This window comes from Artemia franciscana, chromosome 4, assembly GCF_032884065.1.
Source record: "Artemia franciscana chromosome 4, ASM3288406v1, whole genome shotgun sequence".
NCBI lineage: Eukaryota > Metazoa > Arthropoda > Branchiopoda > Anostraca > Artemiidae > Artemia > Artemia franciscana.
The window spans coordinates 8,932,024-9,004,112 of record NC_088866.1 but is presented as its reverse complement, the minus strand read 5'-3'; the positions used below and the strand labels follow the sequence as shown (position 1 = coordinate 9,004,112).

The following is a 72,089-nucleotide window of genomic DNA, read 5'->3' as shown; positions in this document are numbered from 1 at the left end:
AAGGGTTTTTTGTAACATCACATTATCGAGTCTAACCTTGTTCTAATTGAAATAAGGGTGTGTTCTTACTAATCCAGTACCAATGATTTGAATATTAGCAAAGTTCTCAATATACTTGGCCCAGTTGGTCGCGTAAACGTTAATTATGCCATAAAAAGAATGAAAACCAGACTGTTTATACTCATCGTAAATACTATTTGTAAAAGCGAAACGACTTGCACTAATGCAAGTCGAAACTGATAAGCGAACTCTTTTAAAAATCTTTGGTTAATTTTAATAAAGAAAAATATTTCTTTTGTAATTTTGATGCTCGAATAAATTTTAAGCCAGGTATAGACATATAGACATATTTATTGACACACTCGACATACACACTAAGAAGTAAGTTTAAGATTAATGTATAATATTAATAATCTTTTATCTTATTAAATCAGTAAGTTTGAGATCAATGTATAATATAACCTAGCTTACCTCTTCCCAGTTTGGAAGAAAAAAAAGATGAAGTATCTGATTTTCTCGACAAAGAAAACGGAATTTCTGCTTGATAAATAACTTGGGGTGATCGCTTAAATTAGTTTAAAGATGTATTGTAATAGAGGATATGTAAAATTGTAAAATATCCCAATATGTTATTCAATATAAAAATATACTACTGAAGTTATACAATATATATATATGGAAACTATAAATACTGTCACTGATGATATACCCGTGTTGCATAGTTCAGTGATAATTTTGGTTGATCGCTTGAATTAGCTTAAAAATGTATTGTATAAGAGGATATGTAAAATTATAAAATATCTTAATATATTATTACATATAAAAAATGCTAAGCAAGCTATTATAATATATAAAAACTAAAAAGACAACTTGTAGTACTATCAACATTCTATGATAATGCTCAGACAATATATGCATCTTGTATATTTTAGTGGTAATATTGAAATGTTAGACTCGAGTGATTAGGAAAAACCTATGTGTTAGTAAACCATTTATCACCCGGTATGTTAGAAGGATAATCAGAAGAAAGAATCATTGCAAATCTGCTGGTCATGCCTCTTATAGCAACTCGCACAAATCTCAAAAGTCATGTTTACGAATACTAATGGAATGTAGTTTGGTTTACCTCTAGAGGGCTAGGAATTCTGGCCTGTTTAGCAAACATTTTTAAACGGGCTGATTTTACCAGTCTCAAAAATTTGGATCAAAACTAAACAATTCTTATGGACATAAGTTGGTCTGTGTCGCAAAAAGTGCTTTAAAATAATTTGCTTCCTTTTTGTTTGTTTTTGGTATTCATTAAAGTGCTGAAGTAAAAATAGTAAAAGACTAAAATATTACAAATGCTGCCCCCACTTATCTGGATTCTTTAACTCGCCATTGAGTCGCCATCTGAGTTGTATAAATTGTGAATATGGCGCTGCTTTTTGTGCTATTCGAAATCATGTCATAAGAATACCACTTTATTGAATATTTATCAGTCTGAGTGGAAGTTTGCTTGAACTTAGGCCTTTTCTGTAAGGTTTAAGAAGGTATTTAGCAAAGAGTAGGGACATTTTATAAGGGTGGTAACTGGCGCTAGTGTTGCCAAGAAAAAAATCAACGGCATCTAGTATTTGGTGACACTTATACTTTTTTAAAGCTGTGTAATCATTTTTTTTTTGTCAGGAACTAAGATAAGACACTTATTACTATCATTACAGTGCACAAAACAAAGCTGAGTGTCTGACAAACTCTAGATGGCATTGATAGTTTATGTTTATTGATACAAGCATCAGTGTCCACTCTTATAATTTAGCCATACTCTTTGGTATTTAAGTTGAACTTTGCTAGATTGTGAAGTAAACCTAGCAAACATTAATCTCTCTTTATAATTTTATACTTTGTAAAAGGTAGCACCATTTTACTGAAAACTTGTACACATACTTAAAACCTGAATTGTTAACTGCGATATTTTAATCACGAATTTCACTTTTCGTAATCTTATCTTATTTTTTTTCCAGACTAGAATGAACTTCTTTCTTTATATATATTACGGAAATGTCACTATTATGTCCGTTAAAATTTAAGAATTGCAAGAAAAACATAAATTAACTTGGAAGTAGCTAGAAAGATCTGTAAATATTCATGCTAGCGATGCTATTGCAATTTAACGTGGAACTTCTTTTAAGATCTTCACATGTATTTTTTTTTTTTCATTTCATATTACTGCTTGAAACTTTTAGTTGTGTTAAGCTGCTTGAGGTAGAGACTTACTGCACACTCCTGCTCCATCCTACCCTGTAAATTGTTTTGGTTGGCTCCTCCCAAAAGATATGATGAATTTGATAGCCTCATTTTGAACGAGTTTGTTATCATGTTTTTATTGTTTTGTTTTCTAAATGTAGCATTTTGAAAGATTTCTCGGTATTAATCAGAAAGTCAATTAATAGTTTGCGGGAATCGCAATTTAAAGTTCACCTAGCGGAGTTTTCACAAAATCAAATCGGAATTATTTTCGTTAATATTTCCAATCCAATTGACCATTCCAATTTTCCCTCAGAACGGTTGGTAATTGGAAGAATCACCTAATTGGCTAATTCTCCTCGAAGTTGATTTGCTTTAAGGAATTCATAAACCACCATCCAAAAAAGTAAGTTTCCGAAGTCGGCCGGACACATGATCGACAAAATAGTTCAGTAATAATTAAATATTCCTGTATGCGTCAATAAAAATTCCTGGAGTTTTCGGCGCCCGGGTACAATGTTGGTTTATTGTGCCCTGGGACAGCCCTTTCCCTTTGCCCCCTAGCTACACAACTGGTCCCTTGAATATTGACTAAATGATATCTCACACATAAAAAAAGACTTGTGTTTTTTCGTCTGCACCTCGCTTTTTTTTTCTTCTTTTTTTATTATCAGGGTTGCTTGTGTATGGTCAAATCAAACTTTTAAGTAACTTAGCGAAAGTATTTGGCGAATTTTAATCTGGTTAACTCAGTTTTCAGTTATTTAAGCACAAATAGTTTCAGTGTTTTGTTGTTGTTTTTTTTTGGGGGGGGGGTTCGTTTATTTAGATTCTGGCTCTAATACTGTCAATTTGTATATGATTTATTTTCCTACAAGAAAATAAGATTGTAGCAAAGATTTTATTGAAGTTTTGTTTATTATCTTATTGTTTATACATTCGTTATTAAGAACGCATAGATGGTAAGGGACAATGCACACAAATTGAAATTCAAATACAAAGAATTTGATTGCTGATAATCAATAATGTTTCTGGAAAATATTCTAATTTTATCTATTTTTATTGTATCATTTTATTTTGCAATTATTGTTTTATTATTATTACAGCTTATTTTATTTAATTTTTTTTTACTTTTGCTCAATTAATCTTTCCCAGAATTTCATTTCTGATACTAAGAAAAGCTATCATAGAAATTAAGCTAGATTTCAATTGGGAAAACGTAAACAATACTTTTTTAATATCAGTTAGGTTCATTTGGGGAGGGGGAATGATTTAGACCGTGCCTACACTATGGGTATGTCTCCGGAGCTCCCAGCCAATCATTAATATTCAGTTTTGAAAATATTCGTTCCGCTATAAAAAGGGTACCTGAAACAATTATTTGTCATCACACAGATGCAGTGAGTTGGCTTCCGAGTCTCATAAGCCAATAACGGTTGTGCTATATATTTTTCTTTTACTTGCCTGTCGTTGTCCGACACGCTCTGCTGCTAATAAACTAAATAAGAGCTCAATCTTTTTGCAAAACTTTTTTTTTAAGTAGGAAGTTTTAAAGCATTATAAATTGCCTATTAGTTATGCGAGTTCCTATACTCCACTGTTGATTCGTTTCCTTAGTTTTGAAATAGTACCTTGAAATAACTGTCCTTATCAGCAGTTTCATTTCTTGCTTGTTTCATCTACTCGGTAGGCACGCCGTCGGTAGGCTCAGGACTATATTCTTGACTTTTAGGATCTTATTCATTATTCTCGAGAATGGAATCTTGAATATTCTAGCACGACAAACTGCTTAGAAGAATTCTGCGTTATTATATACTGATCAAAATTTTTATTTTTTCAGATCCTAACCTGAATAACAAGTTATTAATCATTTTGATGCATTAAAATAATAATGAGAAATAGGAGGAACGTTTTTTTTTTTAAGAAATCAAAAAATTCTTAAGCAATTTGTTCCAAGTACTTTATTCCAAGCACAACCTGAGAACAAACCCAAAGTAAAAGAAACGCCTATAAAAAGGGGTAGTTGTTTGATCAAATGTTATTCCAAATTCTAAAATCTCAATTTTTTTTAGTATTATAGCTTGGTTTCTCATTTAATTTAAACACATAAGTCTCCTATGTTCAGTCACTGTATTTATATATATATATATATATATATATATATATATATATATATATATATATATATATATATATATATATAGGACTATGATTATTACTCCACTAAAAATTTAATGTTGTGTTCTTTTCTAATCTAAAATAACTTGCGTCAGGATGTATTTAGAAATCAAATCGGATGCGCTTCCAAAATAACTTAGCAAGAAGGTAAAGCGTTGGTATAATGGCACAGCATTTGCAAATACTTTTCAAAACAAGCTATCTCTTTTTTTAATAACAGTTTCTGAATAAGAAGAGATTGGTATAAAACATTTGCTTTTAGTAGTCAATGTAAGACTGAGTTGCATTTCAGATTTATATGTCTTTATTTTGCCTTGCACTCTTTGGAAAGCCATGGTGAACAAATTCCATGAGAAATTCATTTGTTTGTGTTCCATTACTATGTTGACCAAACAAGAATTGATCAATTAGTAACAATAGGCCACTAGTAACTTAGTAACAATAGGCCACTGGCATCCAGCAATGTTTTCTGAAGAATAACTAGTCTTTACTGCGTGAATTTAAACAAGCTCACAAAACTCTTTAATGAGAATATAGAGGTGTGTTTTGGGCTTTTCTTACCCCTACGTACCTGATTTTTTCTCTTATTATTATTCAATTGTGCCTATATGAATAAAAAGTTAAATCTTTCATTTCAAGGACCATATTTGAGACCCCCCCCCCCCCTAATATGCCTTTAAATGTAATAAACGCTTTTCAATTCTTTTTTATAGTGTTTGTGGATAGATTTCTTGTCTTCCAAAATTGAATATTTTGAAAAACAAAAAGAAATATAAATTGCTTTTCTAATATACATTATAATGGCTACTACTTTCGGTAGCATCTTCCAAAAACTTCTTTTTTCTTATGGACAACAGCTATGTTTAAATCATTTATTTTTTCTAATGAAATTCGCTGATTGATTTAGTTAATAATAGTTGATGTATCTAGCAATATAACTATTTCTAACTTAGCTCTAATTAGCACTAATAAAAAAATATAAGATTCACAAAATACTATTTTCTAGGTAATTTGGTTTGAAGTCATTATGATTTAGACCTTTCTTGAACTTGCTGCTACACCTTCTCTAAAATTATGGACTATTAAATGATTTTAAAGCAGTTCAAAAATGGATCAACATACAAAGAAGATAATTCTGGTCAAAAATTTACAAATACTGTTGTCGATTGCTTATTTCTCCGTGTTTACACGTTTACATAAGGGGGGAGAGTATGTCCTGCTTTTTTCAAGTGTACACAGGGGGTTTTGTCCCGCTTAGTAAAGTTAGCAAGGAGGCCCGTGTCCTGTTGTTTGGGGCAAATCACCTTCAGCCTCTATGTTTAAATACCAGAAAACGGTCATTGATGACGCTTGAGTCTAATTCGTCCGTTTATCTTTGTATCTAATTTTATTTCTCATAATCTCTTTTTGGATTGTTTTGCTTTTTATTTTTTTTTTGTGAGATTCGCTGTGCCAGAAATAATGGTGATACGTCACAGGGCTTGGTATTTTCTCTTTTTTGTATGAAAAGATTAAAAATTATTTCAAACAAAAAATATTCAAGAGAAAACAGGAATTTTATTCCATTGTTCATGTCTGCCAAGCCTATGATTTGATAATCGGCCTTCATAATTAAAAGCTTAAAATCTATACCATAATATATATATATATATATATATATATATATATATATATATATATATATATATATATATATATATATAGCTTCTTTTTTTTGCATTCCAGATTTTGGTTTTGACCAATCACTAGTCATCTTTAGCAGCTTCTTTTTCTTAAAAAAAAAGAAAGACTATATGACTTGTTTTCCTTCATTTCAATGCATTGTGTATAATTCTGCCGTTTTTGTCAGATGTGATACTCAAATACGTTCCCACACTCTTAACCTTTGGAGAAAAGTGATTCATCTATGTGCCATTTTCAAATTCTATGAGTCATGTTTCCGTGCAATTACTTGTCTTGGTTGTAGGATTGTTGATATGTATTCACATATCTTGAAAAGTTGCGTACCAAAGTTGTCAATGAGTCTTCCTTAAATGAGATTTGTGCGAGTTGGCAACACCGTCAAAATGAGCTCTCGTTCCGTTTTCTCTCTCGCGAGCCGTTTGATAAAAATTTATCAGTTTTGGTATAGTTGTATTTTATTATTGTTGTATGTAATTTTAGTGATTTCGGTGTTGGGGCTATTCTTTTTTTTTCAACACTGGTTTTTAACTTGTTTAGTGCACAGTTATTTTTCGGTCCTATTTAAATAGTAATATCCTCACCTGATCTAACCAAATATGACCCCGTAACCTTAAGGAGGTGTCTTGGAAGTATTGATATGACTATTATCAAACTAGTGATATATCATTGTTATAGTCAGTAACTAGCTTATGTCGTAAGCTATTTTTGCATCATAAACATCCCAAAGAACTACGGTTAAGGTAGAAGCTCAGTCACCTGACTTTATACTTACTTTTTGAATGTCTCAAAAATTGAAAATGTGTAAAGACAATTAGTCTGGATAATTTCGACTAAAACTAAAATATCACTATTTCAGCCATAGTAGCATAGTTCTACATACTTTGGGAAAATGTCCCTGAGATAGTGGCAATGCCGACACTTGTGCATGATATTGACATGTAACCCAAAAAAGTTGTTTGAAAGTTAAGCAACTAAGCTTTTACCCCGGTTCTGTTGATACTATTTAATTTTGCATTAGAGGCGCTATGACCCATCGGTGCTTCAATTTCTGGCCTTCTGGCCTTCTGTACTCTTGAAGTTTGTGGGAATGAAAATGTCCTAGTGATCTGATGAAACCACAAAAATCAATTTTTGGTATTCCAATTTTGAATAAGTTCTACTTCAACAGATTTTATTTTGATTCTATGGCCCCTCTCTTGTATTAAATGCTCTTTTTTCTTTTGTTTCTTTTTTTCTTTTATCTCTGCTTGTTTTGTGTAAGTGATACGACCAGTATGCAATATATTAGCTTGAAAAATACTTCTTCTTAATTTAGAACTTGTATGTGGAGTAGTCAAGCTCACTCGACAACTTTGAAATTTTTGAAAGTTATCAATATAGAACAATTATATAATACTTGCTTGAAAGAAAAGATGGTTGAATATTAAAGGACTCCTCTTTGACTTATTCCTTGTTTTGTTTGGCTAACGAAGCTTAGTTTTGAGTCTTAGGGTTTTCATCAGTCAATTATTAGTCCATGCTTTGATAACTTTCAATTTGGTCAATTTGTCGCATCGGCTGCCCACTAGGGTGTATTTGGTATTTTTGTATTATTATTATTATTATTTCACAGTGTAGGCACCTACGCACTGATGGAGGTGTTTTCCCCAGTCTTCGTAGCAGCGCTGGATGTCTCCAACCGTTATGGTCTTCAGTATGTCTGTTACAGCCTTTTGAATGGTTTCTAAAGTTCCAAAATGAAAGCTAATCATTTTGGTCACTTAAGAGGAATCTCTCAACTTTTCCCGCGCAGATTCTAAATGTCATCTGAAAAATCGTTTTGACAAGAGGAGGTCAGGGGTAAAAAATAATGTATAATTCCCAGGGCCACAAATAGGACTTCTATTTTAGGGGGAGGATAAAAAAAGAGACTTGAAAACACGCATCAAAACTTTAAATTGATCTTTTAATTTTTTTTTTTGAATATTTCTGGTCTACCCTGTAATTACGAAAGTAAAGAATTAAACCCCAAAACGAGCAGAATTTACTCCGTATAGGAGGAAGACTGTCCCTTCCTCGTCCCCGCCTCTAAATTATTGTCGCAAAAACCTCAGAGGGGGCTCATCACATCAGAAATTGAAAGCTCTAGTCTTTTGAAGTCGAAAGTGACTGGAGACCAGTCAACAACAAGGAGCGTTTTCTGGGAAGGGGTAAATGCCGGGACCCGTACCTTTGTATATGCAAGCACTGTGAAAAAAAAGGATTTACTATTGTTTACTTGGTAAATTTATTATTGACATTCAATTATTAACTTCAAAGAGTGTATTCTAATGCCAAAACATCCCAGCTCTCATTGAGCCTTCAGATAAATTCAATTCAAAAAACAAGTTTTTTCAGCTGAAAGTAAGGAGCAATATTAAAACTCAAAAATGAGAAGAAATTATTCCCTTTATGAAGGGTGTGTCTTTCTGCTCAATACCTTGCTCTTTACACTAAAGTTCTTAGCATTTTTAAAAGGGCTTTCTACTCTAATGGAAAGGCTCTTGGTTTTTCAGAAGCTGTTCTTGAGAAATTGGAAGAAACAGTTAAACTTTAGGGTAAAGAGCAAGGTACTAGGAGAGGGGCAACCCCTTCGCATACTGAACAATATCTGTTCGTTTCGAGTTTTAGTGTTGATCCTTACTTTCAGTTGAACAGACTCATTTTTAAATTTAACTTCTGAATCGTTTTGAAATTTAATTCGTTTCTCAAAAAATGCCGGTAAATCTCGCTCACCCTCCATGATAAATTCCCTCCCTTCGCCAGAAACTCCGTGAAAATTTACTACCACGTAAAATAAACCCCCTTACTCCTCTTTAAATTTATTGCGGACGATTTAGCGTGAAAAGTTCGTTGGAAAAAGACTTTAATTTATGATCGCTCCAGAAATTCCCCCTTCCGTGGAAATTTTTTCCTGAAAACCAAAATATGCTGAAAATAGCCCCCGGACAATTCACCTGAAAACATACCCACATGCAAACTTGAGTTGGCAAAGAGAAAGTAAGACAAATACAAAGAATTACGCATAGAAATTATGTCAAATCTCTCCACCGTAAAATTTACCCTTGAGAGCTAGCCCCCAGTAATTTACCTCCCCGTGGAAACCCACCCCAGGCACAAAATCCCCCCCCCCAAAAAAAGAATGTATACTTCCCTATAACAAATGTTATACGTAAACAATGGGCAAATTTCATAACTTACAGGCCTCTCATGGCCATTTTTCTAGTAAATACCCCCCGAGGTGGGTCAGTTGCCCTCCTATCTTTCAGGTCACTTAAAAAGGGCACTAAAAGTTTTGATTTCCGTTCATATTCACTCTCTACCGATCTTCTATGACCATTATTTGGATACGATCGATTTTGGAAAAATAAACACGCATTTGTTATCTTTCTTTAGGCAAAAAATAGAAGCAAAATTCTACCTTTTGCTATATAGGCGCTTGAAACTTCTGCAATAGGGTTCTCTGGAGCACTAAATTTGATGGTGGTATTTTCATTTAACTCCTTTACTTTTAGGAGATTTTTACCCTCTTTTTCGAAAATCGTGTAGATTTTCTCAGGCTCTAACTTTGACGGGTAATAGTAAAAATAAATTTTATGAATTATGGTTAATGATAAATTCTTGGAAAATTTTATATATTTGGAATCAGTATGATGAGACAATTCTTTTGATGTGTCTATAGATATCAAAATTCCGTTTTTTAGAGTTTTGGTTACTATTGTAGTTGAGTCGCTCCTCACTGACAGTACGAACCGCTTGATAAAGAATTAGTAGTAAGGGGAGACGAGGAGATTATGGAGGTAGATATTGATGTATAATCCCCAGGGTTGTTACCAGAAATTTTGGGGTGGATTGTTTTTCCATGCGGGGATGGGGTACAAAAGAAACTTTAAAAAAACACATTAAGAATGTGAAACTGATATTCAATCCCTTTTGATTTCTGGGAATATTTGTATTTACGCTGTTATTTTAAAAATAAAGAGTAACATTTAACCCAAAAATGAGCATTCCATATAGGAGGACTGCCTCTTCCTCAACCTCATGGTCCTAGAAACTTCGGAGGGTGCTTTTTACATAAGAAATTGAGAGTTTTAATCCTTGTTTATGAGTCGAAAATGATTGGAGACCAATCAGCAGTGGGAAAGGGAGTTAAACGTTGGCTCCCTTCTATTATGTATATTAGATCTCTATAAAGATTAACATCTTTATATTTTTTTATTGCCTTCAATGAGCAGTCGAGTCAAGCCGTAATAAAACAAACCCCATTAGACTTCCGCATGTCAAATTGAACCAACCTGCTTGTCAAAGTTGCGATAGATAAAGGGTATCGACAAAATACGACGTAGCCATTGAAAAAACAAAGGAGACACGTAACACTTTCTTATGTAGTGCAAAAAGTCAATATCTTGTTTAAAAATACATAAAAAAAACTATTAAACTCTCCCTGAGCATTATTGGTTTTATAACCCCGCATTCTGGCCAAAAATAAAGCTTGTGGATTCAATAGAGGCCGTTTCTGAAAAACCTAAAACGCAATTTTTTGAAGAAATCAGATGACATAAATAAAATATGGTTCGTACATCTAATTTAGATAACTAAGCTGTTTCAAACTATATGCCATTCATATTTTCATTTATTTCTGTCATCTTGAAATAGACCTTTTTAGAAATTAGAGTGCGCGTGACAGTTTATTTTTCGAAAAATACTTCGTACATATTTTTAGTCCTGTTTAGAAGTATAAACATGGAATAGAAGTATAACTCACTTAAAAAAAAAAAAAAACTAATTCCCGAGAAAGATATTGAGCATTGTTTAAGATAGCATTAGATCAAGATGGAGTAGATTCCTCTTAAAAAGGGCACTAGAAAGTAGTGATACCTCCATGGTTTCGGGAATACCCATAGGGGATGTAGAAATGAAGCTACTAGCCCCTCAAGATTATATTACACACACCTGGGTCTTACGTAATGTTATAATGCACCTGTAAAGGTATATCACACCTGTACGTTACGTCACAGGGAATGTTTTCTAAGAGATGCAGGTGCATGCTATCTAATAGTGTTTTTTTCTTTGGTTGTTACGTAATGGGGAGTGTTTACTTTTGGTCGCTACATAATAAGACTTGTTACGAGTCCGTTAGTCAAGCGGGGAATCCCCTGTTGTAACTGAGGGAGACTGGTGTTATGTAGTGACGGTGTACACGTGGGATGTGACGCAATCTTACGTGACTTGGTAGGTTTATTTGGAACGACGTAACGGCAGCGCAACGATATTATTAAACGTTGGGGTTGTTTGCGCATCCTAAAAATATCGGGAACATAACAAACTAATGCAATAAAATATTTTTATGTAAATAATGGTATGTGGAATATCATCATAAAAAATGATTGCTTTGAATCCATCTTATAAAATACTTCATTATGTTTTCTCTTGAGATTTCACAAATTAAGTTTTGGGGTCATACACAACTTTTAACATCCTCGCCATACCTTTCATCACTGATATTAATGGGTTTATGAACTGTATCTCTGATAAACCCATGATGGTACTAGTAACGTTTGCACATGCTTTGTTTTTCATTAATTCATCTTTATAATCCTTGGTGATATTGCCTGTAAATGCTCTTCTTATTTTATTTGCGGTTTCATCGTCTATTACGACATTATTTTTACATAGCTTGCAGTTTTGGCACCTGGATGAGATATGCATTATGACGTTGGTGCTGTAGTAGGCTTGTCTTCTTTTGAATGGTAATGCCAGTAAGATGGTGATACGATCTATCAACGGGTATTGTGTTGCCAGCAACAGTAGCAAGAAGTTTGCCTTCGTCATCAGCAAAAAGTTTTAGATTTGTACTCTCTCTTTGGAAATGTTACTCTTGCATATCCACCATTTTGATGGTAGAAATTACTGGGTATTTCATAGGAATTTAACTCCTCACTGTCATGACTACGCAATCATGCATTTCCAATAAGATCCCCATTAATGATTTTTTCTTAGTTCAAATATTTTGCTTTGCGAGCATTCAATGCTACGATGACATTATCATGAACACACACTTTCTTGAAATACTTCATCTTCACCTTTTCCATTATGGTTCTAGTAGCATTGGCATGGGGTTTGTTTTTCGTCAATTTATCTAACTCTTTGCTGATAATGTCTGCAAGTGGTATTTTGGTTTTACTTGCGATTTCACTGTCTATTACGACATTAATTTTACATAGGTTGCAATTTTGGCACCTGGATAAGACATGCCTTATGATACTGTTACAGCGGTATGCCTGTCTTCTTTTGGTCTCTTGAATCCTAATACCAGAAATATACCAATAGGAACTATCAACAGATAACGTGTTACCAGAACTATTAGCAAGAAGTTGGTTCTCGTCATCAACTGAAAGTTTTAGACCTGCATTCTCTTTGAGCACCTTCATCTCTGGAAATGTCACTTTTGCATATACACCATTAGCAATGTTGAATTTGTCGGTATTCCAAAGGAATTTAACGCCTCACTGCCATGACAACGCACATATTCATTTCCAATAATATATATAATAGAATATTCAAATATTTCTCGTTGTCAATATTCAAATAGCTTTATCATGTGCGAACATTTTCTTGGAATATTTTATCTTCACCTTTTAAAATAAAATGTAATTGCTTATTCTTCCAATGTAAAAGTGATGATGATCGAAAACGTGTAATAAACTATCTATTATCGATGACTAGCCACAGATAACCACGGAGGCAGCCAATCTTGGAGTTGGTGCAACCTTGAGCGGAATAGGCGGAATCAGAATTGTGGAATCGGGGAAAGAAGTGGGGAAACCCCAAGAAGTGGGGAAACCCCACTTCTGTCAGTAAAAATTCAACCGGAACCAGATTTGTGGTTGGGATTGGAGCTGGCATAGTGGGAACTTGAATCGGTTGAACTGGGTTGGAAGCCAGCAGAATCGGAGGTGGAACCGTTGTAACCGGGGGTCAGACGCGGGGCAAGCAGAATTGGGTTACACTTTATTACAAAACAAGTGTCTAAAATGTCTTAGGAATTATGAGGGGTACCAGAGAGCCAGTCATAGTGTGGCAACTAGGCGCGAAATGAAATGGTGTATCACGAAGGGTTGGATTGCAAAAATACGAATTAATGTATTTAATGCATTACTTTTAACTGGAAAATGTCTTAGGAATGATGAATGGTGCCAGAGGGTGCCACAAGGCCATTCATACTGTGGCACGGCGGTCCGAATTAACATGGTGTATCACTTTGGGGGTGGCTTGCGAAAACATGAATCGGTGGGTTTAAGGCATGATTGATAACAAGAAAATATCAGGGCAATGTCTTAGAAATGATGAGAGGGTGCCAGAGGGACAGTAATAGTATGACAAGGTGGTGTGAATTGACGTTCTGTATCCCGGAGAGTTGGGTCGTGAAATCATAAACCAATGGATTTAGTACATGATCTTTAACAAAACAAAACCTGGAAATTGTCTTCAGAAAGACGAGGGGGTGCCAGAGTCATAGTGTGCCATGGTGGTGTGAATTGAGATGGTGTATCACTTTAAGGTTGGCTTGCAAAACATGAGCCATTGGATTTAAATCATATTTTTATCAGGAAAATATCTGAAAAGTGCCTTTGGAATGATGAAGGGTGCCCTCTGCCATCCATAGTGTGACACGGTAACGTGAGTTACTTGTACGAGCATGTTCTACAGCTTAAAGTTAAGGTGGAAGGTGTTAAAATAATTTCTTGGTGGTAGGGGGACTGAAATCTAACACCCAGTCAAAGAAATGAGGATTTTTGTTAAGACCTCTCAGAAATATATCTTAACATGGCTTAAAGTAACCTCTATTAACAATCCTCCACCCTCCCCCTGGTACTGGTTGCCCCCTGCCTTTCGTTAATTCATGGTTCTTTTTGCTTACATTTTATCCCTTATAAGCTTCTTCACGTTTGTCTTTGCGTTTGTTAATTTTCAAGTACTTTTTCTTTGATTTTATGATTTTGTCACTTTTTTTTATTAACAAAATTTGTATGTACAAAAGCCGATTTCTTGTTCCAGGATGAATCTTCAATACGTAATCATTTACGTAATAAATATCTAAAGCCAATACTATTTAACATCCCACTGATTGAATAGCTAACTTAACCTGTCTTAGTCACTTTAAAAAATTAATAACGCAGTAACAGGCAGGTGCATCTAATAGAGCTAAATTCAATAGTGTTGGGATGCTTGTGGTCTCTCATGTGGAAAGGGTTGGAAACATGCGGAACATTCAATTGTTCTAGAAACCAGAGTAGGGAATTCCACCTTGCGTGGAATAGTTTATCACGTAGAATATATTCTTCATATAATAACGTTAAAAAGACCTTCATGGTCCATGTGTCTAGCGCTCCGTTCCATTGAGGGGAAATCCCTTTCAAATCCTATTACGGATAAAAAATCTTTAGATTAGAAAGGTTCCCTGAAAAAAACTTCTTGAAAGAAAAAAACACCTTGAAAGAACATGAAGTCCTGCAGAAAAATGAAATCGGGTAGAAAAATCGCTTAAAGTATTATGCAACAGCCGTCTGTGCACCGTCATTACGTAACGCTCCACACTTGCGCTGCCATTACGTCACTCCAAATTAATCTACCAAGTCACGTAAGATTACGTCACCCCCAATAAATCTATCAAGTCACGCGAAATTGCGTCACATCCCACGTGTGAACCGCCATTACCTAACAACCAAGTGTGTACTCCCCTCAGTTACAACTGGGGCTTTCCCGCTTGACTAACGGACTCACAACAATTCCTATTATGTAACGACCAAAAGTAAACCCTCCCTATTCCGTAACAACCAAAGAAAAAATACTCTCTATTAGGTAACATGCACCTGCATCTCTTAGAAAATGTTACCTTTGACCTGGTGTACAGGTGTGCTATACCGTCACGTGTGTGCTTTAGTATTACGTAAGACCCAGGTGTGCGTAATAATGTCTTGAGGGTCTAGTACTCCATTTGTACAATCTCTATGGATGTTTTCGAAACCATGGAGGCATCAATACTCTAGAATTTAGTTTCCGCTTGAGTGAGCCCTCTTCCACTGTTCTAGGACTATTGGTTCGATAAGATCATCTCTGTGACAAATAAAAATTTAAATAAACACGTATCTGTGAACTTTCTGGGCAGTATTTCCCCCTTTATCAAAAACAAGAATTTTTCTCTCGTAGCTTTTGATGGTTGACACCAGACTTAATGAATTTTTTTGGGGAATCAGCGTAAAGAACCTAATATGCTGAATCTGGTGGTGTAATTTCTATTCAGATTTTTCTAAGACCAGACAAGTTTTCTCAGGCCCGTAGACAAGGCCTTTCCAGGGGAGAGGGGGGCTATGGAATTTGCCCCTCCTCTGAAGTTTTGTCTGACAGTAGTATAGTAAATGTATGTTCTGGACCATTCATCAAATCAATCAAATCTACGGCATTTCAAATTGCACTATTCAATGGAATTTGCACTATTTTAAACCAAAATTTCCAGCATTTTTACAATTTTCAATCTCTACATTCAAAATGGAGATAGGTCCTTGGAAATCAAATTTGGTCTTATTTTCACTCTTTTTAACAATATGGACGCGGGTTCTAGACCCCACCTTGATCACCCCATCATTTTAAGCCCTTTTCAATTGAATTCATACACTTTTAAATTAAAATTTCTAACATTTTTATAATTTCGCTTTTATACTTCTTATTTCACAAAACTTGTGAAATAAGAAATTGATTAATTTGTGAAATAAGAGTTTAATTATATTCCATTTTTTATCCTGCCAATAAAATTTAATAATTTAATATTTAGTGGATAGGAAAATAATTTATATTATGTTTATTTTTGCTTTCAATAGCCTTTAAAATTTTACCTTTATCTAATTTTGTAATTTCTTTTCAAGATCAACTGCTTAAAAATCAAAACGCTTAGGTGCAGATAGATCAACCATTTCACCTTTAAAATCAATAGTAATAACGAGTTCTTTTCCATATTTAGTGTAATACATATCATTCCTGTAATCCTGTATTCCAGTGCAATGTCTAAATCTTCTTTCCTGATAGTTCGATTATATTTATTTTCCGTTTGAATTTCGCTCAAGAATTTCTCCATTTATTAGGTGCGAGTTTTGTTAGACAAATTTCCAAATCGAAAATAATCTATATATTAACATATAATTTACTATCAATGACCTCCATGATTGCTTTCTTTCTGAAAATATAACCCAGAAAATGTTATATGGATTAGCTGGTACTTGATCTAATACAAGTCTAATTTCTATATTAGCAGTTGAAGTCTAATTTCTATATTAGCAGTTGATCTACATTGATACATATTCGATTCATGCTTTGGAACATCAAAACAAAATAAAGGATATACTGTTTTAAAATTAATGTAACTTACAATTGTATCACTATCAACATTTTTATGCTTATATCCTAATTGTAAAAATTGTTGATAAGTGTTAGAATAATCTTCATTAGCATTACTGAAATCACATTTCAAATCTTCTTGTGGGCATTTATATCCATTTACTCTCACTTCAATTCCATCAGTGCTCATATGGTCAAATACGATATTGTTTTGCGTATAACTGTTATCTTTATCAGATTTCTGTAACACAACAACAAGTTTAATTGTATTATAGCGTTCACTGACTACTCTCCATGTTAATTCTTTATCCGTTTTATTATCACTTTTATAGGTATTACACGCTTCCCGTCTTAATTCAAATGAGCTGCCCTTTCCTAATCCAGCTTTGAATTTTTCCGCCTTCCTCGTTAATCTGGTTTCTAATTGACTTGATATGGGTAAACTGAGATGTAATACTGGTAAAATCCATGATAAATGTGTTATTTATAACTTAAAATCATGTGCTCCAGATTTTATAATCATATTGGATTTTTTTTTAAATATAGTTTGATGTGTAACGCCTCAAGAAACACGATTAATATCTTGAAAAAATCCAAATAATCTTGATAATGGTAAGTGCATCATACGTGACTTTCTTTGGTTTTATTTAATCTTTTAAATAAACCACTATTAAAAGCGTTATTTCGTTTTGTTGTAATGGTTCCACCATCTGCTGTAACAGGTGTAAAAGGGTTTTTGAACTCATTTTCTGCTTTAAAGGAATCAACAGATTGAGTTTTATCTTCATACCAAAACATATTTGTAGCTGCGCTTCGACTATAGTCATCTGAAAATTCTAATAAATTTTTAACAGTAGTCGTTATACCTATATAATCAATACTTTCAATACGTTTTCCATTGATAATATATTCAGCATTTCTGAACAAATTAAATCCATTACTTGTTAAAGTAGCTTCATCATTATTTCACATATTCGTTCCTTCCAATCATATTATTTTCACTTTTGCATAAAGGTAACTATCACTAGGAAGAATCCAAGATTCCATTTTTCTTAAAATTAAATTATAATTTAATTGTTGAGATACATTCACATTGTTTTCTCTAATTTCTGTATATTCATATTTGGTTGTGGAATCATCAATAATAGACTTTTCAAATATTTCCCAATAAGGAGCAACAACTTGATTAACAGCCATTTATATACAGAAGAAACTTTTAAATAAACTTTAAATATTTTCAAACAGTGGAGGCGAATCTTTGGTTGTCACTGAGGATGTCAACAAGAGCATCACCGGAAACGTAGTTTAAGTCCCTTTCCTAAAATCATAGCATCCAATAAGCCTTTCCTCTATTCATTAAGATTTCTATTGAAATATGTCTTATTATTTGAAACTATATCTTTTAGAGATCTCACATCATTTAACTGTCTTTGATTATAATCTATCAAATCTTTTTTATTTTCAATCCTTCTATTTTAAATAATTCCAGCGGAGGTTTAATCATAGTGTTATACAAGGAATAATCTTCATCTTTTATATTTTTATGGACGTCTTGAATAATTGAGAGTTGGCGATATTTTAAAGAAACTACCAATCCCCCTACAATACTATCTTGTATACGACCATTGTTTCTTATTGATCAACATTTATTATGGATAAATTTTATTAAATTATTTTATTAAACACGTCCGTGTCCAAAGTCCAAAACGTATGCTATAGTCACTCCATTCAGACCAATTAATCTACCTAATTATACCTAATTTTAGACAGATTTTCAATGTTTATTATAGAAAATTTTACTAAATAATTTCGATTAGACTTGTTTCAAGTCCAAAACATATTCAATATTCTCAATTAATCTGCCTAATTATGCCTAATTATAGATAAAATCTCATTAAATAATTTCATTAAACTTTTTTAAGTCAAAAATATATTCAATATCCTCTCCATTCAGATCAATTAATCTACCTAATTGATCAGTTATAGTCATTTTTAGCGCATTGATATATTCGTTTCGATTGATTGGAAGATATTGCCTTTCTATAGGAATGTCACAGAGTAGCGTTCCAGGTTCTGTTTTTGGAGCCAGATCACATCAGAGGTTGTATTCCCATTCACAATTGAACTATACACTAATGAGCAGTGAATATGTTTTTTATCAACATTTCTTGTAATGTTAGGAACTTTAGTACCTTAATTATATTTACTTCTTAGTTCAGCTTCGTTTTCAAATCCTAAAATAAAACATAAATCACTATTAAACCAAAATTTATAATTCTCTTTCAAAATAATAACAAATTTCATTGTTGCTAGATTGGATGATATACTGATTGGGCATTGATCTAGGGATGAATTGGAAATAACGAGTTAAGAAATAAATTAAAGCCTCTTCATCATATAAACCATTGGGTATAACTACGTTAACCCATTCATCCTCATTCTCCCCCTTTATTCAAACGTATTGTTTTTAAATTGATCACTATTATTATACCATGAGTGCCATACCGTACATCGAGGTAAAGCTATTTCATAATTAGTGTTTTGATCTAACGTAATCGGATTACTCGTATAAGACTGTTTAAATTCACTTTTGTTATCACTAATAGTAATAAAAAACATTTATTAGAACAGTATATTTCCCCATAAAATTAAATTCTGAGATAATTGATGTAAATAGCATTAAAGTCATTTTTCTTAATAATTTCATTTTTGAATAATGAATCGAACAGATCAATAGCTTCATTTCTCACTTCGTCATGTGTATTTCCAGCAACTCTGCTACCTAGCAAACTGTATAATTTTTCAATCTTATCATTTGCATTTCTGCAAATCCCAGTTCCTTGCTGAGGTTGTATAACATCATGTTGTAAAACTGAGACTTTTTTTGTAATTCGGTAGATTTCACACCTTTTATCTTTCCTCAGTATGTTTTATTAAGTGTTCCTGATCCAACAACTGTATATTTGTAATATTGATAATTGTTTAAGTAAAAACTGGGCATTTCAAAATAGGATCCCTTAGGATCAAAGTCCTTATTGATTTATCTCAAAAGTTCATCATATATCCCGGAATCGACATTAGCAATGAAATTTGGTTATTCGGTGGTTAAATAGCTTGGATTGAGTGAGCTTGATTGCTTTGTAAACCTAATGCATTGCTTAAGGAATGATCCAGTCGTTATAATTGTTTTCTTAAATAGGTGTCATTTTCATCTAATTTATCAGTAATCATATTAGTATTTTATTTTCTGATTCAACGATTGGAGCACCCAACTTTTAAGCATTGTCACGAAATCCAACTTGCTCTAAAGAATGTTCTTGAACTATATTTCTTTGTATGTCTACTTTTCACTATACTCGCTAATAATTTATTCAACTTTATAGGATCCATTTATAGAATACAAGTTTTCATTGAATAGCTTGCGAGAGTTCATTTTCGTAAAAACCACCAATAATGAGTTCACCAGTTTTATCCGACAGTTCATACGTTATAAGGGTTTTATGTTTCACTGCAACTATTTGAAACACTTCAGTTGTGTAGTTTGGTAGGTAAACCTTATCAGAAACACCGTCACTTTTATTAATTTTAACCAAATCACCAACATTGAATTTGTTTACGGGTGGTTTTTGAACTTTGACATCAGGAAATAAATTAGTGTAGACCCTGTTTTCATTTCCTTTTTTACTCGCTTCTACTGGTTTCATGATGATGGATCGATGATAAGAATTGCTATAATTGTCACGAAAGAGGATAATACATATGTCCGAATTTATTTCTTGTTATGAGTAGAATACTTCCACAATCTTTCTTCGATTGTTCTATTAAACCGTTCAACTATTTGAGTTTTCAATTTACTTTTTCATAGCTAATTCTTTATCTTTATCAGTTTGTAAATTTCTAGGTTTTCTATATTTAAATAAATCTGTAAAAGCATTATTAATTTCCTTACCCGTTTTATCTTTTAAAGGAATACACCAAGTATATTTGCTAAAACAATCAATGACTGTAATAATATAATTGAAATTATCATTTTCACTTTTATGCTGCTTTATATCAGCCAAATCTGCTTGCCATTGGTCATCGATAATATGAATGTAAATGCGTCTTCTTTCAAATGTATGATAAGGTGGATGGAGTAAAGAACAACTTTTTTGCAACAATTCTTTAATTTTAGTTTTTGACACAGTAAACCATGTTTTTATTAATTTTCTATGTTAATCATCAATTCCTGAAAAATTTCAATAATAGATTTCTAAAAGTTTGTTTTCTACGCTACTTTTGCTAATAGAAAAACCACTTCCTTTTATCCATAATTTTTGCTCATTGCTTTTTTCTAAAAAGAATTTTTCTTGCAACCACAAAATGTAAAAATACCCTCAATCATTGGAACTTCATTTCTTTTTGAAACTGCTCGAGTTAAAAAAGTGGTTGAAGTAACCTTTTTACGTCACATACAATAAATTTAAATTTATTATAGAGTTAAATCATTCAACAAATTTAAATTATCAAACATATTAATAAACACTTGCATATTTATACGTTCTCAGGAAAGGTTCACCCTTGACCCTTTTTTAATATTTGGAATTTTGTTTAATAAAATCAGTTCCTAATAAATGGATGATATTCCAAAAGTGATTAATTGTTGTTTACAACGAAAATCCACATTTGATCAAGACAAAAAATTGATTACCACATTACACAATTAATGAATTACGTGAAGCAGCGAAACTATTTGATTGAAATGCTGTGGGTAGAAAAGATGAACTATCAAATAAAATATATAATCTTCATAATAATAAAATATTACTTACAGACAATCTAATTGAGATCGAGCCTAATGCAAAGCGTTGAGATGATAAAAAACCCTATACATTTATTATTAATCCTGATTTAAAAACAGGGTTAGGAAATGATAAAACAGAAAAGAATAAAACCATTTCAAATTTAAGAAATCAATAATAAGAAATAAAAATATTACTGTACTTAATTTTTTTTTTAACAAAACAGATTTCAAGAGCTGGAAATTATAATGAAGTAAAGAATAAAGTAAAAAGTTAGTTTAATGATCAGATATAAATTAATAAAAGGGATGTTGAAAAGAATCGACAATTCATTCGAGATGTAACTGGTAGAGAGAGTGTTGAAAAAGCTAGGAGTATTCACATTTTGAATTTATTTATCAAGTAAAAAAAAACAAGAGAAGTTCCAGATATCTCAGTGTATATGCTTAAAGAAGAAGAACACGATAGTATTCCAAGTGTTCAATGGATTGGAATAAACTCCCTTACAAGTAACACTTCAATAAATGCAAATGGAGCTGCTTTTTTACTACTTTTTCACTCTGTTGTAAGAGATTTAAAAAATAGAATGAATGATAGAGATAGTTACAGAGTTCAATTTACAACATGTATAATATTTTATTCTCAGAAGGATACTGAAGAACTCGAACCTATTTGTTATCATAACTACTCCTGGATTTTTGATAAAATTAGTGCCATCGAACAAAGCCATTTGGCCCATAATTTGAAAGGGTCGATGGAATTGATTATGGAATGAAAATATTAACAAATTATGTGGAAGGTACTTATAAAGAATCGCCTGAATTTGTAAAAAAATGAAAAAGGTTGCATTAACATGAAAAGTAATGATAATAAATGCTTTCTTTGGTCAATACTCGTTTATCTTCATCCAGATAAAAATCGTGTAGACAGACTATCTAACTATCAAAAACATGAAAATGAATTCAACTTTAAAGGGATTACTAATTTTCCAATGGATATTCAAGATATTCATAAATTTGAAAACAAATCTTTTTTTTTTAAATAAGTGAAAATAAAGTAGTTAGAGCTTATATTCCGAAATTGAAGATCAATGGACAAACTGCTACGCATATCATGAATTTATTCTATTTTCATAATCATTATGTTTTAATTAAATATTTAAGTATATCGTTTACAAGTCAAATTACTCAACATACATCGAAAATTTATCTTTGCTCAAACTGTGGAAGACATTTCACAGAAGAGCGGAAGTTTGAAAAACATTCTAAAAAGGATAACTGCGAAGATCCTGACATTATTGTGTTAAAAAACAGGATCTAAAATTGAATTTAAAAATATAGCTAAACAAATAGAGTACCTTACTGTATTATAGCAGATTTTGAATCATATAATGAAGAATTTAGTCAAATGGAAGGTAAATAGACAATCAAAGCAGCAGAGCAAAAGCCATTTGCTCATGGATTCCAAGTATGCTGTTCTTATGATTCAACACAAAATAAATATTACGAAAACTTTGGTGAAGATGATAGCAGGCATCTACCACCATAACAGAAGTGTGTACAAAAATAGCCAATGAGTATGAAATTAAACAGAGAGATCAAGGTTATGAACAAGAACAAGTAAGAGAAAAATAGAATAATAAAACCATTAATTGCGTGATCTCTGACTCTTATATATGTTGCCGAGATTCTTCTTTTGTATGATACCTCTAATCACAGTATTCAGACGATAGACCAGAGCAGAGGTTTTATCCGAGGAACTTAGGACTAAAATTTATTTCTGTTTGTTAGATATTTCAGCTTAGGCTTGATCCACAATATTGGGCTGTGGCACGTACCACAATTATGACCAAATACTGATACTTTCGCGCTACAATTTTTTCTTTTGTCTTGGACGAAATAATGAAGATTCTCAAAAAAGGCAGAGGAATTAACAAAAGTACGGAGCAACTTTTTCCTGTATTGGTTTTTGAAAGACTGGCACAAAGTTGATTTAACCAGACCAAAACTTTGACCTAAAACTAACCCAAGTACGCTTAAACGGATCATTCGCTTGACGCAAATCTGGGCAATTTTCGCACTTTAGGAACTGAAATTGGCGGCAACACTGATGGTTTCTAGGGTTAAAGCAGGAATTTTATCCTTTTAAAATCTAAAATGATCATTTAGCAGGGTAAGGCCCCCAATACTTGGCCAGTGCCTTATCTTGAATAGAAATCCTGATTAAAAATTTGTTTCTAAACTATTACAGATTCACAATTTCAAATATCCAATCAACAAAAAAACAAATGATTGCAATTCTATAGGCTATGTATAAATACAAGAATATTTGGGATGGAATAATTCCATAATGGTGAGTTTGCAGTAGTTTTGTAAGAGAGAAAAGATGTTCTAAAAGTCAAAATGCATCTATTAACAATAGTTTCATGACCCCAAACAATTGTTCCAGTAATACCAACATTGACCTAAAAATTCTAGTTGATCAACTTCTTGCTATCTCAGAAACAGGTTAGGTTAGGAAAATAAAACTTTCTGGGATGGGTCTACAGGCTAAAGTATGTCCCAGGAAAGGTGTTTTGAAGTACCTACCTCCACTCCTTCTCCCTCTAGAGGGCCCTGACCTTTAAAAATACATGTGTTATAAAAGTGAAACCTTTCAAAATAGATCTTCTGGTTAAATGAGGTACAACAAAATTGTTTTCAGCTTTAAACCTTTGCTCAATCCCAATTTATAAGGTTTTAAAGATATGCAAATACATTTCCTAAATTCTGAAAAAAATGAATATGGCTCAAAATTCTACTCAAATAACAGGTTTTGTCAAAATTTCAATAGGTACAGACCTGTCATGTAGACAAATTTCAGGACCCTCTAGAGGGAGAAGGAGTAGAGGTGGGTACTTTAAAATACCTTCCTGGGGTATACTTTAGCCTGTAGACCCATCTCCAAAAGTTTCATTTTCATAACCTAACCCCTTTCCAAGATAGCAAGAAGTCACTTAACTAGAATTTTACCCAATTTTTCTATTCTACAATAAATGTTGGTAAAATTCTAGTTAATTGACTTCTTGCTATCTCAGAAAGGGTTTAGGTTAGGAAAATGAAACTTTCACGGATGAATCTATAGACTAAAGTATGTCCTGGGAAGGTATTTGAAGCAACCACCTCCACTCCTTCTCTCTCTAGAGGGCCCTGACCTTTGATGACCTTTAAAAATATGGTTCTGATAAAATTGAAACCTTGCAAAATAGATCTTCAGCTTAATTGAAATACAAAAAAATTCTTTTCAGCTTCATAACTTTGCTCGATACCATTTTATGAGGTTTTAAAGATATGCAAATACATTTCCTAAATTTTGAAAAAAAACATTGATATGGCTCAAAATTCTACTCAAATAACAGGAATTGCATTTTCAAAACTAAAGGCAGAGAAAAGGCAACTAGTAAGTGAAATTTAAGGTAAAACATTGTTTTGTCAAAAGTTCAATAGGTATAGACCTGTCATCTAGGCAAATTTCAGGGCCCTCTAGAGAGAGAAGGAGAGGGGGAAGGTATTTGAAGCAACCACCTCCACTCCTCTCTCTAGAGGGCCCTGACCTTTGATGACCTTTAAAAATATGTGTCTGATAAAATTGAAACCTTGCAAAATAGATCTTCTGCTTAATTGAAGTACAGAAAAATTATTTTCAGCTTCATAACTTTGCTCAATACCATTTTATGAGGTTTTAAAGACATGCAAATACATTTCCTAAATTTTGAAAAAAAACATTGATATGGCTCAAAATTCTACTCAAATAACAGGAATTGCATTTTCAGAACTAAAGGCAGAGAAAAAGCAACTAGTAAGTGAAATTTAATGTAAAATGTTGTTTTGTCAAAAGTTCAATAGGTATAGACCTGTCATCTAGGCAAATTTCAGGGCTGTCTAGAGACAGAAGGAGAGGGGGAAGGTATTTGAAGCAACCACCTCCACTCCTTCTCTCTCTAGAGGGCCCTGACCTTTGATGACCTTTAGAAATATGTGTCTGATAAAATTGAAACCTTGCAAAATAGATCTTCTGCTTAATTGAAGTACAGAAAAATTATTTTCAGCTTCATAACTTTGCTCAATACCATTTTATGAGGTTTTAAAGACATGCAAATACATTTCCTAAATTTTGAAAAAAAACATTGATATGGCTCAAAATTCTACTCAAATAACAGGAATTGCATTTTCAGAACTAAAGGCAGAGAAAAAGCAACTAGTAAGTGAAATTTAAGGTAAAATGTTGTTTTGTCAAAAGTTCAATAGGTATAGACCTGTCATCTAGGCAAATTTCAGGGCTGTCTAGAGAGAGAAGGAGAGGGGGAAGGTATTTGAAGCAACCACCTCCACTCCTTCTCTCTCTATAGGGCCCTGACCTTTGATGACCTTAAAAATATGTGTCTGATAAAATTGAAACCTTGCAAAATAGATCTTCTGCTTAATTGAAGTACAGAAAAAATATTTTCAGCTTCATAACTTTGCTCAATACCATTTTATGAGGTTTTAAAGATATGCAAATACATTTCCTAAATTTTGAAAAAAAAAATATTGATATGGCTCAAAATTCTACTCAAATAACAGGAATTGCATTTTCAGAACTAAAGGCAGAGAAAAAGCAACTAGTAAGTGAAATTTAAGGTAAAATGTTGTTTTGTCAAAAGTTCAATAGGTATAGACCTGTCATCTAGGCAAATTTCAGGGCTGTCTAGAGACAGAAGGAGAGGGGGAAGGTATTTGAAGCAACCACCTCCACTCCTTCTCTCTCTATAGGGCCCTGACCTTTGATGACCTTAAAAATATGTGTCTGATAAAATTGAAACCTTGCAAAATAGATCTTCTGCTTAATTGAAGTACAGAAAAATTATTTTCAGCTTCATAACTTTGCTCAATACCATTTTATGAGGTTTTAAAGATATGCAAATACATTTCCTAAATTTTGAAAAAAAAACATTGATATGGCTCAAAATTATACTCAAATAACAGGAATTGCATTTTCAGAACTAAAGGCAGAGAAAAGGCAACTAGTAAGTGAAATTTAAGGTAAAATTTTGTTTTGTCAAAAGTTCAATAGGTATAGACCTGTCATCTAGGCAAATTTCAGGGCCCTCTAGAGAGAGAAGGAGAGGGGGAAGGTATTTGAAGCAACCACCTCCACTCCTCTCTCTAGAGGGCCCTGACCTTTGATGACCTTTAAAAATATGTGTCTGATAAAATTGAAACCTTGCAAAATAGATCTTCTGCTTAATTGAAGTACAGAAAAATTATTTTCAGCTTCATAACTTTGCTCAATACCATTTTATGAGGTTTTAAAGACATGCAAATACATTTCCTAAATTTTGAAAAAAAACATTGATATGGCTCAAAATTCTACTCAAATAACAGGAATTGCATTTTCAGAACTAAAGGCAGAGAAAAAGCAACTAGTAAGTGAAATTTAAGGTAAAATGTTGTTTTGTCAAAAGTTCAATAGGTATAGACCTGTCATCTAGGCAAATTTCAGGGCTGTCTAGAGAGAGAAGGAGAGGGGGAAGGTATTTGAAGCAACCACCTCCACTCCTTCTCTCTCTATAGGGCCCTGACCTTTGATGACCTTAAAAATATGTGTCTGATAAAATTGAAACCTTGCAAAATAGATCTTCTGCTTAATTGAAGTACAGAAAAATTATTTTCAGCTTCATAACTTTGCTCAATCCCAATTTATAAGGCTTTAAAGATAGGCAAATACATTTCCTAAATTTTGAAAGAAAAACATTGATATGGCTCAAAATTATACTCAAATAACAGGAATTGCATTTTCAGAACTAAAGGCAGAGAAAAAGCAACTAGTAAGTGAAATTTAATGTAAAATGTTGTTTTGTCAAAAGTTCAATAGGTATAGACCTGTCATCTAGGCAAATTTCAGGGCCGTCTAGAGAGAGAAGGAGAGGGGGAAGGTATTTGAAGCAACCACCTCCACTCCTTCTCTCTCTATAGGGCCCTGACCTTTGATGACCTTAAAAATATGTGTCTGATAAAATTGAAACCTTGCAAAATAGATCTTCTGCTTAATTGAAGTACAGAAAAATTATTTTCAGCTTCATAACTTTGCTCAATACCATTTTATGAGGTTTTAAAGATATGCAAATACATTTCCTAAATTTTGAAAAAAAAAATATTGATATGGCTCAAAATTCTACTCAAATAACAGGAATTGCATTTTCAGAACTAAAGGCAGAGAAAAAGCAACTAGTAAGTGAAATTTAAGGTGAAATGTTGTTTTGTCAAAAGTTCAATAGGTATAGACCTGTCACCTAGGCAAATTTCAGGGCCCTCTAGAGGGAGAAGGAGTGGAGGAGGGTACTTTAAAATACCTTCCTGGGACACACTTTATTCTGTAGATTCATCCCTGTAAGTTTCATTTTCCTAACCTAAACCCTTTCTGAGATAGCAAGAAGTCTATTAACTAGAATTTTACTAATCTGTCTGTGATTTTAATATATTCTAACTGATGTTTTGATCCTGTGTCCAAGATAGACAGCATTTCCCAAGATTAGATAGTCCTTTAACAGCTGACAACCATGTAAGCAATTGTAGGGTAAGGTCAAGTCTGGCAGGAGTCAATGAACAGCAACTAAACTTGCAAATGAAAAAATTCACTCATTTTATAATTCATGAGTTATGTTGACCTGTTTGCCATATCTAAATAGTTCAAGGATTTTAACCTATAAATTTATTCTGGGGTGGTGACCTGAGATTTGTTTTTTTTCAAATAAAATGGTATTTTATTTTTGATAGATATCATTTGCAATTCCATCTGTGACTACAGTTGTGCTGTACTTAGGAGTTTTTATTAAGATGTGAGTTGTATTTAATTGTTTTGTCTTTTGTTTTTTTTTTCTCTCTTTTACTTTTGTTGTTCTTTGTCTTTTTCTGTAGATGACCAACTAAGTTTTTTTTTTCCATTGATAAAGGCTCCAGGATGTGGAATCAAAATATTTGGGATTTTTTTATTTATTGATATTTTGATGTTGCTTTTGTTTTGAGTATGTTTTAGGACGCCTGTCACTGCTTTATTTGAATTAAACTTGATATTTTCTTTCTTAAACTCCCTCTTGTAAATGAAAAGCTGTGTGGTCTAAGATATTAGAGAGGATTTTTAGTACTGTAGTCATTCAGTTGAGGAAGTATTTGGAAATAGCATTGTAAATCCAAGCTACAATGAAATCAAGGAACATAATTCTTTTTTCTAAAGGAATATGATGCCATAATCAATGTGGAGTGAAGTTAAGTCTAGATGCCAGATGTATAAGTAATAAAAATGGAAAATTGCAATGCTGCTTTGGTTTTCCAATACAATTCAAAGAAGATGAAAAGTTGAAAGATTTTCAGCGTTATGACTCCAAATCGGGCTAAAGTAATCAAGAATAATTTTCAGATGACCTTGCAGTTTATTGAAAAGCAAAGATAATTGCCAAGTCATGCAAGATAATGGTTTTGTTGTTTATTTTTCATGTTGGTTTAGGTAAATGGTCTCATGCTCTATTCAACAAAATTGCTTTACTACTACTACTACTACTATTAATTCCCATGTGGCCACATGTAACACTTATTTACTGAAAAAATTCCTATGTCACAACATTATTGAATATATTGGCAGGCTAGGTTGATTAAAATATTTATTTGATACATCTACAAAGGACACAATTGCACTTCAATAAAGGTTGTTAAAATCAATGTATTTTGATTTATAATGAAGTGGACACATACGCAGAAGGTGACTACATTGCACCAAATGAAGCATGCTGGCAATTGTTTGGCCAAAATATGTGAAGAAAGATTCATGTGAAACAATACTTGAATGTTCATTTATGTGGTCAATACCAAATGCAAGATATTAACTAAACCTAAGAAGATTTGATTGATATTGGTAACTGCTCACAAAGAAAGCAAAGCAGCAACAGCTGTAAAATAACTGAGGAATATATTAATTATGGATGGGGAGCAATCAGGGTTGTGGGATACATTTGCAAGTGGAGTAATTATTGCAGTAAAAGTATAGGATTGGGGCTTCCCAAAAAGAGAAAGGCTAGGAAATAAAAGTAGCAGTTTTAGATTGCTAATTTTATGTTCTTCAGTGTGGTTAAATTAGTATCCACAACAATTAATCACATCTTGCCCTCACATGGTTCAATATATAGCCCTAGTCTGTATGCAAAACTAACCCAAAATGAAAGTAGTACCATTAGATTCCTTATTTATGCTCCTTTTCAACATAAAGCTCTGTTATTGTGGTTTGACTACTCAGGAGAAAACACTATTAAATTCTGAAACCTTACCTTCCTCCTGAGCCACCAGAGGCACCCAGAGCATTAAAGAAGAGCCGCCAGCCGTCCCGCATGTGCGCCACCGCCAAAATATCTTCCCATTGGGGTTATATCATTGTGTGAATGTTCGATAGGTCCTGTCTATATCTGCCATGCAAGGTGTTTTTTAGTCAACCTCTCCTGTGGTTTCCCTAAGCTTGCTATTCCAAGATCTGTCTTGGGATCCTATCGTCCTTCATACGGACCACGTGCCCAAGATATTGCCACCTCCGTTGCCAAATGATGTCTATAACCATAGGCTGGCCTGAGACACGTTGGACTTTCTGGTTTGTGATGCGATCTCTCCAGTTGATATTCAGAATCCTTTGAAGGCAAGAATCTGTCTCTCTTGTTGTTGACTTAAATTCCAGCACTCACTGCTTTAGAGGTGTGTAGAAAGGACATTGCTATTGAATAGCCTCATTTTTAATTTTCGAAGAATACTTTTTTGATCGCCATACTGGTTTTAGTCAGTTAAAAGCTCCACTGGCTTGCCCTATCCCCAACTGCACTATCTGCTTGCTGAACGCGGAATTTTCCACTATGTTGCCAAGGTATCTTCTCTGTGTTGATCTTGAGACCAAGCTGGGCAATGTTTCTATGGATGGTATTGAGGAGATCCTGTTGTTGGGTCTTTGTACTTTCCATCAAGGCAAAATCGTCTGCAGAATCCAGATCGGCTAGCTGTTTACATCTGCAAAACTAAAACATGACCTTGAAAAATTTCATCTCGAACCCAACATCCATCAGATCATCCAAGAAGATCTACCCAATTTAGTTAGAAGAAAATATATTACACATTGTCATAATCTTTGCAATACTCAACATAAACTGATGCCCAATTTGGTCAGTAGCTAAGAGGTTTCAAAAGGAAAATCTTTCTTCCCATTGTGGCAATGACCTGGAGAAGACGAAGAGGAACATGAATGTGCATTTATTGGAGTGATGATCAGATATTTGGCCGAGTATATTGAATTTAAGCCTTTAAAAATGTATTATATACAGCCTAAGTTAGGACCTGGGAACCTTTTTTTAATTCATTCCTCAAAACACTACCCAGTTCTTGTACTTAGAATTCTTTTTGAAGAAAGTCTATGCATATCTTGATAAAACATCTTTGTTTATTGTCTGTTTTTTCTTGACTACTTTTGGGCAAAGCGGCTCCTGGGATTTTCCTTTGAAGTTGGACCTATTTTTGTAGAATATTGGAAGCATTGTAAGTAGAAATGGAGTAGATGTATTAGCTTGGCCTTACCCAACCCTGTTTTGTAGATCCATTTTGAAAATTTCATCTACCTGTTGCAATTTGAAGTTCATGAAGTCATGTCATGTTGGAAGCAGATATTTGGAAAAACTCTACTAGGCCTTAATTTAGGATTTGGGTTTATTTCTCAAAATTGCATTCACCCATGCTGTACTTGTTTAAAGAACAATGTCAGACCCTAATTGTTCTTTTTATTTTAGCTGCCAAAAATGAAGATATAAATCATGCTGACAAAAAGCAGAGAAGGGAAAGCTAATTCAGCATCAAGAATTCCTTCACGAATGTTATTAGCTAGGCATAGAAGTGTAGGTCCAGTACTGCCAAACAGGAGTTCAATAGAGACAGAATCTGAACTATCTTCCAGTAAGCTTCTCGAATTTAAAGACAGTCCTGTACGAGGACGACTTGTCCGAAAAAGTAAAAGTGTTCTGAGTTTTACTATATCATATGATTCTCAAAAACTTGAACGTCCTTTATCTTGTATTGGAAAGGATGATTTTTATTTACAAAGCTCTAGTGAAAATTCCAAGTTAGCAAAATACATCCCCCTTGAGAAGGTTTTCAATCGAAGCTTGGTTCACAAAGCTGTTCAATGTGATATTCTACTTTCAAATGGGAAAGATGTTGACAAGCTGTCTGGAAGCATTAGTGATTCTACCGATGAACCAAATGGGAACGTGATAGAGAATGGTGTTTCTGCTTCTCCTGAAAAAAGACAGAAACGAAACTTCAGGTCCAAGTAAGAATTCTAGCTTAAATTTGATAAGTTTTTCTGTTCCCATCCATGCATATGTACAGGGAGAAGGGGGGCAGGCTCTGCCCCCCTAAAGTTGGTTTGACTCATCTGCAGACCCCCTAAAAGTCAAATTTATTATTTTCCAAAATAGAAGTTTTTTGGTAATCTATATAAATTTTCAGCTTGTTTTCAATTATTGCTGTCAGAATTTTTTTCAGGGGGGGGGGGCTGCCCCTATTGGAGATTTGTCTTGATAGTTACACAGAAAACCTCAAAAACTGCATCATAAATTTGTTTATATATAATTTTGTTACGTTTTACGAGTCGGACAAAAATTTCGGGGGGGGGGGGGGAGGGGTCGAACCGCATAACCTCTCCTGGATACGGCCTTGTATATAATTAACATACGAAGAGAATGAATTTTCACCCAGCCGAAAATACAGATCGAGGACCAGGGAGAAAAAGAACTGAACATATAACAAATAGCTCTCAATGATCAAATACTTGGAAATAAAAATAAGGAAAACAGAAATAAACGAACAAACACAAGCGAACGGTCAAAACAACAAACAAATGCATTTCTAAACGCTTTTATTTTAACTTTGTCTATTTATATAATTGGCCCCTCTTAAATCCTACTGCACTAATTACCAATATTATAACTAATAGGTATTATGAGGAAGAGGAAGACAAAACCAAACCTGGATTACTGCTTTGATCTAGAACACTTAAAGATCCTGAAAGATGCTTGAATTGTTATAAAATGTATGTAGCTACTTTTACGATTATGAATAGAGAAACAAGTTAATTATTTAAATTTGGATGATGTGAGTGTTGGTTCCTCGATGTTTATTTGTTTATTGATTTTTTTTTAGTATTTCTTTTTAAAGTAGGTAGTGCGGAGACCAGTTGTACTCGGGCGGGGATTGGTGAGTAGAATCTAAACATATTTTAATTGTGAATGTGCTTAATATTAATTGATATTTTGTTTTCTTTTTTTCCAATTAACGGGCCATTGAAATCTTTGGGATATTTTTGTTTACAAATGGAAGTAAAAGGAGCTTGATGAATTTTTTTTACAAAGTTCGCCCAAAGAGTAACATTTCAACGTACAATTTTATCTCCAAATGCAAGAACGTGAACTTCGTTTACTTTTTATGTAAAATAGTAACTTGTATGGTAGCTTGTACACTTTTTCAAGGAAACATTAATCTAGACTATATTAATTAGTATTCATAGATTGAAAAAAAAATCTGGAGACATTGTTATATGATCTTTGGACTATTTTAAACAAAATGGCTACCTCAAAATTTCTAAAAAAAATACCTCTGTCAAAAAATTGGAAGAAAACATTTCAAACAACCAATAGCTTCAATTCCTCCAGCCACTTTAGAATTAACTGAATTACTGTGCCGTTTCTAAGATAGATTTCATTTAATACAAAAACTAAGGTATCGAACAAAATTTACCTGATTCAGTGACTCTCCTCTGAATGAAATAAAATGTGTCCAGCAGGTAAGTCTGTAAAGTTGAGCCATTACACTATTAATATTCTCTGTTTATGATTAAAAATGTTGACTAGAAAAAGTGACAACAATATCATCTGTTAATAAAGTAAGGTAATAGCTGAAAAGCAGAATTTTATCTTATCCACATAAATAAAATAAAACAGTGGAGCTAGAATAGTACCCTTCGCAACGCCAAATTGAATAAGACATTGACTAGAAATAACATCATTTCACATAATTTTAATAGTTTCTTGTTAAAACACTTTCCAACTACTTGAGATGTAAAAAACCATGACAGCCCAACTTCTCTTAATATGCATAGTAACATATTAAAATCTCCTTTTTCAAACGCCGTTCTAAAATTCCTAAACATGGCAAGAGCTAGTTCACATAATCAATTATAAAATCTGTTATAATATTTGTAAAATTTACCAAAAAAATTATTATGATCTGGAAACTAGCAAAGCAAAGATTTGGATACCAAAAGAAGGTGTAATATGGCAAGAGCTAGTTCACATAATCAATTATAAAATCTGTTATAATATTTGTAAAATTTGCCAAGAGAATTTATTATGATCTGGAAACTAGCAAAGCAAAGATTTGGATACTGAAAGAAGGTGTAATATGGCAAGAGCTAGTTCACATAATCAATTCTAAAATCTGTTATAATATTTGTAAAATTTACCAAAAAAATTTATTATGATCTGGAAACTAGCAAAGCAAAGATTTGGATACTAAAAGAAGGTGTAATATGGCAAGAGATAGTTCACCTAATCAGTTATAAAATCTGTTGTAATATTTGTAAAATTTGCCAAAAAAAAAAAAAAACCCTGGAAACTAGCAAAGCAAAGATTTAGATACTTTTTAAAGGTGTGAAATCATAAAGAATAAGAGGCTTAATGACTGAATGTCGGTGAAAAACATTTGGAATCTGGAATGTGTAGGTTTCTGAAGAAATAAGACATTATTTATCAAATTGGGGGTACTTTTACAGAAGGAGGGGGCTAGGGAGTGGAAACCCCCCTTTTTTTAAAGTGGTTTCGCCTCCCCTCCCCAGGAAAAATTGTGCCATAAACATGTAATTTTATATTCTGGTATCCATCCCAGGATGGATTTTAAGTTTAAGTTATGGTTTTAAGTTTCATGTTTATATAAGTAAATGCTGTAACAATAGTACCACTGTTTATATACGACTTTTTTATTTTGTGGTAAAATATTTCGGTCGTTTTCAGTGTAGTTTTCAGAGGATCTTCTTCTAACTTCTCTGGCCAGAGTCTTAAATCATTTTAAAATGGTTTACTCTAAATTGGGTTAATACTAGATGTACAATGAACTTCTACTTATATATAAACCTTTGTTTGGGTTTGGCTAAGGTGATACGCCCCCTAAACGGTGAAGCCTGTAAAAAAAGAAAAGAAAAAATGGTTCCTCGTGAAAAGCCCATGATTTCATTTCGGTGGTATTCAGACCGCTGAAAATTGGAAAAAAAAAATTGAATCTTTGTTAAATGTGGGTTTTTCTGTTTTCTTGGCGTCCAGACTTTCAAGAAAGTTTTTTATTCGACAATCTCTTTATGCCTATTTACTATTGTGGCAAAGGATATTCTTGATAATCAGTAAAGTAAAAAATGAATAACGTGTACGTTTTTGTCCTTTGTAAAGGGGGCGGACTGGAGTGAAGAGAAAGAGATAATAGTGGCGTTTTTAGTGCAAAGAATAGTAAAATGATCAATCATGGAACACATCTCGGTAATTATCTGTTAGCCAGTGCACACTCGAGAATTTGGATCTATAAAATCAGACAATGACCCGTTTATTGCTGTTTGTATACGGAAACAATTAGTTTTGGCCCAGTGGAAAACTACATTGTAGCTATATTTTAATAAATATTTAGTTGGTATTTTGGTTAGGTTACATTTTAAATGCAACCCTGCTATACTTATCCCCCAACCCCTAATATGCAAATATACAGTTCAAATTGTATATATCCTATCTATCTCCCAAGCGTCTCAGTTATTTCAACCCCGTACCTGTAGATCCAAATTGTCGAGTGTGTACTGGCTAACAGATAAGTACTGATATCTTGAATAATAAGGTGGTAGTCTGAATTGACCATTCTACGTGCTTTTGATTTCTTTTCCTAGGAATTTGGTTTATCTTTTAGGAACTATTTACATGGTCATTATACGACACTAGGCCCAGCAGAAGTTGATCGACTTTTACCAAATAGAAGAATATCTATTTTAGTTGGCACTTGGAATATGAATGGCAAGGTACACTTTTTCTTTCCATCCCCAATTTTGGAGTACAACTTATGTTCGGTTTTTTATCATAAAACCCGCCAAGAGACTCTTTGTTGTTTTTTTTATTATAATCAATGCAAATGTCAAACTAGAAAGTTCATTAGGTTCAAAATAAAAGAGGCAAAAAATGTCGCGGAAAATAAATTGTTGCCTTTTCAAATCATTATGCAAGTTATCTGGTGGAGAAAAAATTCATAGCTTTCTGTTTGAATATTAAGGTTGTGTCAAACTGCTGTTAAATGTAAAGTGAGCGGTGAATAAAAAAAAGAATTCTGAAGGTAATTTCTTATGAACTAGTGCATAAGTTAGATTAAGCATTAGTATAGTGCTCTAAAATCAAAATGCAAAATTAGAAGGCTTATAAAGGATTTACTACATAGTAACTGCCTAATCTGAGAGCTATCAATATTCAAGAAACACATAACCTACTGTGTGGGCCAACACAGGTATGAGTTGGTGGTAGAACCATTATAGACCATAGATTTTCAATTTGTACTTCAGACACTTTTATGACATTTCCATAAAGTGCAGGTAGCTACTGTCATCTATATTTTTTCTGTCCCAGAAACTGTTAATAATATTTGCTTATTGACATCATACCTGTACACTGGCAACGGTGGAAATCCCAAAATAATATTGAATAATTCGTTTTCTTGAAATATTAAAGAAAAGTATCTTATAATATACGAAAAGCTAAATATTTAACCTCAAAATTTGCATGTGTTGAAGTAGTACACCCCCTATCTCCCAAGAAACTCCCTTGTTTCTGTCCAAGTTGATAAAGTTTCCCAAGTTGATTTTTAAATGTAATCTCACCAATGTCTTTCTGTGCGCAAGTATGCTTTGTATGATATTGATTATCCATATTAAATATTCTATGTTAATTATTTGGGATTTCAATTAGATCTGTTGTCAGAAACTATCATTTAAAATCTTCATTCGTTTCTTTCCAAAAATATATTTATACGTTCTTAAATTGAATAAAAGATGTTTTTTTTTTTACTGTTACTTAAATCCCGTTTTCGTAATTTGCTTTAAAGCTATCTAGAAGTATAGATGTCTAACTTCCCAAACTGTAAGCCCTACCAAAAACTGCAAAACGGAGCATTTAAACTTGTTTTTAATTTATCTTCAACCTAGTATTAAATCAAATCTTCAAGAATTTGTTCTTAAGTTTGATGCAACTGATTTTGGAGGTATTATGTTTTGTTTTCAGTCGTTTAATAGTATGTTTCTAGGTCATTCTTCCTATCTGCTTATTAGCAACAAAGCTTATTGGACAACAGACATAAAAAGGTAGTTACATATTTATTGTGTTGATTTTCAGGATTAAATTATCTCTTTCAGTACAAGAAATGGAAAAAAAAAACACCAGTGAAGCTTAAGTTTAAAACAAAAATTATCTAGACACCCGCTTCATAAATACTTATGCGAAAATCGTAGCTTCGCTGCCACTAGTTCTGGCAGCGAATGGAGTGGGAAGAGGGTCGTAAGAAAGGATTAAAAGGAAACCTGAACCTCTTCGAAGGGTTAAAGACAAAAGCTTTGAATAGGGTAAATGAAGAAGGAGCGCGCGTTGCCGTGTTGGCATCAGGCGGCTTAGTGCTGCTGTAAGTTCTTAGTAGTAGTTGCATATAATATAGTGTAATACTTTTACCGAAGAAGAGGAGTGGTGGTTCCCTCGTGAAGATCTTTCGAATAATGAAATATTTTCAGCGTTATAGGTCATCTTTGCTGCTCCTCCGTTAATATTGTGTAACTGAAGATAAAGCTTAAGTCAAAACGTTAGAGGGAAGAGCAAGAGAGAGGGCAGTTTGCCTCTTGGAAGACCAAAAACAATATAAAAAAAGCGAGGTACTTGACAATAATCACATAAATATGATGTTTCTGGTCTAATCCTTTCCACCTCCCAGTGAAAATTTAGTGTGCACTCTTGCCATCTTTTGTAATAGAAAACTTTTTTTAGACGCCTCCATCTGATCTCGAAGACTTGATTCTTCCAACTTACATATCTACACCGCCGGATGTTATTGTCATTTGTACTCAGGAATCTCATAGTGCCAAATTTAACTGGGAAGTTTCATTGCAGGAAACGCTAGGTCCAAATCATGTTATGCTCTCCTCATCTACTCTGGGAACTTTACATTTGTCCTTTTTTCTAAGAAGAGATTTAATATGGGTGTGTTCTAGTAAGTATATCCGCTATTAGTCTACAGTTTTGTTGTTTCAGCATCTTTTGATTCTGTATTCGTTCCATAACACTGCTTCGGCGTGAACATATTATTAGCTTCTTAGCCCTTCTTTTCCGAAACAAGCTGTCAGAGTCAAGAGTCTTGAAAAGCTTGCAATTTTTCCACTATGCATTCTGCTGCTTGCAGTGTAGCAGGAACTCCAGTGTCACTACACTGGAAGACCTTTGTCTTCCAGTGTAGTGGGGAAGCCAAGCATTTTTGAAGCTATAGCATAGACTAATCAATATAAAGATGTGTGTGTTGTGTATTTTTAAAACTTCGTCTGAAGATCAATAGGTCAATGAAACTTTTGAGGCTTTGAGGAATACTTGTTCTATGTATTTTATATCAAGTATTTTGGCTTAACACTTTCTACCTGTTAATCAGTACTAATCCTTTCTTTACTCGTTTTTGCCTTAGAAACAAACAAAAATAACAAATTTGGAACTATGTTTGATGAGGTAACATTGACGTTGAATGGCTCGACGAGTTGTGTCCTAGTTGTTATAGGTCAACTGGTGAAACTTGGTCGTGGGAAAATATTTTCATGTTTCTACTGTTCTTTATATCAAACAGTTCATGGTAATGAACTGCAGTAAGGAGCAACCCGGCTCAATAGCTAACGAAAGTCTAAAAAATGGAGGTTTGATACTAATAGGTAAATCAAAAGAATTGCATTTTTATGCTGATTTTAAATATAAATATATATATATATATATATATATATATATATATATATATATATATATATATATATATAAATATATATATATATATATATATTGTATCAAATTTAGTCTTATCCATCAAAAGATACGAGCCTGAGAAAATTTGCGTTATTTTGGAAAATAGGGGGAAACACCCCCTAAAAATCATAGAATCTTATCGAAAATCGCACCATCGCATTGAGTGTATCAGAGAATCCCATTGTAGAAATCGCAAGCACCTATCTACAAAAATGTGGAACTTCGTATTTTTTGTCAGAAGACCGATCACGGGTGCGTTTTTATTTTTATTTTTTTTCCAGGGGTGATCGTATCGACCCAGTGGTCCTAGAATGTCGCGAGAGGGCTCATTCTAATGGAAATGAAAAGTTCTAGTGCCCTTTTTAAGTGACCGAAAAATTGGAGGGTACCTAGGCCTCTTCCCACGCTCATTTTTTTCCCAAAGTCAACGGATAAAATTTTTTAGATAGCCAAGTCGAAAAACATAATAAGATGTCTTTGGGGACGAATTACTCCCCCAGAGTCCCCGTGAGAGGGAATGCAAGTTACAAACTTTGACCAGTGTTTACTTACAGTAATGGTTATTGGAAAGTGTACAGACGTTTTCAGGGGATTTTGTTTTGGTTGAAGGAGGGGGGAGTGATGGGAGGGAGCTACGTAGAAGGATCTTTACTTGGAGGAATTTGTCACGGGGGAATAGAAATTCCATGAAGGGGGCGCAGGATTTTCTAGCATTATTAAAAAAAAACAATGAAAAAAGAAATATGAAAAAGTTTTTCAACTGAAAGTAAGGAGCAGGATTAAAACTTAAAACGAACAGAAATTATTACACATATGAGGGGCTCCTCTCCTCCTAAATACCTCGCTCTTTACGGTAAAGTTTGACTCTTTGTCACAACTCTACTTTTTATGGCAATTGGTATTATCCAAGTGACATATAGCGATCGCAAATTCTGTCGGTCTGTCTGTCTGTCTGTCCTGGTTTTGCTACTGCAGGAACTTCCAGGCAAGCTAGGACGATGAAACTTGGCAGGCTTATCAGGGACCGGACCAGATTAAATTAGAAATAATCATTTTCCTGATTTGACCATCCGGGGGGAGAGTGGGGGGCCGGTTAATTCGGAAAAAATAGAAAAAATGAGGTATTTTTACTTACGAACGAGTGATTGGATCTTAATAAATTTGAAGTTTGGAAGGATATCATGTCTCAGAGCTCTTGTTTCAATTCCCGACTGGATCCGGTGACATTGGGGGGAATTGAGGGGGGAGGGAACCTAAAATCTTGGAAAACGCTTAGAGTGGAGGGATCGGGATGAAACTTGGTGGGAAAAATAAGCACAAGTCCTAGTTACGTGATTGACATAACCGATACGGATCCACTCTCTTTGGGGGAGTGGGGGGAGGAGGGTTAATTCTGAATTAGAAAATTATGAATTAGAAAATTCTGAATTAGAAAAATGAGGTATTTTTAACTTACGAAGGAGTGATCGGATCTTAATGAAATTTGATGTTTGGAAGGATATCATGTCTCAGAGATCTTATATTAAATTTCAACCTTATCCGGTGAAGAGGATGTTGGGGGGGGGGACCTAAACTCTTGGAAAATGCTTAGAGTGGAGGGATTGGGATGAAACTTGGTGGGAAAAATAAGCACAAGTCCTAGATACGGGATTGACATAACCGGAACGGATCTGCTCTCTTTGGGGGAGTTGGGGGGGGGTGTTAATTCAAAAAATTAGAAAAAATTAGGTATTTTTAACTTGCGAAAGAGTGATCATATCTTAATGAAATTTCATATTTAGAAGGACCTCGAAACTTAGATCTCTTATTTTTTTATCCCGACCGGGTCCAGTGTCATTAGGGGGGGGGGGGCGAAAATCTTGGAAAACGCTTAAAGCGGAGAGATCAGGATGAAACTTGGTGGAAAGAATAAGTACAAGTCCAAGATAGGTGACTGACATAACCGGACCGGATCCGCTCTCTTTGGTGGAGTTGGGGGGGGGGGGAGTAATTCGGAAAAATTAGAAAAAATGACGTATTTGTAACTTACGAACGGGTGATCAGATCTTGATGAAATTTGATATCTAAAAGGATCTTGTGCTTTAAAACTCTCATGTTAAATCCCGACCATATCCGGTGACATTGAAGGGAGTTGGAGGGGGAAGCCGGAATTCTTGGAAAACGTGAAATCGAGGTATTTTACGAATGGGTTATCGGATCTCAATGAAACTTGATATATAGAAGAATCTTATGTCTCAGATTCTCCATTTCCAATTCGAATCGGATTCGGGGACATAGAGGGTTGGAGGGGGGAAACAGAAATCTTGGAAAACGCTTAGAATGGAGATATCGGGATGAAACTTGATGGGAAGAATAAGCACAAGTTATAGATACGAGATTGACATAATTGGTACGGATCTATTCTCTTTGGGGGAGCTGGGGGTTGTTAATTTGGAAAAGTTAGAAAAATTGAGGTATTTTTAACTTAAGAATGGGTGACCGGATCTTACTGAAATTTGATATTTAGAAGAAACTCATGTCTTAGAGCTGTTATTTCAAATCCCGACCTGATCTGTTGACATTGGGGGGAGCTGGAGGGGGAAACCAGAAATTTTGGAAAATGCTTATAAATGTCGAAGATACGTGACTGACGTAACCGGACTGGATCCGCTGCCTTTGGGGGAGTTAGATGGTGGGGTTCAGTGCTTTGGTGAGTTTGGTCCTTCTGCACGTGCTAGGACGATGAAAATTGGTAGGCGTGTCAGGGAGCTGTACAAATTGACTTGATAAAGTCGTTTTCCCCGATTCGAACATCTGGGGGGCTGAAGGGATAGGAAAAATTTGAAAAATTGAGGTATTTTTAACTTGCGAATGGATGATCGGATCTTAATGAATTTTGATATTTAGAAGGGCCTCGTGACTCAGAGCTCTTATTTTAAATCCCGACCGGTATTAAGCCTCTGATTTTCTTTTTAAAGCAATCTATTGATTCTTAGAATTTTGCTAGAGCTCACACCATATGAGCTCTTGGCTCTTGGCTCTTCTGACCTCTTCACAAGTGCCATATGAGCTCTTAGCTCTTGTTAAAACAATAAAACAATTTAGCGTAAAGAGCGAGGCAATGTGGAGGGGACAACCCCTTTCATATACGGAATAATTTCCGTTCGTTTTAAGTTTTAATGTCTCTCCTTACTTGCAGGTACCATGATTATATAGAAGACTTGAAACTTCAGGTGGAGTAAATATATATTTTGATCAGTTTTTTAACTCGAAAAAGAAAAAAAAATATGATTAAGATTGGTTTTCTCTGCTCACTTGAAATATACGCCTTGGCAAGTGGTTCATAAAAGTTGAGCTGCATATTAAGAAAAACTTTCTTTTTCTTATATTAAGACTGAACTATTAAGATATAAAAAGGATATTTTAAGTGTAAATTCAGGGAAAATGAGGGTTGTAAAGTTAAAAAATACCTTCGCGTGTCCTTATTTAAGTAGTAGGTCCATTCTTGAAGGTCTCGTTCATGTAGTTTGGGCCTCGTTCTGTAACGTCACATTACCCTATGCAAAGTGGGATACGACTTATCTAACAGCTGCTGGACCTTAATATTGTCTCTTTCTGCTCGAAATGTATGCATTTGGTGTTCGTTGCCTTTTTTGTTTAATTCATTATCATTTTTTAGTTCCCGAAGACAGTTCGTTCAGCACCCGAACAGGAACCAAGTTTCGAACTAAAGGAGCTGTTGCAATTGGTTTGTCTATATTTGGTACATCATTTCTTTTCATTTGTTCTCATCTGACAGCACATGCAGAGCGGGCTTCCGAACGAGTCATTGACATTCGTCGCATTTCCACTGGTCTGGAGCTGCCTAAAGTACTTCCTCTCAGAAATCGACATCGAGGTAATACATTAGAAAGAGGGGACATCATATTTTTCGGTTCAATTGTTTTTATTAAGTTCAAGGCAGAGCGAACCGAGTTTAAATTTCGATGCAAGCCAGCGCTTTGCATTTGATAAGATCGGACTATGCTAAAAGTAAATGCATTCGGGATTTAATATCATGGACTCTTTAGTCCATTCGTATATTGTCCTGGAGACTTAACCAACATCTAACAGTAGTTTTTTCGTTATGAGGGGGGGGGGGGGTTAGTATATACTTATTTACTCTCTTTCTAAAATTGATGGGTCTAATTCTGGCTACGGACCATCCAATTCCTTAGGTTTTTCAAGTTTCTTTAATTTATTGTACTCACTTAGTCTTGTGTTTAGATAACATTCTGGAACTTTTTACGTTTTACATTTTACAAAGATTGATTTTTTTTTTTTCAATTTTCAGCAGTTTGAATACCGCCGAAGTGAAATCAAGGGCTTTTCACGAAGAATATTTTTTTTTTCTTTTTTAAGCTTCACCGTTTAGGGGGTGTATCACCTTAACCAAACCCTAAGCAAAGCTTTATATATAAGTAGAAGGTCATTGTACATCTAGTGTTAACCAACACAGATAACACTGTTCAAAATACCGTAGAAAAAAAGGGAAACAGAGCTTCTCTGAATCCTTGGATTATTTGAGGGACAGGGTTTCTGATTCGAGACATTTTCGAGTCAAAGGCGAAAATGTGGCTCAATTGTAAATGTAACGTGATGTATTGAGTGTAGTTCCAATGAGTATATTAATTGTTTTTTGTTACCAGTTCGTAGTAAAATATTTTTTTTTATATTTGGTTACTATGGGCCGTGGTTCGCTCTTTACTAGGTTGCATCAGAGCTGCAGCCGTGAGTCTGGCTTTGTTCTTTATGATATACCCCACGAAGGACTGTAGAACCCTGATTTTTGTGTACAGTGAAACTTTTCTGATTTTTATAATTTTTCGGTGCAGCCCTAATACCTGATTTTTTTTTTTTGGGGGGGGGGGCAACGCTTAATCACCCTGTAGATCTGACGGCTCGGAACGGTGACATTTGGGCAAAGATTCTTAGGGAAAGAGTTCTTCGGATCAATCTTCAGGAAAATTGCCCCTTTCCCACGGCTATTACCCTATAGGCTTGCTAACGAAGTCTTAATATTGGTGTAGAAATATGAAAGAATAGCTCACGAACAATGCTCACGAAATAACACTTTGCAAAAGATTAAAGTGAATGGTGAAATGAACAAGGTAGTTTTGTCAACAATTTTCAGTTTTCACCTTGTAACTATCGAGTACTCCTGTGTTTATAATGTACGTTAACACCAAGAGCAGAATGAACAGTGCATTAGAATAATTTATGAACAAAATCATATTCTTGTGCAAAGCCTGACTGAATACTATTGTTGTTTTTTTTTTGTTTTTTAATACAAATAAAATAAATAAACAAACTGGTCATTATTACTTAAGAACACTGACAGTAAAAGCACATAAGAACCCATATGGTGGCTTGTCCTGCACTCGGGTGACAGTTGGTTTTGCAACACGTTTTAGTACTAACCGCTGCAGGTGGAGTAAGTATTGTATCTTTTGGAGGAAAGGATGGATGCTCCAAATTTTCCTGTTTATGAAAAACTCTTGTCGCGTATGGCTAAGACATTTAGGGCGGAAAAGAATGTTGTCGTAACTGGCATACTTCTGGCTCAGCATATTCTCTGTCGCCCATTTTGTAACTGATTCCAGATCCTCGTTCAGATAGTCTGTATTCTGGGCTTATGAGGTCCATAATTCGACGTATATTCGTAGTGTCGACAATTTTCAACTACGATTGGGGAAACCCAGACATCGAACTAATAAGTGAGTACACTGCACAATATCCTCTTTTTACCAGACCGGCAACATGCGCACTTAGTGAGCAGCTGTGAACGAAAGTGACGCTCAGGACTTCGAAAACAGACACAGTCGGGTATCAAGGCTTTGAGCACAGGAGGTTTTGCTTCAGGGAACTTCACCTCATCCTTGTGCTTTTCCTTGAATTGGAGCCCCTTGCTGCTACATTTTTGGAGAAGGGTTTGCCTGGTTTCATTACTGAATTGAGGACATGCCTCTAATTTCTCTGCAATATGTGAGGGAAGATAGTCAGTATATTTGAATCTCTCTTCAAATTATAATAGATCGTAATTGATTACTGCTAAGAACAAGAGGGCTGCTAGCCTACTACTTTGTGGTGCTCTGTATATCAGATTAACCCACTCGGAATCGAGGTCATCCAAGAAGAGAGTTGATGCACTGGTAACGACTTCGTAGAAAGTCAATGACTAAAGGACAAATGCTTTCTGGCACCAAATTTTTTTTAGAGTGGGAATGTAGGCCCAGACCTTTGCTTATCTTTAGTTTTTTTCCTGTCTATTTCAAGACTATTGTACAGGTGTAATGCCTCTTCTTTTTGTTTATAAGCTTAATATCAAATTGCATTTGAGTTTTTAACTAAGCAAGCTTGTCTAATTACTTTATCTTTTTTTTAGATGTTACTTCTAACTATGACTGTGTTTTTTGGGCTGGAGATTTGAATTTTCGCCTTGCTTCACAACGTGAGGATGTTATCAGGAGTGTTACTTCTGGCTGGAAATCTTCCGTCTCAGAACCTAGCGAGGATATGGCTAGTCAACTTCTTTTAAACGATCAGCTCAAACTAATTTTAAAAAATGGTAATGTAGCCTCTTTAAATTTGTTACTAAAATTGGTACAACTAGTAATACAGACAAAGGGGGACATATCCAGAGCTGGGGGAAATTATGCCAGAATTATGCTTCAGCTCAATAGCGCCCACATTGTGACTGTTCATTATTTGATATTTAACATCAGTAGTTCATCCTTACACAAGGGGGGGGGGGCTGTTCCAGAAGCTTCCTTTGGAAACTTGAAGAAAATAAGATAAATCCGTCATAAGGAGATTTAAATATTCATATGTACTTTTTGAAAGCATCAAATGATTTTCCTTTCCTCGGGGAAACCATTCTTTACGAAAAGTATTGACTTACTGTGCTTTCTATTCTTCCTAGCTTATCTCTCGTTTGATTATGTATAAATCACATAACATAAATATGAGTTAAACGCGTATGTTCAAATTCCAGCAGTGAATGAACATCATCCACAGACTAGTTAGATACACAGTAAATATTTTGAATGAGCTTGAGATAAGCCCTTTAGTTCGGTGATGTGGTTATGGTCAAGATTTAGGAATGTATTAGTGGGTTGCAGGCTTCCTTTGATACTTAGTGAATACTTAGCAGATCAGCTAGTCTTATTGACGTAAATAATTGAAGACGTTGAAAATTTTTTACAAGCTGTTAAATAGCACTTTATTCATGAAATTCATTTTTTGAAATTGAATTCCATAAAGCAGCCAACTATTTAATTCATTTTTGCTTCATAAAAGCAGTTGCCTACACCGCATATACAGTAAAAGTGCATTATGTAGGAATTGTAGTATCGAGATAATATGCAGATACAGCTTTTCCCCGAATATCGGAAAAGAATAATTTTTTTTTTTTTTTTTTTTTTTTGTCGTGGGGTAGATGCAAGAGTTTTGGGTGTGTTGGTAAATTGAATCAGTTGTTGGTAAGAAGGGTTTTTGTGACCAGGAGCCAAGTAAGTGGAGGATTTATCACTCCACTAAACTAAAGCTGTATAGTTTAGACATCTATCCTGTGTGTAAGCATAGAACTTCATTCATAAAACTACAAATTTCTTCTACTGTAAGGCAAGAAATGAGCTTCTCAGATAAGACTGTTTAGCCTACTTTCCTTAGTCTCTATGTATAAGATGTAAACTGAACAAACGGCTGCAAAAGACTATTGTTTGTCTTCTTTAAAAAAGGCTCTATTTTTGTACATTAATCATCACATATAAATGTATCAAAATGATTGATTTTTTTTATCTGTTTGTTAGCTAGGAGGAAATTGAGCTCATCAATGCATTTTTTATGCACTTCTCCAATGCTATATTTGGTGCATTTCCTTCATATTTTTTTTAAACATAACAATAGAAAAAAATGAGCTAAAAATAAAAAGCAACCATCACAAAGAGACATAATGGGCTCAAATTAGCCATGATCTCTAAACTTTGCAAGAAGATTTAGAGGAAGTATCTAGTTGGCCATCTTTGTGGGGTTTGCAGTTCAAGGTGTCAAAATGCAAAGTCCTGCATCTTGAAATGACAACCCTAGACAATCTTACCAGATTGGAGATAACCCACTTGAGGCTGTAAGTGAGGAGAAGGACCTGCGGGTTATTGTTGATGACAAATTCAAGTTTCAAAGCCACAGACAAGCTCAAGTTGCTAAAGCAATGATATATATATTTAAGGAGTTTTTATGCAAAAGCTGAAGGAGGGTTATGTTTCCTTTGTTTGTTTTTTTGTAGGGGAAATATTTTTTCCTAATTAGTTGGTCTTTCTCCCCGCTTCAGTTGGAAGGGCCTTTATATACCTAAATGTATATATTATGCAGACATAAATCAAATTAAATGATTAAAGTACGACTGATCGTTGATCTAAAGCAGTGATTCCGCTTCATCCTCGATCTTTCTTTTGGAGAAAACACATCTGTTGTAAGGAATAATCTTTTTCATATAGCTTAGAATTTCCGTTCAAATGAGCCTTCTTCAGAAATTCAAATTAAATTTTAGATTAAATTAAATTTAGATTTTAGCCTAGAAAATTTAGTTTTACTTTGTATTGTATTTTCTGTATTTAAATGGTATTTCCTCTTAGTTAATGCTAGAGGAGATTAGAAATGGCACCAAAAATAAAAAATCCCATCATTTCATCCACTTTCTGCCTTAAACGAGGGGAAAAGGAGGAGTAAAAAGAGCTTTGTTTTTTATTGGCATTATTTTGATTTTAACGGTCTTAATTGCAATTTCAACCCTTTGAATTCAAAATGAGCTAATAATGGACTTCCTGCATTATTAGAAAACCCTCATCAAAGGTTGGGTCGAGAGAGGTGTACGAAATTTTTTATGCTGGACTACTGTGCAAACCTGAACAAAAATTTTTGTTTAGATTCTCTTCACAGTGTGCCTTGGCAAATAAGAAACAACACCTGCTCTGGAGAAAAACCTTCCTCTCTTATCTTGACTTCTGCCCTCGCTCTTTAGCAGTTGGGAGGGGAGGGGGGAGAGTTTATCACAAAATTGCCACATTCAACTTCGTTCCAGGATTTGACAAATATGATTATTATTGTAAAAAAAAAATATGAAAAGTAAAAACTAAATAAAAACAACAACCAGGAACATATTCACAGCCTGATTTTCAATTACTCAGATACTGAGACAAATCAGAAATTCGTTTTCGATTACTGGCCTAGAATCAAATGCAGAATTAGGCTTAATCAAACCGGCCGTCGTCAGAGAAATCGTAATGATACATAAAAACGTTAAGGTAGCTTGTCCATTCGCACTAGCTAATATTTAGCAACTAATCGGCCATTCTCTATAGTTTTTTTTCCTTAATGTATTCTCGAGTCAATTAAAGTCGATGGCTAACTTTGGAGAATATGGTGCTGTGCCATGGCCATCATAGCCATCAAAAGTTACTTAACTCTTAAAAAGAGCTGATTTAAAGGTTAGTTCTAAAAAGAAGAGGAAAAGGGCTAGTATGCAAGAGGCTACCCTTGGGCTACATATTGGCTCACCCTTAGATTTCAAAGTTTGAAGATCAGGTGCGGAACCTAAATTTTGAGACAGGGACACGTTTAATGAATAATATATCATTGACACATCGCAAAATCTGTCATTCATGTAAGAAATAATGTAATCTAGTAGAGGAACATAAACAGCTCTTTTCCAATAAAGGAGGACATTGTCTTGGTCGCCTTGAGAGACTACGGGGTAATTTGATCGATAAGTTGTTTTTTTTTGCCATTCTTGGAATGCAAAAAGTCACATCCACAGCTTCCATAGCTTTATCTGCACTTTCAAATATAATTTGGAAAACCTCAACGGTCTCCCTCTTTTTATTTAAAAGCTTCAGGGTTTTGGATATTTTTTCTGTGGTTGAAAACGAATCTAATGTTTGCGTCTGAAGTAATCTACTTAGTGCAAAAGTTGTGTCAGTTATATCAATCAAACAGTAAACTAATGATAAAGTCGCAGGTTAAAATTTAATCTTTTTAAGTTCTAAAAAGAAGAAGAGAAGGGCTAGTGTCTTTTGGCTTAACTCCAGCCTTAGCTTTTATCCTAGAACAAAATATTAATTCTGTTTATTTCTTTTCTAGGAGAAGCATTAAAAGGTTTTGAAGAAGGAGTCATTGCATTTCCGCCCACTTACAAATACGTTCCTGGCACAAATGACTTTGAAAGTACAAAAGAACGTACACCTGCCTATACCGATAGAATTCTCTATAAAGTAAAACCCGGAACTGAAGCTAGATGCTTACAGTATGACTCGGTTTCAAAAATCACGTCCTCAGACCACAAGCCTGTTTGGGGATTGTTTTCTGTTACTGTCAAACCTGGCGATTCCAAGTAAGGAGTTTCTCTATAGTTCTTTCCACAAAGAGAGAAAAAGAGAGAGAGAGAGAGAGAGAGAGGGAGAGAGAGAGAGAGAGAGAGAGAGAGAGAGAGAGAGAGAGAGAGAGAGAGAGAGAGAGAGAGAGGAGAGAGAGAGAGAGAGAGAGAGAGAGAGAGAGAGAGAGAGAGAGAGAGAGAGAGAGAGAGAGAGAGAGAGAGAGAGAGGGAGAGAGAGAGAGAGAGAGAGAGAGAGAGAGTGAGAGAGAGAGAGAGAGAGAGAGAGAGAGAGAGAGAGAGAGAGAGAGAGAGAGAGAGAGAGAGAGAGAGAGAGGGGGGGGGGGGGACTTTTTGTTATCTCTTAAATATTCCTTGTGGAAGCTTCGTTAGTTTAAATATTCTTCTTTTTTATACCTTAAAAAATTGTTTGTTTGTTTTTTACTTTCGTATGAAGGTCTCTGCAAATTTCAATTGTAAATTAGGATTTATAAATAGGACTAAGTAAATAGAATAACATAGAAGTTGTTATACGACTGATGTTTAAATAAATATCCTTATAAACAAAGAACTAGGATGGGATAGTGTAAACAATAAAACGTTTTATTTAAACACAAATATATGCGTACAAGCTTAGTAGACAACGCCCATGCCTGTCAGAACATAACAGTGTTGCAAATAACACACCAGCAGCTGACACACCAGCAACTGACACACCAGCAACAGGCAAGAGACAACTTAAACTAATTCATCTTACAAGAAAAAACACTGAATTGCTCTATTACGGATCGAACTTTAGATAGTTTTTCAACTACTCCTCAACAACCGTCTCTCATATTGGTTATGGTTTTGGGTTGGAGTTTTTTTGGCCTAGCCAAAAATATGGATTTTTGGCCTGGATTCGTAGTATTGTCAATGCTGAAACACGCTCTCGATGTCGGAAGAATTTTACGCCAAAAGTTTAATGTATTATAATGTCTTATAATCTCTATTATGCATAATGTATTATAATGTCTTCGGGTAATTGTGATTAGTTGGGAAAGACTAAAAAAATTCAAAGGCAGCTAATCATACAAATGATCTTAGCAAATCTTGGAAATAGAAATCAAATTACGTTGGTCTAAAGAAGAAATACCGCAAGTACCATTTCTAATGAAGATTTAGAATCAGTTATAAAGAACATCCTTATTGTTTATTTTGAAGTGTTTGAAGAGATTTAGAAACAGACGTAAAGATAGAAGCCCAGATAGTAATATAGTAAGGAAAATAGGAATAAATTTTTTTGGGGGAAAAGGGACAGAGGCGTATTTTTGGAAACTTGCTAAGATAGAGCTAATGAGACGACAAATTTACACCCAGAACAGTACCAGGGTCTTGAAACTGACTAACCCATTGTAATCCAACGCAATTTAAAAGAAGAAGAGAGAACCTGTCTGAAACGATTGTCCAAGTTCGTGAAGAAAAACGTGTATTGGCATTTCTTCTCATTAAAAGCTAATAGATTATTATAATACCTATCAAATACAATTTTTTAACGTATTTTCAATATTTAAGGAAAAGAACTGATAGATCTCCGTCAGAAGCAAAAATTACCGGTAGTACACTGTGAGCAATCATTATGATTTTTGCAAAGAGAAATTGCTTTTAGGCAAAGTCATTTATAAAAAGAAGAAATAGGTCCAAGGTCAGGTCCCTGAGGTACTTCTTGTTTAATACGGAAAGTATCATTTGTCAGCAGACTCCAGTTACCTTCTAGAATGATAAGCTCCAAAAAAAAAAAATCTAAGTGCTTGTGATTGAATTCGTGACTTCAGTTTAGGAAGAAGCAAAGAATGATTCACGGTGACCGCCATCTAATGAGTTATTTATATTTAGTAAAAGTAGACATGTTGGTGGTTCAGGGGATTTTCTGTTTATCAATCCGTATTGAGGAGAATTTATAATATTATACCTATATATTGTGAAAGGTTTAGTTAAGCTAATAGCTCTGGGAAAGGCCATAACATTTGCTTTTTTAATGGCATAGTAAACCCCATTCCCCATGCATAGCAAACCCCATTGGCTGAACAATCCAAATTCATCCGCAGGAAAAAAACTGTTTTTCTCTCTTAGACATGAGATTAAACCCTTCTAAATCTATGAAATCCTTCTAAATCCTAGCCGAGTGGATTGGTGCGCTGGATTTAGTCCGAAAGGGTGACGGTTCGAATCCTAGTGTGTTCAATTATTTGGTTTAGGACGGGGGTCAGTGGCGTGACTCTGTAAGCTCAGCCAGAGTCGGCCCTTGCTCTAAATGAGTACCTGGAGAAATCTGCGAAGGTAAACAGCAAGGCTGTGCGCAAGCACAGGATGGTCGGCCCTCTACCCCCAATTGCACCTTCTGGCTGAAGGGCCAAGAAACGTAGATCAGCACCGCCGGTAGGGGCTGTAAAGTCCAATGCCGTATTCTTTACATTTTACCTTACCTTTTAAATCCATGAAATTTCAATCTGTTTCCTTAAATTCCCACCCCTGTTTTTTAACTCTATCGCTTTTGAAATTTCTCTGTTTTGTTTAAAGTTCTTGGCGTCATAATTTCTTCTACTTAAAGTGGAATATTTATGTTTAAAACGTTATCCACAAAGCCAAGGCGTCTATCTCCTACCTTAAGCTCCTGATGAAATTGCGCATCCCCTTCTGATTCTGTAAGGATATCTTCCTATTTAAGGATACATACTTTCTTTGTCCGCCCTTATATTAAATATGTTTATTCAGTTTGGCAATCTGGTATCTCTCAAGAAGAGTCCGATAAAATCGAATCTATCAAAAAAAAGCCCTGCGAGTAATTTTCAAAGAAGATAAAGTTCTACATTTTCTCCTTTTAAAAACGGTTGGTTTTTAACGCTTGAGCATAGGAGAGTTACATTGTGTCTGTTTTGCAAAAAAAAAGACCGCAATAACCACTATGTTTTTCTCTATTTTGGCGGTTTTATCCGGGATTTGAATTTTCCTCCATGTGTTTTTTTTTTTTTTTCGAAAAAAAACTTCGTATGCGTTTTTGGACTCAGAGTTGAAAACTGCATTAACTGATTACTCTAGAACCCATAACTGTTATTAAAAAAAAAAAAAAAAAAATAGATATCGGAGAAGAGAGAGAAGGTAAAAAGTATTCGAAGAAATGGAAATTCTGAAATAGCGGAAAAAAATTTAAATGATGTATAACAGTATTTGATCTTTAAAAGCAATAAAATACGAAAATGGTATGTGCTGCATTGTCATAAAGTTGCATATTTTATGCATTTATCTTAAAAATTGCATGTAAATTTTATTTCAATTTAAAAAAAAATCTTTATTTATTTTTCCTTTTTCTTATAGAATTCCATTGGCTGCAGGTTTATTCAACCGTCAGGTGTATATTGAAGGCACTAAGCGCTGGGCAGAAGTAGGCTGGTCAAGGAAAAGTAGGACTCTCAATAGTGAATCTGTGTGTAACGTACAGTAAGGACCTTGGTACAATCCCTCCAGAGCACAACATTATTTCTTGTGTTGGGGTATTTTTATTTGGGCCAGATTGGGCTAGTTTCTATAATCTCTGGTTATATACTCCTGACTTGAAACCAAAATTTTCAGTATTTTTCCAAATTTTTCCTGAAAATTTTGGCATTTCAAGTTTGAACTCAAATACGAGAATAACTTGAGTCAGTCTAATCTGCTCATAGTGTCAGGTTACAGTAATTTGATACATTTTGTAAGAAAATCTAGTTAGTAATTGGGAATTTATTGTGTTACCTTACCTTAGACCTTAGTTCCTCCAGTGTGTGGGTTCTCGGCTGTGTGCTATGCTAGGGAGACGACTTTCGTCCATCCACAGAACGTGTCCAAGATAGGACCAGTGTTTTTTCCGAAGAATATCCGTAACAAGCGGCTGGTCAGTCCTTTGGCGAATTTCTATGTTTGTAACTTTCTGCTGCCATGCTGCCAGTGAATCTTAATAATACTTCTAAGGCAGCTTTTCTCGAAAGTCTGTATGCGATTCTCGTGTTTCTGGTTTATCTTCCAATATTCACTTGAATACAGCAATATAGATATAAAATGTTTAACAGATTTGTGATAACAGATATAAAATTTCTAGATAAATGCACGGTTTACCAAGCTTAACTATGTTTCTTTAGGGTACAGTATTTTCAGCACTTTAAATGGTATTCGGCAGTTTTTAGTAGTCAGTATAAGCGTTGCTATTAATTTTTACCAATCAGTATAAAATCTAATTTCTTGTGCCCTTCCGTATAAAATGTTTAAATTCAGCTGACCACTTTATAAATTTCATGAAAATTTTTTTTTTGAGGATTTACGACACATAATGTGAGTGTGCTGGCCAATATTTACCATTAGCCCCACCAGGCCTAACGGTGCACAATGCCAGGGGGCAATAAGATGTCACTGAGTGATTTTTTCTTTTAATAAAAACTCGACTGATTTGATTTTTCGTCAAGGTGCCAGGTGCACTCTGCCACCGCACTGCCTATTCGCATAAACATGATTTTAAAACAACCGAGGAATTCAGTGGCCTCTTATAAACTGTCGCATGTCTCCCAAGAATGGAAGCTGAGGGTTCAGTATCACCTCTCTTTCATTACTATTGACTCTTTGCGTTCTGTTCAGTGCTTCTATTATCCCCAAATATCTCGCAAAAATGGAGCGCCAAAACGTTTGGGCTAGAAGTGTCAAAGCTTTGAATCCGGCCCTGAGTGTATGGCCATACAATACTACCTTTTCCCTCGTAGATGAATATTTAAGTTTATTTGTAGAAGAATCACCGGGCTATAGTTGTATAGTGTAACAGTATAATAAAAGCAAAAAATAACACCAGACACAATAAGAAATAATACGATGCATCAAGGCACAAAATAGAAAACGTACAAACAATCATAAAAATACTCGTTATAACGCATTTTAAAACTAAATGCTGTTCTATCTTTCAAATTGTTCCAAAATCTTTATTTCACAATAAATTGTTCATCAATACAACGCCCTAAAGGAAAATTGCAAATGTTTTGCAATCAAGCAGGTAGGAGACGGATGCTCCTCAAACGAAGAACGAGTAAGGGCTTATTTAGCGGGGAACTGCCAAGACACTTCCTTCTCTCCCCCAGCGACCGATGGCTATTATCCTATTATCAGGAACCATTTCCTCCTTTTCTGAGAACTTTGCTATCCTAAAGGCACCATTAAGGATAAAAATCTTAAATGGATAAAACTGTTCGCGTGCACCAGTCCTAGCATGAAATCCTTAAATGGAGTGAGAAAGCACAACAACTTTTCTGCGAAGAGTGTCCAGATATCAACAGCATCACTACAGATAGCTTGAAGCTATCATAAAGCCCTAATATTTTCGTTCTTTGGCTGCGCACCAAAATAAAGAAAATATTTGCTCGAATCTTGACCCTTTTTTCCCTCTTAACTAAATTAGGCTTCTTAAATCATCAAAGGATAAATACGTGCAATTTTTTTCACTTTTTAAGTGAAAAATTCTTTTCCCTTTTTTCAGTTTTTTTTTCTCAGAACGTTGAATAAATCGTAGCCTAATATATAGGTTTTCTTGAATTTACATTGTTAAAAATTTGATTATTAAAAAATCCAATATTTTAAGAATACTTTACCGTCTAATATTTTTAGTTTGTTGTATTTGAGTTTACATTTTGTTTAGATTTAGTGCTCGTCTTAAGTATTATTTCTTGGCACCAGAAATGTGAAGGTGTCAAGTTACACATAAGGACGCGTGACAGACGAAAGATTAGCAAATAAAGAAGAAATAATGGGAGAATCGAGTTTTGAATATATAACTCTTAGTGACCATTTGTCTGCACTTGAGAATTTCTTAGACAGTTGATTGTAGACTTAGCCTATAAATGTGACGAAAAAGTGATTTCATAATCTCCAATTCCCAACTTTCTGCGACAAGTAAAAGGAAATTTTGCGTTCTTGGAAATATAAAATATTCATTTTTATCTATATTAGCATGTCACATAATGCCCTTTGAATCACTCAAGCGGACATTTTTTCTAGTAATTTTTAATTGTTAACCGAAAAATATTTGAAACAGTAAGCTAATGGCAACAGCTCAGTCAGCATTCGAAATGACAGCGTTATCAACGTTGTTATTTCCTTGTTTTATCATTTCTTAACATCCAATATGAGGTTCATCAGTAGATCAAGTAGAATAAGAATATACCAGATAGATCCATAGAAAACACCATAGATTACAACTAAAAGTCGTATCTGACATTTTGGCTTGTCTGAGGTATTTACCAAAACCGTCTCATAAGCTGTTCTCAAAAGGAGGATCAGCAGGGTAATGTAGATCAGGAGAAATACAATGTGACTGAATAACTACTGCCCTGCTGATTCTCACATTGAATGCGCTTCACCAAAGGGTTTTTGGCAATTATTTAAGAAGCTGGAAATGTCAGATAAGGTCCTTTAGGTTTAACAGGAACGATATGCGTCGTTCGAAAGCATTGACCAAAAATATTGAAAATTACTGCTCACTGCTGCATCGGCTTGGCAGACTATTGTTACGCTTTCCCATCCACCAAGTTTTAAGGGCTCAAAAGCCGTAATCATAGTGTTAACTAAATTTATCCTTACACCTATTTTTGCTCGGCTTCGAATTGCAGTGTCGGCATATCAGAGTCGTAATTTCGTCCTCGCGTTTTGTTCTATGGTGAAGGGCTCGTATTTTCTGTTGTTTATAGATGTGAGACTCGCAGTTTCCGGTTGCTTTCAAATAGAAGTTGCTATCCTTGCAGGTGTATTGCATTTTTTTTTTGTTCCTAGAAGTATGTTTTGAGGGGATGTCAGTTTATTTTTTATTATTATGATTAGAGAGCACGATTTTTTGATATCATATGCACGTTTCTAGTCATTCTGTGATTTCTTTTTGTTCTTTTGGTTTTACAATAAACGTTTGCTTTTCTATATTTTGTATTAGGATAAATTCTATCATTAATGCTACAGGTTCTTTTGAAAAAGAGTGGCGGGGCTAAAAACTACAAATTAAACTAAGGCCGTATTCAGGGTGGGAGGTTACCGGGTTAGAACTCTCCCTCCAAGATTTTTCTCCGACTCTAAGAAAGTAACAAAAATGCATATACACAAGATTTTTTATGCGTTTTGTAAAGTTTTTCTTTTATGCCACACCCCCCTCCCACCCTTCTTCTATGAGAAAAAATCCTAGATACATACTTGAACTATTCTGATTAACTCAAAAAAAAATTTTTATCATGGGCATAAACGCGTGTCATAAATTACAGGATATTTATTTAAAAAAGACAAAAAATAATTTTAATTTTTGTGAGTAGCCGAGAAATTTCCATATTGCCGTGCAATGATGTTTTGCCATCATTTTTCTTCGTATTTGGGATTGCTCCATTCTTTAACAGAAACTTAGTCAAGCTTACTTGATCTTTAGATGCTGCCACGTGAAAATGTATATACGAACTAAAGGAATTTATATTGGCACCCTTTGAAATATGTGGTTGATTTCATATTTTGGTTGGCGCCATTTTGTAAAAGAAGTTCAGTCTGTATAGTAATTATATTTATGTTTCATCAATGGGGTCTTTAAACTCTGCCACAAAGTTGCCAGAAATTAAATTATTATCACCAAAAATTAATGAAAGTTGCTAAAAACTATATTGGAATTAGATCCTATGCTTTGTGCTGTTAGACAACCATGGTTTGAGAAGATTTTAGATACTTTAATCTTTTCTCATATACTAAGAGAGGTTGTTAGTATACTAAGGTTGTTATATGTGCTAGCTGTGCATTCAACAGACATCTTTCTTGTTAATAATTTAAAAAACTTTCCACAAGGCAAGTTTTTCAAAGAAAAGAAGAGCATGAATGAGCCAAAATAAAGTAAAATAATCTTCCAAGCTTAAAAACTACCACAAATGACTGTCAATAAATAAATGAAACTAAAGGCGAACATAAATTACAATAAATAGCCGATTCAAACTCAAAACGAGCAAAAACTAATATGATTTGGACTGATAACCCCTATGCCTTCTCAAGACCAGAAGACAATTTGTGCTTTACAGGGGGTATCCACCACCTGATCACTTTGAATCTTAAAAAGGGTGCTAGAACTTCTGACTACCAATCCAATGAGCCCCTATCAAAGTTTATACGATCACCATTTCATATATACCTTATTTGCCCCCAGGGCATAACTTACAACCCTTGCTCTAAGGGCTCTGGGGGGGTCATCCTCAAAGACATACTTTCCGGACCTTTCAATTACTTTGAACAAAATGGATATCTCAAAATTTATTGGACGTGTTTGGGGAAACATGGGTGTGGGAGGGAGGGTTAGCTGCCCTCCAATAACTTTTGACTATTGGAAAGGGACCTGGCTCCTTCAATTGTCAACCGAATGAGCTGTTTTCGAAGTTTCTCTGACAACAAATGGCCATCTCAAAATTTCTGTCAGATGTATTTCGGGAAAATGCGAGGTGTGGGTGGGGGCATCCACCCCCTGATCACTTTGAATCTTAAAGAGCTCGTTAAAGCTTCTGACTACCAGTCCCATGAGCCACCTCCGAAATTTAAACGATCACCCTTTCCATATATACCTTGTATGCCCCCAGGGCATAACTTACAACTCTTGCCCTGAGTGCCCCGGGGGGGGGGTGGTATCATCCTCAAAGACATAGTTTCCGGACTTTTCAATTACGTTGAAAGAAATGGGTATCTCAAAATTTTGATTGGATGTGTTAGGGGAAATGGTGGGTGTGAGAGGGGGGTTAGCTGCCCTCCAATCACTTTCTACTATTAAAATTGGCACGAGCCCTTTCAATTTCCAATCAATCGAATAAACTCTTTTCGGAGTTTCTAAGACAACAAACGGTTATGTCAAAATCTCTATCAGATCCATTTCGGGAAAATATGAGGTGTGGTGGCGGTGGGGGGGAGGTATCCACCCTTTAATCACTCTGAATCTTAAAAAAGGCACTAGAAATTCTGATTACCAATCCAAGGAGCCCCCTCCAAAGTTTATACGATCACCTTTTCTATATAAGCCTCATATGTCCCCCCAGGGCATAACTTACAGCCCTTGCCCTGAGGGCTGTGGAAGGGTTGACATCCTCAAAGACATAATTTTCGGGCCTTTCAAATACGTTGAAGAAAACTACTATCTAAAAATTTTGATTGGACATGTTTGGGGAAATGGTGGAACTCCTTCGATACGAAGTGCCCTTGTCTAAATAAAAAAAAAAAAATACATTATGCCCACATTGCTCTTTACTTTGGCAGCGCTAGGTCATAACTTAGAACCCTTGCCCTAAAGGGTCTGTGGGGGGGGGGTGTCATTTTTTAAGACATAATTTCCGCAGCTTTCAACTATGTTGAACAAAATGACCATCTGAAAATTTTCATTGGAAGTGTTTTGGGGAAATGGGGGGCGTCGGAGAGGGTTGCCCTCCAATCACTTTCGACTATTAAAAAGGGCACTAGCTCTCTCAGTTTCCAATCAAATGGCCATCTCAAAATTTCTATCTTACATTTCAAGAAAATGTGAGGTGTCAGGGGGGGGGGGGTATCCACCCTCTGAATGTATCCATCACTCTGAATCTTAAAAAGGGAACTAGGACTTCTGATTACCAATTCAATGAGCCCCCACCGAAAATTATACGACCGCCCTTTCTATGCATACCTTATACACCCCCAGGGCATAGCTTACAACTCTTGCCCCGAGGGCTCTGGGGAGGGGGGGGTGTCATCCTAAAAGACATAATTTCTGGACCTTTCAACTACATTGAACAAAATGACCATCAGAAAATTTTGATTGGATGTGTTTTGGGGAAACAATGGGCGTGGAAGGGGTGTTAGTTGCCTTCCGATCACTTTCGACTATTAAAAAGGGCACAAGCCCTTCCAATTTCCAATTAAATGAACCCTTTTCGAAGTTTCTACGACAACTCTTTCGATACGAAGTGTCCTGGTCTAAAAGAAAAAAAATTTGCCCACATCGCTCTTTACTTAGGCAGCGCTATTGGTCTGCCTATGGAAAATATTATTGCTGATTGGAACCAAAATATACATTCATAAAGGAGCTGCAAGAGCATCAGAAAACACCCTCCCCCCAGGAAAATACCCCTCCCCGCAGAAGAAACAAATTTGGGTTATATATTTGCACATTAGGGGGGTAAACTTTAGCGGGTCTGAGTGCAAGATGTGTTAGGTACAATTATTCTGCATATTACGAGGTAAGAATTGCTTCTGACTTCAAACTGTTCAAATACTTCACCCCTTCCCCCTTATGTTGAACTATATAGCCCAATTTCTGTCACTTGTTTTGTCTCACGCTAAACTGAAAGTAACTAACGAAGAAACTGGTTTGTTCTCAAGTTTTACACAGCGTAAACTTCATTGAGCGGCGTACAAAACACAAGTGCCAAAATTCCTTCCCCCTACGGAAAATAAAACAAACGAAATTCAAATAAAATGTTCAAATTTGGAAAGCCTTCTTTTCCACGGGGGGGGGGGGGGGGTATTTTCCGGGGGTTATTTTCCGCAGGTCTATTTTCCATGAGAGAGAGGGGGGGGGGGGTAAACGCTGGCCATCAAATGAAATACATACATGAAGGGGTTCCTTGAGCAGACAAAATACCTTAATGTTCGATTCCAAGGCATCTTGATTCATGAAAATCTCCAGCAATCGTCAGATTTGCAAGATTCCTTTGTATTTCCATTGTAGATGAAAATACATGATGTAAAATCCATGAAAGAAGATCAGTTTCAGTCGATACAGAACAAAACAATAAAATAAATACTGTAGAGTACTCTAAACCGTGCATAAGTCCTATAATTTGGAATAAAGGTAGAATAGTACGAGGGAGAATTTTCTGGGGGGGACTTTCACAAGGGAGAATTTTTCATAGGAGGAATTTTCCAAGGGAGATACGCCTAGTACCCAGAGGGTTGAAGTCAGACTCCATTGGTACAGCATCAGGATTCTTCAAGCTACGGGAATTGCGGAGATGTTAAGTCGAATGATCAAAAATAAAATATATATTACTAGATAGAGCAACAGGACGGTAGCCATACATCTGTAGAAAAGGGGAAAAATACACTACAAAAAATAAAATTTCAAATAAAGCAAAGGTTTAAACGAAGATTGGTTAGTGTCTTGAATAATAGTCCTTGCTTTATCATAAAATTTTGAAAGTGGCTGTAGTAAGGAACGAAAACATGACATCAAAATAATAGGACAACACAAGATCAAACTAGTTTGCAGAAAAGGATCCCAAGTACCAACCCTGGAAATATGATTTTTAGCTTTCTTGGGATTCCTGAAGATTTTCATCTTGATCAGGTCAATATGATGCCTTGAGTTAGACATGAGAGTAAACCTTCTAATTCCTTGATAATGCCAACTTGTTTCGTTAAAATCTAATCATTCCTATCACCTTTCTTATAAGTGGGTTTGATTAAAGTTTCTCTAAAACTATAGCATCTTCCAATATAATCTACAATATTTTGTAGATTTTATTTTTTAGAATCTTTAGCATCTACAATGATTTCTCATTTGGCTCGCTTGAAAGTGATGTTGAGCTTTTCAGCTATTTCTATTGAGCTCCCGATACATAATCGTTTCGCATTAAAATAATGTTGAGTTTTCTGTGATGTTGAGCTTTTTCAGATCTTTCTATCGAGCTCTCGAAACAACTCATTTGGCTCGAATTAAATGATGTTAAGCTTTCTGTGATTTTGAGCTCTTCTACTGAGATTTTTCCAGCTTTTTCTGTTGATATCTCGATGCCTCCCATTCGACTCGCATTAAGGTGCGAGCCAGATGAGATTCTAAGCTTTCTAAGATGTTGAGCTTTTCAGCTTCTTTTGTTGAGCCCTCGATACATCTCTTTTAACTCGAATTAAAGTGATATTAAGTTTTCTGTAATGTTGAGCTTGAGATTTTACAGATTCTTCTATCGAGCTCTCGATACACCTTATTTGACTCAAATTAAAGACGTGTTGAGCTTTCTGTGAGGCTGAGCTTTTTTGTTAAGCTTTTCAGCTTTTCTAATGTGATCTCGATACATCTAATTCAGATCGCATTAAAGGGATGCTAAAATTTCTGTGATGTTGATCTTTTCAGTTTTTTCATCTTTTTCTGTCGACCTCTCGATACGTCTCATTTGGCTTGCACTAATGTGATGTTAAGCTTTCTGTGATAATGAATTTTTCAGTATCTTCATCTTTTTCCGTTAAGCCGTTGACACATCTCATTTGGCAAGCACTAAAGTGCCGTTAAGCTTTCTGTGATGTTGAGTTTTTCAGTATTTTCATCTTTTTCCGTTAAGCCACCGACATATCTCAATTGGCAAGCACTAAAGTGCCGTTAAGCTTTCTGTGATGTGAGTTTTTCATCTTTTCCTATTAAGCTCTTGACACATCTGATTTAGCTAGCACTAAAGTGCTGTTAAGCTTTCTCTGATGTTGGGATTTTCTGTTAAGCATTTTCTAATGTGCTCTCGATCCATCTCATTCAGATCGCACTAAAGGGATGCTAAGCTTTCTGTGATGTTGAGCTTTTCAGTTTTTTCATCTTGGTCTGTCGAGCCCTCAGTATATCCTATTTGGCTTGCACTAATGTGATGTTAAGCTTTCTGTGATGTTGAATTTTTCAGTTTTTTCATCTTTTTCTGTTAAGCTCTCGACAAATCTCATTTGACTTGCACTAAAGTGCCGTTGAGCTTTCTATGATGTTGGGATTTTCTGTTAAGCTTTTCAGCTTTTTCTAATGTACTGTCGATACATCTCATTCAGATCGCATTAAGGGGATGCTAAGCTTTCTGTGATGTTGATTTTTTTCAGTTTTTTCATCTTTTTCTGTTAAGCTCTCGACACATCTAATTTGACTAGCACTAAAGAGCCGTTAAGCTATCTGTGATGTTGAGATTTTCTGTTAAGCTTTTCAGCTTTTCTAATATGCTCTCGATACATCTCACTCAGATCGCATTAAAGGGATACTAAGCTTTCTGTGATGTTGAGCTTTTCAGTTTTTTCATCTTTTTCTGTCAAACTCTTGATACATCGCATTTAGCTTGCAATAATGTGATGTTAACCTTTCTGTGATGTTGAGATTTTCAGTTTTTTCATCTTTTTCTGTTAAGCTCTCGACATATATCACTTGGGAAGCACTAAAGTGCCGTTAAGCTTTCTGTAATGTAGGGGTTTTCTGTTAAGCTTTTCAACTTTTTCTAATATGCTCTCAATACATCTCATTCAGATCAAAATTAAAAGGATGCTAAGCTTTCTGTGATGTTGATCTTTCTTTTTTTTCATCTGTTTCTGTCAGGCTCTCGATACATCTCATTTGGCTTGCACTAATGTGATGTTAAGCTTTCTGTGATGTTGAGTTTTTCAGTATTTTCATCTTTTTTCGTTAAGCCGTCGACACATCTCATTTGGCAAGCACTAAAGTGCCGTTAACCTTTCTGTGATGTTGAGCTTTTCAGTCTTTTCATCCTTTTCTGTTAAGCTCTCGACGCATCTCATTTGGCTATTACTAAAGCTCTCTGTGATGTTGTGTTATTTGGCTGTGTTAAGTTTTCTGTGATGTTGGGATTTTCTGTTAAGCTTTTCAGTTTTTTCATCTTTTCTGTCAAGCTCTCGACACATCTCATTTGACTAGCACTAAAGTGCCGTTGAGTTTTCGGTGCTGTTGGGATTTTTGTTTAGCTTTTCAGCCTTTTCTAATATGCTCTCTATACATCTCATTCAGATCAAATTAACGGGATGCTAAGCTTTCTGTGATATTGAGCTTTTAAGTTTTTTTCATCTTTTTCTGTCAAGCTCTCGATACATCTCATTTGGCTTGCAGTAATGTGATATTAAGTTTTCTGTGATGTTGTGTTTTTCAGTTTTTTCATCTTTTCTGTCAAGCTCTCGACACATCTCATTTGACTAGCACTAAAGTGACGTTAACTTTTCGGTAATGTTGGGATTTTCTGTTTAGCTTTTCAACTTTTTCTAATATGCTCTCAATACATCTCATTCAGATCAAATTAAAGGGACGTTAAGCTTTCTGTTATGTTAAGCTTTTAAGTTTTTTCATCTTTTTCTGTCGAGCTCTCGATACATCTCATTTGGCAAGCACTAAAGTGCCGTTTAGCTTCCTGTGATGTTGGGATTTTCGGTTCAGCTTTTCAGCTTTTTCTAATGTGCTCTCGATACATCTCATTTAGAACACATTGAAGGGATGCTATGCTTACTGTGATGTTGAGCTTTTCAGTTTTTTCATCTTTTTCTGTCGAGCTCTTGATACATCTCATTTGGCTTGCACTAGTGTGATGTTAAGCTTTCTGTGATATTGAGTTTCCAGTATTTTCATCTTTTTCCGTTAAGCTGTCGACACATCTCATTTGGCAAGCACTAAAGTGCCGTTAAGGTTTCTGTGATGTTGGGTTTTTCTGTTAAGTTTTTCACCTTTTTCTAATGTGTTCTCGATACATCTCATTCGGATCACACTGAAGGGATGCTAAACGTTCTATGAAGTTGAACTTTTCAGTTTTTTCATCTTTTTCTGCCAAGCTCTCGATACATCTCAGTTGGCTTACAATAAAGTAATGTTAAGCTTTCTGTGATGCTAAAGTTTTGAGTCTTTTCCGCTTTTTCTGTTGAACAATCGGGCTTTTCAGTTAAGAAATAAGCTCAATGGACCTAAATATTCTTATGACAAAAAGAACACACCAAAAACACAACGGTTTGGTGAAACAGAAAATATAATTATAACTATAAAAAAAGCAAAATTCTCAAACAGTGTCTTGGTTCTTGGGATTCAATTTATCATCCCAATCTTCGGGAAATCCAGTTTTTGTCTTCATTGTTTTTTCTAATTCTTTAATTTTCTCACCCATTATCTCTTTGCTTTTCAATTTTTTCGCGGTTTTCTCCTCCATATCTTTGTAGTACTCATGATATACGAGTTTTAAAGGTGGTACAAATAGGTGGAGCTTAGGCAAATCTTTTGGACAAACCTAAAAAAAAAAAAATCTTTTTAGAAATTCCTAGACCTGCTGAAGTTGCTTCAGGAAAATTTTAAGTACCTTTCTGGGAGTTGGCTCCAGTGGCTTTTACACTGTCCATCAGACTTCAAAATTGACAAAGAAATTTAAACAATTAAGGACAATCTGGTGATCCTAATATTGCCTAGGATGCCCATCCTAGGATTGACAAATTTATCATTTGGTTTCAATTTGGGTCATTGAATCAATAATTGCCATTGGGTCAGCATCGAATCGACAGATTTTCAGAATATAAAAATGGAATATCAGAATACACAGAAATCAAATTTTAAGGGAATGCAAAAAGAAAGCTCTATAAATGTTGACATAAAAACAATATCCACTACCAATTAAGCATTTGATTACAATTGGTAAGTAGTTTCGGCCTTTGGGGGGGGGGGACAAGTGGGGCGACCGGCACGGGCCTCGCAACTACCAGAGCCCCGTGCAAACAGGGCCAAATATGTTACGAATTACAGTCACATATTTGATTTTGTGACTCCATTAGGGGCCTAAGAGAAAAAGCCGTGGAATACACGGCTGAGTCTTCCAAATGTGGAGCCCCCCTTTATGTCGAGCGGGGCCAGCGGTTATAAAACTGTCGAAACTCCCTAAAAGCTTAAAAACCCCTTTGTTAGGGCCTTTTGGCCCTGGTTACCAGACAAATGTACCTTTCTTTTGTTTTCAGTTCCAAATAGGCCCTTGTTAATCACTAGGCTCCGCGCACCAGTAAGACCAGCTCTGTTGGCAAGTGCTTGTACACTGGTTAGAAATAGATATAAGTTTTTTGAACTTCAGAGTAAGTTTTTCTGATTGCATTCTGACATTTTTTCTTAGTAGAGCTAGAGTACTGAGCCAGTAGAGCCAAAGTACAGGCCAGAGTTTTGAAGAAATGAGATTTATAGCTGATATATTTCTCTGGGAGCATTAATCTTCTACATCTTGAGGAAGAAGGTACCCAGTATACAAAATTGTGGAGTAATGAAGGGTTTTCCTACCAGCATGCTTTACACGTTCGGTTATAAACACAAACAACAGGTAAAAAAAGGTATGGATTTAATCTAAGACAGAAAATTTGTTTCAACTTTAAATGAATATTTCGGCTGAAGTAAAATACAATCTTATGAGAATTGAGTGAGTACTTCTCTAAAACCCTATTTAAAGAAATAATTTTATTTAGCTTAAGTTTAATTTCTATTGCCTCAATAACAACTTGTTTAGTGCTCAAATGATTACTAATGAGCTTTGCAAATTAGTTAAGTGTGGTTATATTGCGGCGTCTGCCCTTTTAAAAAGCGGCTCAACGTAAGGCAATCTAAGGTGGCTACTGGGTTGTATTTAATTAAGGCAGTATCAGCTAAGGGATTCCAAGCGCAAGTTTTCTCAGGGACGGCTGTAAAGGATGTACAAGTAGCCTGTGGTCGTAATCCCTAGAAGTATTCTCATTAGGATTAGAGTATACGACTCAGTAATAATATTGCTCCCCCCTAAGACTCTTAATACCTAACCTTCTTCAGAAGGAATATAAAATATAATCCTTATCAGAGTTACAGTGATGAGAATAACGCATCTACCCTGATCACACTGAAAATCTTGAACAGAAGACTTAATGGCGGCAAAACCTAAAATGAAGCTTTATCCATCTGGCAATTGACAAGTGGAGCAACTTAGCAAAAACAGACTCCATCCCCCCACCTCCAAAAATTTCATGTATTGAAACTTTTTGGAATTTCAAAATTTTTCAAATTAAATTCAAAAAGAAAAACAAAACCAATATCTAGAACTTCTATCTTTTAGTTCTTCTATCAAAAAACTAATACCGGTTCGGGAACACGGGCCGGAACGGGATAAGGGTTGGAATAGGGTAGGCGATTTTTAGATGACAAGAAAGTTGCTGCGCCAAGCGGCAATAGCTACAACTTCTCCAGCTCGATACAGCTGAACTACGGTATCCATGTTGGTTTAGTTTCCTTTCGTTTAATGAGTGAACCTTTTGTCTTCTAGTTATTTGCTCTTGGATTGCAACTTTTTGATTTTGTAAACAATATAAAGTCAACACACTTCTTTGTATTAAAACTACAGCTAGTCATACTTGTAGTACCTTCAATGGACTTTGTTTTAGTCACTTTATTGTTTCTTTACTTGAAGTTTTCGCGTGGCCATAACCTCCAAATAATAAAACATGTTCCTGGGGCGGAATTAGCCCTTTCCGCTCCGCACTGTTTTAATCTGACCAGTCGTTGAAATTGGGTCAGTAACTTTTTATAATTCATTTTGAGATGGTTCGTGTGTGTAAGAAAAATAAAAACAGACAATCCTGTTCCACTGTGGCAATCAACAATACTCTTGATACGGTTTATAATTCATTTTGAGATGGTTCGTGTGTGTAAGAAAAATAAAAACAGACAATCCTGTTCCACTGTGGCAATCAACAATACTCTTGATGCGGTTGTTTCTGGTCCATGTTGGTGCCCGAAGGCTTCTAATGAGTTTGACGTTCCCCAACTACTCTTGAAAGATACGTTAAGGCCGTTATTAGGTGAACTGATGGAACTCGAAAATCTGAAAATTTATATTTAAAAAGTACTCAAGTATTCATTGGCGGAAGATACCGCTTTTAATATCAGGCCGTAGCTTCTTGAAGATGCTACAAAATGTTTGCTAGGATTTTGCTCTATTTCCTCTAATTGCTTGGAAATCTTAGAAAATGTCCAGCTCTTTTTCACAAGTGTACTCTATGAAGGATATTTCTATAAGAACAAAATCGGTACTATCATGAGCAGAAGACAATAACCTGTAAGATGATTGCAACCATTTTTCGATGTACTTTCCTGTTTTCGAACAGTCCCATAGAATATTTTCGGCTACCTGAGATTTTTACAAGTTTTTTGCCAGAAAGAATCGTTTCAGATCACCCTAGAGATCAGATTGACAAGCTGGTATAATTAACCTGCTATTTCCGCCAATGAATAAGTGCTATTTGAAGGGTTTTTGACAATCGACGGTCTCTAGAGAATTGAGAGACAGAAGGATACCCTAACTTCAATTTTGAATCTCGATGTTTTCAAGTTCACTTAATCACGGCCTTAAGAAAAAAGGAGAATTCTGAGTATCTGATTGATAAACTGCTGGGACATTTCAAGTCATGTTCACCCAAGAACAGGAACTTGAGCTTGTGACGTACTTAAAAACTATGGAGGTGCGGTTATTTAGTCTGACGAAGAAGGACTTACATACCTTAGCTTACCAGTTAGCTCAAAGAAATGGCATAGCTCATAGATTTCAAAATGAAATACCTGATCAAGAGTGGGTCAACGGATTTTTTAAGGGAAATCCTTCTCTGTTTATTCGTGCAATGCACAGGCATTCTGAAACATTGGGTCTGTAGTATTTGTCATTACTAATCCTGCACCGAGGAAACAAATCTTCTGTGTAGAGAATTGTCTTGCGAAAAACAAATAATTCGACAAGTTTTAACTATTTCAATAAAGTGTCTGACTAAACGCTTCAAATACTCATGTAGAAAAAAAAATGTTCATACTATGTAAGCAGAATTTTCTGTTTCTAGGTTTAAACAATAAACCATCAATAAATCGCGGCAACAGTAAAGCACTGTGGTAACCCTTCATGGCTATAATAGCAATATATCAAGAATAGATTCTTGTTAAACGAAACGGGAGATTACACAAATAGTATATGAAGTCGGTTTTCCTATGGAGTTTAAATTCAGCGTCAGTTGGTTTCTGATCATTACAAAGGAGAAAAAGCGCACAATTTCATTTAACAATATCATCTGTGATAGTCAGTTCCATGATGGGATATTCAAAAATAAGACAAACGATATACCCTGTTCCGAGTGAACTTTTATTAGCGGAAGAAAAGATTAAACGGATGGATGTAAAATCTTAACTTCACGTTTGCACACTTTTTGTGAATATTTGTGATTCTAAGAATTCATTGAGGTTTTTGCCTTTTTAAAAATTTGTAGACAACTGCGTAATATATGTAAATTTGGGGAAGAGGATTAATTTGCCAAATCCCCAAGGGTGCTCAGGGACAATTTGTGCCAATGAATCCTTACTATAGTGGCAGGCCAGTGATGATAAATTGGGCTCAGCCTTACCAGCTAGGTCCTGGACAGAATGCACCTCCACCAATAGGTTAACATAATTAACATCAGGGTCAACCTTCCTATAGCCATGCCTATGCTGCAGCACCATCAAGAACCAGCACATAATCTCCCATGTTACAGGGCGACTAGTGCTAATAGATTTACACCATTAAGCACAGAGCAATTTTCAGCATTGTCATGTGAAAGTGATGATAAGATGAGGGCAGTTGAAAACTCATTTGATGTTGAAAGAATCAAGAGACAACAGGCAGGGTCAAATTTAGAATTTTGGCCATAAAAGAAGAGATCTTTCCCCAGATATACATAAGTCCTCTTTGCTTCAGACAAAAAGAAATAACATTGATAAGCCACCCAAAAGAGAGATTGTAAATGTGAGTATTGCCTCAGCATGACAATTTAACACTAAGGTTGAAATAGAAATGATTAACAAAGGGGAAGTTCAATCATCTGACTTTGGTATGGTGAAGACTTTCAAAGGATCACTCACAAGCCACACGTTTCAACGATGTTATGAGGAGGAGGTCCATAATGACTGTGTACATTCAAAATGAGGACGCAGCAAAGATAATTCTGAACAAAAAAAATTGCTGATATCACGGTAACATGAGAGTGCCCCTTGTGAGAGGATTTTGAAGGGAGTTCCTCTTAACCTGACAACAGAAGATATGATGGACTGTCTACAAAGTGTAATAGTTGTACATGAAGTAGTAAGATAGAAAAGGCTCAACCCAGAAGCTAGAAGACCGTTTTATAATAATAGTGACATTTGAAGGTGACACATTACCTCCCAACATTTGGTGCTGTGGAAGGAAATGAGAAGTTCATGTTTACCATCGTATAACCCTGCAGTGCAGCAAATGTCAGAAGTATGGTCACCAGCAAAAGGAGTGCAGAGCCAAGGAGCCATTTTATCTTCGTTGTTCAAATAAACATTCATCAGATAAATCTCCTTTGAAAAGGGGTGTCTTTTCAAAGACAGACCTTGGTTTGACAGACCAAGGGCATTTTTTGTGCCAACTGTACAGTAAATCATGCCTCTACATCTTTTGCTTGTCCTGTGAGGAAATATTTTTTAATACTTCAAGTGGTAGAAACTTAAAAAATGGGATATAGGATGATTCAAGTAACACATGAGAGCTATGCAGATTCAGCTAACAGGATGAGTTTGTAAAGATTAGCACTAAATATATCTGCATCAGATGAGACTGTTGAACAAATAAGAGAAGTTACAAAACAAGAAAATGCAAAAAAAAAATGGTAATGGGTGTATTCCCTAAAGCAAAATTGTTGGAAATGAGCAGCATGTTATCAGATCGAATTGAAAGACCTTGCAGATTAGAAGAAGAATTAGAGTCAAGGTGTCTTAATCAGCAAAAGCTCGTCAGTATTTGTAAGCTGAATGGAACAGTTGACAATACCCAAAATGGATCTTAAAATTTTATCATGGAATGCCCAGACAGTCATGACAAAGAAGATAGGCTTTATAATGCAATAATATAGATTGTCGGAAAATGAGATCAATGTAATATCCATACAAGAGACATGGTTGCAAACATATATAAACTTGACTTTTAAATGATATTATGTGATAAGAAAAAACATGTCAGAAGGCACAAAAAGTAGAGTGTGGATTTGTGTAAAAAAGCCTTTAAATTTAATTGAGTTGGGATTGGCCAGCTGGATTCTCCAGACTATAAAGTTGAAATCAATCTCGCAGCGTACTTCAACAACATGGATCAACTATTAACATTATAAATATGTACACTGCAAATGGAAACGACAGTCTTATATATTAATGAGCAATCAGAGAGAATTCTTGCTAATGAAGAACTGATCAAAACAGGTGATTTTAATGCACACAGCAAGGTTTGGTGCAAACATGACCTTGTAAAAAGTCATCTGGAATGAGTATGGAGAAGTTTTTGTTAGAATTCCAAATTTGCCTCACCACTTCCAAAGGAACCCGTAAAAATCATCTTACTGGCAGTCATACAACAAATAACTTAACATATTTTCCTAGCCTTAACTTAGCCACAAGAAGTACTGCTATAATTTCAGAGTATACACTGCTTTTTAGTAAGTATTCCCCTATAACTAAAAACATTGAGGGTCACAATGTTAGCAGCTACTATTGAGCCGCACTACTCCTTACTTAGAGTTCGTTACTACGAACTGTTTGAAAAGCTAGTTAGCCTTTTTTTTAATATGACAGTCATGGTCTGACGATTCAATCTTTGAGTTTTTCTTAAGGTAAGAGTATCCTAATTATGTAAATTTTAACGTATTTTACCAACTTAAATCCTTTGTGGAGAGGAATCATCTAGCATTTTTCTCTCACTCTCTGCATTATGCATTTTCCCCCATGAACCTCCCCCTTGTTCTCCTTCAATATCATGCTTGATTGTCATTTGTAGAACCAACCAAAAGCTTTAATGTAAAACTTACAGTCATATTATCAAATGCAATTCCAACATGTTCGTCCATAGTGTCTTCAATAATGGGCAGCTTTGCGTATCTTTGACTGAAATGTGTAAGCAGGGTGTATTTGGCCTTCATTTCTTTGCCAACAGCAATGGCTTGGGACGTCGTGCTGTGCTGCTTCACCCTTGCCTCTTCTTCCAGATCATCTTCCATAGTACTTTCGTGAATAAGTATGTCACTTCCTTTGCCTAAAAAAAGTTGCAGGAGGATGAAAAATATCGCATTCGTAAAGAGTTTTTATCAGGATACTGGGGACCAGCTGGCACCAACTGGGGATGGGAAACATTTGCATCTCCCCCTTCTTTTATGAAATAAACATCTTGTCTTATTTTGTCCACCCTAATTCCGAAAACAAATTGTTTTAGTATCTTTGTTGAAAAATATCATTTTATGGTATTTTCACTGCAAATAATGGAAAAAAACAAAATTGCCCTCTCTCTAAATTTGAAAAATACAATTTTTCCTTTCCCTTATTTTTGTGAATTTGTGCCGCTGATTGGGGGTAATCCATTGCCAATAAAGAATATTTTCAGGCCTCGATTTTTCCATTCTTACATGTATCAAGACAAAGTGCTCTTTTTAATTGTTTTCGGTGGGGGGAGGGGATGGTTTTTACTAAATAGTATCTAAAAAATATTTCTTCTATTTCCCCTCTTGTAATAAACGATATTTTTATATGTCGTCAATAGTTTTATTTTTCATATCATAACTTCCCATACCGCGATGATTTTGATGAAATTTCGATAATCTAGGATAATAAGTGAAACTGCAAAAACATAGTTACGACCCGGGGGGGGGGAGATTTTTGGCTCTCCTGTATTCCATAACACACACACATACACACTCAAAAATTTAAATTACACGCAAAATCATCTCTTACATAAGCAAGGGATGTGACGGAAAAATTTATAAGGTCAGTCTGACACCTAAGTCGGCTTTGTCCTGCTAAGAAAATTTTCTTTAAGATACACTTTGGTCGGACTTACACGCACCTATAAGCGTATTTAAATAGTTTTATAGAAGCCAGAACCAAAAAGTTCTATCGGACCTAGTTCAAAGAGCTAACTTACTTATTATAGTTTGCAATTAGTCGCTAGAATTATTTAACTAGTGGTAATTAGTAATCATTTGCTATAATTATTTATATCATCAATATTAACAATTTTTGACACAACCTTTCGTCGGTCAAGTTCAATTACCATGATTGACGATAATCTAAGCATTCAGCGAGAAAGGCATAAAAAGAAACTGTTCACAATATTGAAAATAAATTCATATAAACTCTTTGATTTTTAAAATTATTCCTTCAGAAACTGCATTCCTTAATTTTCAACTCTTGCCAGTACTAGAAGCAAGATTGAAATTATTATGCAAAACTGGTTTACCGTTTCGCGGAACCGGAACCGGTATTGGTAAATAGGAATCGGAGCCGGTATCGGTACCGTCATTCGGTAAACAGGAAAATGGTATGATGGAACCATTAAAATTATGTGACTTTTTTTAAAAATCAAGCATTAAAAACTTTACTAAAGCCACATGTTCAGTATTTTATTTTTTCCTGAACGAAAAAAGGTTTTATTTTTATTTATTTCTTTATTATTACCAATAGCGT

At 34.9% G+C, this 72,089-nt stretch overlaps 2 protein-coding genes across 4 annotated transcripts in view; one reads left to right on the top strand and one right to left on the bottom strand.

Moving 5' to 3' along the window:
• The first annotated feature begins 23,374 nt into the window (after positions 1-23,374).
• Positions 23,375-55,768, top strand: LOC136025954 (inositol polyphosphate 5-phosphatase E-like). Of its 3 annotated transcripts, none has more exons than XM_065702057.1 (8): positions 23,375-23,450; positions 31,105-31,643; positions 35,312-35,420; positions 37,417-37,639; positions 42,086-42,304; positions 44,831-45,013; positions 48,583-48,832; positions 52,166-55,768. In XM_065702057.1, exons 2-8 carry the CDS (start codon positions 31,129-31,131, stop codon positions 52,290-52,292), a joined length of 1,626 nt encoding a protein of 541 aa, XP_065558129.1. In that variant the 5' UTR covers positions 23,375-23,450; positions 31,105-31,128; the 3' UTR covers positions 52,293-55,768. The 3 variants fall into 3 exon arrangements, with proteins under 3 accessions (XP_065558129.1, XP_065558130.1, XP_065558131.1); XM_065702058.1 differs by lacking the exon at positions 23,375-23,450 and adding an exon at positions 23,475-23,630; XM_065702059.1 differs by lacking the exon at positions 23,375-23,450 and adding an exon at positions 27,661-28,134.
• Positions 55,769-63,564: 7,796 nt separating this feature from the next.
• Positions 63,565-72,089, bottom strand: part of LOC136025953 (ribonuclease Z, mitochondrial-like) — a 63,634-nt gene continuing 55,109 nt past the window's right edge. Inside the window, exons 12-13 of the mRNA XM_065702056.1 lie at positions 70,442-70,665; positions 63,565-63,837 (exon numbers count right to left, since the gene is read on the bottom strand). Of these exons, the coding sequence (XP_065558128.1) occupies positions 63,613-63,837; positions 70,442-70,665 (449 nt within the window). The 3' untranslated portion in view covers positions 63,565-63,612. The remainder of the gene's footprint in view (positions 63,838-70,441; positions 70,666-72,089) is intronic.

Excerpts from the sequence above, each read along its gene's own strand:
- LOC136025954 (XM_065702057.1), top strand. The coding sequence starts at position 31,129 with ATGCTGACAAAAAGCAGAGAAGGGAAAGCTAATTCAGCATCAAGAATT. Across the intron at positions 31,644-35,311 it reads AAACGAAACTTCAGGTCCAA|GAACTATTTACATGGTCATT; the intron begins GTAAGAATTCTA and ends TTTATCTTTTAG. Across the intron at positions 37,640-42,085 it reads TTTAATATGGGTGTGTTCTA|TTCCCGAAGACAGTTCGTTC; the intron begins GTAAGTATATCC and ends ATCATTTTTTAG.